The 54,684-nt window shown below is 46.3% G+C and overlaps 1 protein-coding gene across 1 annotated transcript; it reads left to right on the top strand.

Annotated features, from left to right (window-relative positions):
* Positions 1 to 25,613: 25,613 nt before the first annotated feature.
* On the top strand, positions 25,614 to 29,464 carry LOC311117778 (iroquois-class homeodomain protein irx-1-like; the record flags this gene model as incomplete). The annotated part of the gene is made up of 4 exons (XM_084192692.1): positions 25,614 to 25,862; positions 27,255 to 28,263; positions 28,604 to 28,679; positions 29,407 to 29,464. The coding sequence occupies 4 exons, from the start codon at positions 25,614 to 25,616 to the stop codon at positions 29,462 to 29,464; spliced, it is 1,392 nt and encodes a 463-aa protein (XP_084048818.1).
* Between the last annotated feature and the right edge of the window lie 25,220 nt (positions 29,465 to 54,684).

Raw genomic sequence — 54,684 nt, 5'->3', positions numbered from 1 at the left:
GAAAGTGAAGTCAAAGCATCCCAGATTAGGATTTCCAAGCCTGGATGAAAAGCATAAAAACACTATAGGAAGGAGACAGACAGATGTCTAGATGTTTGGTCGTCTTGCAGGGCTGTGTTAAGAGGGTCTGCTCTCTCTTTCTCTCTCCAAGCATCCCTCCATCCCTCCTTCCCTCCATCCCTCCTTCCCTCCATCCCTCCATTCCTCCATCCCTCCCATCCCTCCATCCCTCCATCCCTCCTTCCCTCCATCCCTCCATCCCTCCATCCCTCCATTCCTCCATCCCTCCATCCCAGCCTGAATAACCAAGTAGCTGCTGTGTGTTGCTGGGAAGTTGAATCACACATGGCTCAAAGCACTTCTTCAACTGGCAGTCAGACCATCCAGTCCCCTTTCTAGGGATTACTCTGAGGAATGTGTTTACTGTTTCTCTCTCCATAAAGGATGTATGGAAATCACAGGGCTACAGACACCACACATAGCCTGTTTTGAAATTCTAAAAAGGTGGGGAGAAAATCTATATTGTCCTTTTGAGGCAAGAGGAAGCCTTCCATTTAGTCCTCACCATGACTGTCATAGTAATCTGATATGACAAATTCACATACAGTGGATTAGCTGCCAGTTGAGAAAGCTAAGCGGTTAATATTTGTTGATGTTGCTTTTATCTAGCAGGCTTGTGTCCCCTGGCTGTGGTTACCTTGGCAATGAGAGGAGATTCTCCCTCCTCTGACTCCAGCGCCGGCAGGCTGCTCATCATTTTCCTCTGCTGTCAAAATCTTTGATGTTCCCCAACTCTTGATGTCAGGCTATGAAAAATGCTTAGCTCAATTTAAGCCTCTCGCAAAAATAGGGCTAACAACTGTAATTAAATCATTAAATTCTTGTCTCCGCTTCACAGAGCAGAGAGAAAATTAACTTCCCACCAACCACATTTTCTACTTGAACATGAAATAATGATTTTTTTTTGCTCATATAATTACAAAGCTTACATCTGATAGAGTCAGCATCCAGGGGGGATTACCACATGCATGAGTATTAGACCTCATTACCAGCTTGACTGCTAAATTATTACATCTTGTAATTGGATGGTGAGATTTATACTCAGATTGGCCGGGTTTCTATAAGATTGTAATTACAAGCTTCATTGGTTTGCTACTTATCGGAACTTCGCAGAGAAAACAACTGGCAAAATGAAATGAGCATTTCATTAACCTATCGCCTTATCATGGGAAAACCTGTGTAACGTTCATGTCTGCATTAACATAAATAGGATCATTCATTTCTGTGCCAGATAGGGCTATGGGTGGGGGGGGGGGTGCTGTGTGAGGCTATGGGGGGGGGGGGGGGGGGGGGGTGCTGTGTGAGGCCAAAGGTGTAGGATGGGAGGGGGGGTGGGGAGTGGCCAAGCATTCATTTCCACTGAGTTGATTTAACCTCCATAATCCACGCTGATGGGAAAAAATAATAAATGAGTTGTCTATTTTACAAGGATGAACTCAATACATTTATTACTTAAAGACTAACTGAGTGTGAAAGTGGTCATTTGATGAGAGGCAGGGTGCAGAGACTGTGGGCCCACAGAGGGGCCTCTCTTGATGTTCCTCTCAGTGTTAACAGAATCCCTGCTCTGGTTCCTGCTCAAACACAACAGCAGCTGGAGATTGGATGCCCACATAGATAACCTTCTCACACAATGACACTGTGGGATCGATGCCGGTTTGATGGGCGCTCACACAAAGGAGAGGGGTGGGAGAGGGTTTGATGGGCACTCACACAAAGGAGAGGAACAGAGTGGGAGAGGTTTGGAACACACTGGAGGAGGAGGAGGAGGGGGATATAAAATTGTACAATTACTGAGCAAACACCATTTTTCTCTCTTTATCAAGAGATTTCATGGTGTGGCCAATGTGTTGGCAGACCAGCTGAGGACAACTAATGCCAGTTTTACTCTGGTCCAATCAGCAGGCCTCGTCAGACGAAGTTGCTATTGAACTTCATTGTCTGGTGAGTTTTTTCAGCTGGGATCAATGTGATTTAACATGGAACTGATGCAGAACCAGGGCTGCAACCTCCCCCCCTACAGCAGTACCTCCACAACCCCAGTCCAACCCGAGTCCAACCCGAGTCCAACCCCAGTCCAACCCCAGTCCAACCCCAGTCCAACCCCAGTCCAACCCCAGTCCAACCCCAGTCCAGCCCCAGTCCAACCCGAGTCCAACCCCAGTCCAACCCCAGTCCAACCCCAGTCCAGCCCCAGTCCAACCCCAGTCCAACCCCAGTCCAACCCCAGTCCAACCCCAGTCCAACCCCAGTCCAACCCCAGTCCAGCCCCAGTCCAACCCCAGTCCAACCCCAGTCAGTCTCCTTGCTGTATAACTCATTAAATCCTAACTGAGTTTGAGGTACTGTGTTCTCATCTGGGCCCCATAACCAGACCGTCCAGAGGGGAGACAAGCTGCTCTCAGGCCCAACATCCATAACGTCAATACAAACTGCACTCAATGGTAGATATAGCTCCACACATCATAGAGGAATCAGGACCTGGCAACAAACTGAGAAACATTTGTAGTCGGGTGCACTTTTAAGTTCATGGGGCATGAGCACCACTAGTACAGACCCTAGTGCTGGTGGGTAGAGCTGTTGTTGTTTTCTCTGTTCAGATGGAGAAATATGTCTCTAATTCATGTATTAGTATATCATTTGGTCAGAAAGCTTGTCTGATGTGTTGATAACCTGACTGTCCTCCATTCAGGAAATCCATCAGATCCTGATCTGGGTCTTGTCATACCTTCCACTGTTCCACACTCATTGTTGCAGCAAGCATGAAATGCTTCATTTTCAGTCATATTTGTTTTACCTAATTCACATTATCCCTTTTATTCTGTGGGTAAAAAAAATTATTTTCACAAATTTCAAAACAAATCATTGATTGAGTACGGTGGATACCAATATGCCTTCTAGACCCATGTTGTACATCTAAGGTTAAAACGTCTAATAGGTTGTTATTTTAAAAAACGTCACATTAAGGTGCAGAGCGTTCCATTGCCCTGCTGGGAGGTAAGGTGGGAGGTAAGGTGGGAGGTAAGCTGGGAGGTAAGGTGGGAGGTAAGCTGGGAGGTAAGGTGGGAGGTAAGGTGACACCCATTGACAACTTCATGCCGTTAAATAAATGTTAACTTTTTGGTTGTAATATCATCACCTCTTGAAGAGCGTAGCCAGACCTATACAGTTCCCATTATCACATGCAAAACAATTGCGCACATTTAATTGTATATTTGAGTGAGATAAAATAAGTAAACTATACGTGCCAAGTATGAGCGGTTTAGGTTCATTTCCCATCATTTGTGGGCTCTGCCTGTCAAGCAGCATAATGGCGCATTTGTAGATGTACTGTTAGTTTATCACGTTTACTTGGTAAGCTACCGATATAAACTTTGTACAGTTGGCTAAACATAGTGGTAAGTAGACCTAATGTACTTTTTTCTCCAACCAGCGTAGGCTTACCTAGGGAAGTTAGCTAACACTATCCCCTTTAAACATTGTTTTAAAGTGTTTAATCACTACTGCTGCTGACATAATCGGCTACATGGATTGAAGGACCACGTCAAATTGGCTAGCTAGTTACTAACAGGTCAATATAGCTGGTTAACAAGATAACTATCAGGGGATAAACTAGATGGATAACTTTACCAGGATGAGGACTTCCCATAATCATGATTTGATCATGTTGAATCCCATAATCATGATTTATAATGTTGAATCCCATAATCATGATTTGATCATGTTGAATCCCATAATCATGATTTATAATGTTGAATCCCATAATCATGATTTGATCATGTTGAATCCCATAATCATGATTTATAATGTTGAATCCCATAATCATGATTTATAATGTTGAATCCCATAATCATGATTTATAATGTTGAATCCCATAATCATGATTTATAATGTTGAATACCATAATCATGATTTATAATGTTGAATCCCATAATCATGATTTATAATGTTGAATACCACAATCATGATTTATAATGTTGAATACCATACTCATGATTTACAATGTTGAATCACATAATCATGATTTTTTATGTTGAATCCCATAATCCTGATTTGATCATGTTGAATCCCATAATCAATTTTTATAATGTTCAATCCCATAATCATGATTTGATCATATTGAATACTATTGCCATGATTTTTAATGTTGAATCCCATTATCATGATTTGATCATGTTTAATCCCATAATCATGATTTGATCATGTTGAATCCTATAATCATGATTTAATCATGTTGAATCTTATAATCCTGATTTATAATGTTGAATCCCATAATCATGATTTGATCATGTTGAATCCCATAATCCTGATTTATAATAATAATAATATGCCATTTAGCAGACGCTTTTATCCAAAGCGACTTACAGTCGTGCGTGCATACATTTTTGTGTATGGGTGGTCCCGGGGATCGAACCCACTACCTTGGCGTTACAAGCGCCGTGCTCTACCAGCTGAGCTACAGAGGACCACTTTATAATGTTGAATCCCATAATCCTGATTTATAATGTTGAATCCCATAATCATGATTTGATCATGTTGAATCCCATAATCATGATTTATAATGTTGAATTCCATAATCCTGATTTGATCATGTTGAATCCCATAATCAATATTTATATTGTTGAATCCCATAATCATGATTTGATCATGTTGAATCCTATAATCATGATTTATAATGTTCAATCCTATAATCATGATTTAATCATGTTGAATATTATAATCATGATTTATAATGTTAAATCCCATAATCATGATTTGATCATGTTGAATCCCAAAATTAATATTTACAACATTCAACCCCATAATCATGATTTTATCATGTTGAATCCCATGATCATGATTTTATCATGTTGAACCCCATAATCATGATTTTATCATGTTGAATCCCATAATTGTGATTTTATCATGTTGAACCCCATGTATTTTCTGGGATTTTCTGCCCCTTTTCCTCCCAAAACACAAAGTCGATGTTTCTAAACGAACGTCATTAGTGCCTTCAACTCCCTACATAACATTCCAGACAAATCTTCTTCAAATCAAATCAAATCAAATTTTATTTGCCACATGCGCCGAATACAACAGCTGTAGACCTTACAGTGAAATGCTTACTGACAAGCCCTTAACCAACAATGCAGTTTTAAGAAAACAAGTCTTAAGTAAAAAATAGTTTAGTAAAACATAAAAATAACAAATAATTAAAGAGCAGCAGTAAAATAACAGTAGCGAGGCTATATACAGGGGGTACCGGTACAGAGTCAATATGCGAGGGCACCGGTTAGTCGAGGTAATTGGGGTAATATGTACATGTAGGTAGAGTTATTAAAGTGACTATGCATAGATAATAAACAGAGAGTAGCAGCAGCGTAAAAGAGGGGGTTGGGGTGGGGGGACAATGCAAATAGTCAGGGTAGCCATGATTAGCTGGTCAAGAGTCTTATGGCTTGGGGGTAGAAGCTGTTAAGAAGCCTTTTGGACCTAGACTTGGCGCTCCAGTACCGCTTGCCGTGCGGTAGCTAGAGAGAACAGTCTGTGACTAGGGTGGCTGGAGTCTTTGACCATTTTTAGGGCCTTCCTCTGACACCGCCTGGTATTGAGGTCCTGGAATACACATTACTGGTCTGATCATAGTAATACACAGTACAGGTCCATGGACTAATGCCTCCAAGGGCAAGTTTCTGAAGTTAAATTTTCTATTTTTGATGAAAAGGTTTGCTTTCTTACCTTTCCATGTCTGTATCCAAGGAATAGCTCCAGGGAGCCCCAGCTAAAGGCAATTCAAATAGAGCTCCAGGGAGCCCCAGCTAAAGGCAGTTCAAATAGAGCTCCAGGGAGCCCCAGCTAAAGGCAGTTCAAATAGAGCTCCAGGGAGCCCCAGCTAAAGGCAATTCAAATAGAGCTCCAGGGAGCCCCAGCTAAAGGCAATTCAAATAGAGCTCCAGGGAGCCCCAGCTAAAGGCAGTTCAAATAGAGCTCCAGGGAGCCCCAGCTAAAGGCAATTCAAATAGAGCTCCAGGGAGCCCCAGCTAAAGGCAATTCAAATAGAGCTCCAGGGAGCCCCAGCTAAAGGCAGTTCAAATAGAGCTCCAGGGAGCCCCAGCTAAAGGCAATTCAAATAGAGCTCCAGGGAGCCCCAGCTAAAGGCAGTTCAAATAGAGCTCCAGGGAGCCCCAGCTAAAGGCAATTCAAATAGAGCTCCAGGGAGCCCCAGCTAAATGCAATTCAAATAGAGCTCCAGGGAGCCCCAGCTAAAGGCAGTTCAAATAGAGCTCCAGGGAGCCCCAGCTAAAGGCAGTTCAAATAGAGCTCCAGGGAGCCCCAGCTAAAGGCAATTCAAATAGAGCTCCAGGGAGCCCCAGCTAAAGGCAGTTCAAATAGAGCTCCAGGGAGCCCCAGCTAAAGGCAGTTCAAATAGAGCTCCAGGGAGCCCCAGCTAAAGGCAATTCAAATAGAGCTCCAGGGAGCCCCAGCTAAAGGCAGTTCAAATAGAGCTCCAGGGAGCCCCAGCTAAAGGCAATTCAAATAGAGCTCCAGGGAGCCCCAGCTAAAGGCAATTCAAATAGAGCTCCAGGGAGCCCCAGCTAAAGGCAATTCAAATAGAGCTCCAGGTAGCCCCAGCTAAAGGCAGTTCAAATAGAGCTCCAGGGAGCCCCAGCTAAAGGCAGTTCAAATAGAGCTCCAGGGAGCCCCAGCTAAAGGCAATTCAAATAGAGCTCCAGGGAGCCCCAGCTAAAGGCAATTCAAATAGAGCTCCAGGGAGCCCCAGCTAAAGGCAATTCAAATAGAGCTCCAGGGAGCCCCAGCTAAAGGCAGTTCAAATAGAGCTCCAGGGAGCCCCAGCTAAAGGCAGTTCAAATAGAGCTCCAGGGAGCCCCAGCTAAAGGCAGTTCAAATAGAGCTCCAGGGAGCCCCAGCTAAAGGCAATTCAAATAGAGCTCCAGGGAGCCCCAGCTAAAGGCAATTCAAATAGAGCTCCAGGGAGCCCCAGCTAAAGGCAGTTCAAATAGAGCTCCAGGGAGCCCCAGCTAAAGGCAATTCAAATAGAGCTCCAGGGAGCCCCAGCTAAAGGCAGTTCAAATAGAGCTCCAGGGAGCCCCAGCTAAAGGCAATTCAAATAGAGCTCCAGGGAGCCCCAGCTAAAGGCAGTTCAAATAGAGCTCCAGGGAGCCCCAGCTAAAGGCAGTTCAAATAGAGCTCCAGGGAGCCCCAGCTAAAGGCAGTTCAAATAGATCTCCAGGGAGCCCCAGCTAAAGGCAATTCAAATAGAGTCAATCTGATCGAGGTAATATCACTGTTTGGGATGAGACTGAAGAAAGCCTGGGGAGAGTTTATGTAACAACATGAAAACATAAACAGACCAATAGCCCATATAAACAGATCAATAGTCCACATAAACAGATCAATAGTCCACATAAACAGATCAATAGCCCACATAAACAGCAGACCTGGAATCACAACATGATAAGAGATTAAAGCATGTGGCTCATTAAAAGGCCATTTGTCTTGGTGTCTGTTTATGATTTTATCTATATGTTTATCCTGACACCACTATCAAAGGGTGACATTTCAAAGAAATATTTCTGTGTACTAAAATTTTTCTGTGAGAAAGCCCTTCCTTAAAATTCAATTAACTGTGTTTGTAAATGAAAGTGTGAATGATATCATCTGAAAGCAGATTTCCACGCTCTGCTTTCTGCTGTTTGGGGGTGAATAAACAACAGGATACTTCCTTATAGGCAGATTCCAATCCACTGTTCAGAATGACATCTGCATCTGTCTGTCTCATTCAGGACTGGCATCAAATTATAGGTAGAACCAGAAATAACTATTTGATATTGCTGTTGTCTTTGTATGCAGTCCTTTATGCACAGTTCCCCACATACTGTATCATAGTAATACACATTACAGGTCTGATCATAGTAATACACATTACAGGTGATCATGGATCTCTCAACCTAACATTGATTTCATATGAGAGGAATCTAATGAGCTTTAAGTATTAATCCTGTAAATCACTGGCTTATTTCATAATTCCTCCAGTAACCAGTCACTGGCTTATTTCATCAATCCTCCAGTAGACCTCCAGCAGCCATCCCCTGACAGACCAGAGGACCTCCAGTACCATCCCCGGACAGACCAGAGGACCTCCAGCAGCCATCCCCTGACAGACCAGAGAACCTCCAGCAGCCATCCCCTGACAGACCAGAGGACCTCCAGTAGCCATCCCCTGACAGACCAGAGGACCTCCAGTAACCCTGACAGACCAGAGGACCTCCAGTAACCCTGACAGACCAGAGGACCTCCAGTAACCATCCCCTGACAGACCAGAGGACCTCCAGCAGCCATCCCCTGATAGGCCAGAGGACCTCCAGCAGCCATCCCCTGACAGACCAGAGGACCTCCAGTACCATCCCCTGACAGACCAGAGGACCTCCAGCAGCCATCCCCTGATAGGCCAGAGGACCTCCTCAGCCATCCCCTGACAGACCAGAGGACCTCCAGCAGCCATCCCCTGACAGACCAGAGGACCTCCAGTAACCCTGACAGACCAGAGGACCTCCAGTACCATCCCCTGACAGACTAGAGGACCTCCAGCAGCCATCCCCTGACAGACCAGATGACCTCCAGCAGCCATCCCCTGACAGACCAGAGGACCTCCAGTACCATCCCCTGACAGACCAGAGGACCTCCAGTAGCCATCCCCTGACAGACCAGAGGACCTCCAGCAGCCATCCCCTGACAGACCAGAGGACCTCCAGTAGCCATCCCCTGACAGACCAGAGGACCTCCAGTAGCCATCCCCTGACAGACCAGAGGACCTCCAGCAGCCATCCCCTGACAGACCAGAGGACCTCCAGCAGCTATCCCCTGACAGACCAGAGGACCTCCAGCAGCCATCCCCTGACAGACCAGAGGACCTCCAGTACCATCCCCTGACAGACCAGAGGACCTCCAGTAGCCATCCCCTGACAGACCAGAGGACCTCCAGTAGCCGTCCCCTGACAGACCAGAGGACCTCCAGCAGCCATCCCCTGACAGACCAGAGGACCTCCAGTAACCCTGACAGACCAGAGGACCTCCAGTACCATCCCCTGACAGACTAGAGGACCTCCAGCAGCCATCCCCTGACAGACCGGAGGACCTCCAGCAGCCATCCCCTGACAGACCAGAGGACCTCCAGTACCATCCCCTGACAGACCAGAGGACCTCCAGTAGCCATCCCCTGACAGACCAGAGGACCTCCAGCAGCCATCCCCTGACAGACCAGAGGACCTCCAGTAGCCATCCCCTGACAGACCAGAGGACCTCCAGTAGCCATCCCCTGACAGACCAGAGGACCTCCAGCAGCCATCCCCTGACAGACCAGAGGACCTCCAGTACCATCCCCTGACAGACCAGAGGACCTCCAGTAGTCATCCCCTGACAGACCAGAGGACCTCCAGCAGCTATCCTCTGACAGACCAGAGGACCTCCAGCAGCCATCCCCTGACAGACCAGAGGACCTCCAGTACCATCCCCTGACAGACCAGAGGACCTCCAGTAGCCATCCCCTGACAGACCAGAGGACCTCCAGTAGCCATCCCCTGACAGACCAGAGGACCTCCAGCAGCCATCCCCTGACAGACCAGAGGACCTCCAGTAACCCTGACAGACCAGAGGACCTCCAGTAGCCATCCCCTGATAGGCCAGAGGACCTCCAGTACCATCCCTTGACAGACCAGAGGACCTCCAGCAGCCATCCCCTGACAGACCAGAGGACCTCCAGAAGCCATCTCCTGACAGACCAGAGGACCTCCAGCAGCCATCCCCTGACAGACCAGAGGACCTCCAGTAACCCTGACAGACCAGAGGACCTCCAGTAGCCATTTATTTATTTTTTTATTTCACCTTTATTTAACCAGGTAAACCAGTTGAGAACAAGTTCTCATTTACAACTGCGACCTGGCCAAGATAAAGCAAAGCAGTGCGATAAAAACAACAACACAGAGTTACATATGGGGTAAAACAAAACAAAGTCAAAAAATACAACAGAAATACATATATATACAGTGTGTGCAAATGTAGCAAGTTATGGAGGTAAGGCAATAAATAGGCTATAGTGCAAAATAATTACAATTAGTATTAACACTGTAATGATAGATGTGCAAGAGATGATGTGCAAATAGAGATACTGGGGTACAAATGAGCAAAATAAATAACAATATAGGGATGAGGTAGTTGGGCGGGCTAATTTCAGATGGGCTGTGTACAGGTGCAGTGATCGGTAAGGTGCTCTGACAACTGATGCTTAAAGTTAGTGAGGGAGATAAGTGTCTCCAGCTTCAGAGATTTTTGCAATTTGTTCCAATCATTGGCAGCAGAGAACTGGAAGGAATTTCTGCCAAAGGAGGTGTTGGCTTTGGGAATGACCAGTGAGATATACCTGCTGGAGCGCAGACTACGGGTGGGTGTTGCTATGGTGACCAATGAGCTAAGATAAGGCGGGGATTTGCCTAGCAGTGATTTATAGATGGCCTGGAGCCAGTGGGTTTGGCGACGAATATGTAGTGAGGACCAGCCAACAAGAGCGTACAGGTCACAGTGGTGGGTATTATATGGGGCTTTGGAGACAAAACGGATGGCACTGTGATAGACTACATCCAATTTGCTGAGTAGAGTGTTAGAGGCTATTTTGTAAATGACATCGCCGAAGTCAAGGATCGGTAGGATAGTCAGTTTTACGAGGGCATGTTTGGCAGCATGAGTGAAGGAGGCTTTGTTGCGAAATAGGCAACCGATTCTAGATTTAACTTTGGATTGGAGATGCTTAATGTGAGTCTGGAAGGAGAGTTTACAGTCTATTCAGACACCTAGATATTTGTAGTTGTCCACATACTCTAGGTCAGACCCGTCAAGAGTAGTGATTCTAGTCGGGTGGGCGGGTGCAAGCAGCGTTCGGTTGAAGAGCATGCATTTAGCTTTACTAGTGTTTAAGAGCAGTTGGAGGCTACTGAAGGAGTGTTGTATGGCATTGAAGCTCGTTTGGAGGTTTGTTAACACAGTGTCCAATGAAGGGCCAGATGTATACAAAATGGTGTCGTCTGCGTAGAGGTGGATCTGAGAGTCACCAGCAGCAAGAGCGACGTCATTGATATACACAGAGAAAAGAGTCAGCCCAAGAATTGAACCCTGTGGCACCCCCATAGAGACTGCCATAGGTCCAGACAACAGGCCCTCCGATTTGACACATTGAACTCTATCTGAGAAGTAGTTGGTGAACCAGGCGAGGCAGTCATTTGAGAAACCAAGGCTATTTAGTCTGCCAATAAGAATGCGGTGGTTGACAGAGTCGAAAGCCTTGGCCAGGTCAATGAAAACGGCTGCACAGTACTGTCTATTATCGATCGCGGTTATAATATTGTTTAGGACCTTGAGCGTGGCTGAAGTGCACCCATGACCAGCTCGGAAACCGGATTGCATAGCGGAGAAGGTACGGTGGGATTCGAAATGGTCGGTGATCTGTTTGTTGACTAGGCTTTCAAAAACTTTTGAAAGGCAGGGCAGGATGGATATGGGTCTGTAACAGTTTGGATCTAGAGTGTCACCCCCTTTGAAGAGGGGGATGACCGTGGCAGCTTTCCAATCTCTGGGGATCTCAGACGTTACGAAAGAGAGGTTGAACAGGCTAGTAATAGGGGTTGCGACAATTTCGGCGGCTAGTTTTAGAAAGAAAGGGTCCAGATTGTCTAGCCCAGATGATTTGTAGGGGTCCAGATTTTGCAGCTCTTTCAGAACATCAGCTGTCTGGATTTGTGTGAAGGAGAAGCGGGGGGGGGGGGGCATGGGCAAGTTGCAGCGGAGGGTGCAGAGCTGGTGGCCGGGGTAGTGGTAGCCAGGTGGAAAGCATGGCCAGCCGTAGCAAAATGCTTGTTGAAATTCTCGATTATTGTAGATTTATCGGTGGTGATAGTGTTTCCTAGCCTCAGTGCAGTGGGCAGCTGGGAGGAAGTGCTCTTATTTTCCATGTACTTTACAGTGTCCCAAAACTTTTTGGAGTTAGTGCTACAGGATGCAAATTTCTGTTTGAAAAAGTTAGCCTTTGCTTTCCTAACTGCTTGTGTATATTGGTTCCTAACTTCCCTGAAAAGTTGCATATCGCGGGGGCTATTTGATGCTAATGCAGTACGCCACAGGATGTTTTTGTGCTGGTCAAGGGCAGTCAAGTCTGAGGAGAACCAGGGGCTATATCTGTTCTTAGTTCTGTATTTTTTGAATGGGGCATGTTTATTTAAGATTGAGAGGAAATTAATTTTAAAGAACAACCAGGCATCCTCTACTGACGGAATGAGATCTATATCCATCCAGGATACCTGGGCCAGGTCAATTAGGAAGGCCTGCTCGCTGAAGTGTTTTTGGGAGCGTTTGACAGTGATGAGGGGTGGTCGTTTGACCGCGGACCCGTTACGGACGCAGGCAATAAGGCAGTGATCGCTGAGATCCTGGTTGAAGACAGCGGAGGTGTATTTAGAGGGTAAGTTAGTCAGGATGATATCTATGAGGGTGCCCATGTTTACGGATTTAGGGTTGTACCTGGTAGGTTCGTTGATAATTTGTGTGAGATTGAGGGCATCTAGTTTAGATTGTAGGATGGCCGGGGTGTTAAGCATATCCCAATTTAGGTCACCAAGCAGTACGAACTCTGAGGATAGATGGGGGGCAATCAATTCACATATGGTGTCCATGGCACAGCTGGGGGCTGAGGGGGGTCTGTAGCAAGCGGCAACAGTGAGAGATTTATTTCTGGAAAGGTGGATTTTTAGAAGTAGAAGCTCAAACTGTTTGGGCACAGACCTGGATAGTATGATAGAGCTCTGCAGGCTCTCTCTACAATAGATTGCAACTCCACCCCCTTTGGCAGTTCTATCTAGATGGAAAATGTTATAGTTGGGGATGGAAATTTCAGAATTTTTGGTGGCCTTCCTAAGCCAGGATTCAGACACTGCTAGAACATCAGGGTTGGCGGAGTGTGCTAACGCAGTGAATAACTCAAACTTAGGAAGGAGGCTTCTGATATTTACGTGCAGAAAACCAAGACTTTTACGGTTACAGAAGTCAACAAATGATAGCTCCTGGGGAGTAGTGGTCTAAGGCACTGCATCGCAGTGCTAACTGTGCCACTAGAGATCCTGGTTCGAATCCAGGCTCTGTCGCAGCCGGCCGCGACCGGGAGACTCATGGGCGGCGCACAATTGGCCCAGCGTCGTCCAGGGTAGGGGAGGGAATGGCCGGCAGGGATGTAGCTCAGTTGATAGAGCATGGCGTTTGCAACGCCAGGGTTGTGGGTTCGATTCCCACGGGGGCCAGTATAAAAAGATATGTATTCACTAACTGTAAGTCGCTCTGGATAAGAGCGTCTGCTAAATGACTAAAATGTAAAATGTAAAATGTAGGAGTGATACTGGGGGCTGCAGGGCCTGGGTTAGCCTCTACATCACCAGAGGAACAGAGGAGGACTAGAATAAGGATACGACTAAAGGCTTTAAGAACTGGTCTTCTAGTGCGTTGGGTACATAGAATAAAGGGGGCAGTTCTCCGGGCGTTGTAGAAAAGATTCAGGGCATTATGTACAGAAAAGGATATGGAAGGATATGAGTACAGTTCAGGTAACCCTAAGCGTTGGGTAACAATGAAAGAGATAGCGTCACTGGAGGCACCGATTGAGCCGGTCTCGGCGTGTATGGGGGGTGGAACAAAGGAACTATTTGAGGCAGTTTGAGAGGGACTAGGGGTTCTACAGTGAAATTGTATAATAAGAACTAACCCAAACAGCAATAGGCAAGGCATAATTGACATGGGAGAGAGGCATAAAGCAGTCACAGGTGTTATTAGAGAGAGCTAAGACAACAACTGGAAATAGCGATAACGTTTGGGCTAAGGCTAAACATAATAAACAGGACAGGGTACCGTGTAAAGGAACAGTCCAGCAGGCATCAGTTGTTCAGCTGAGTGATCATAAGGTCCAGTGAACAGCAATATGTGAGTCCGAGAGCAGTTCAAATTGGTGCTTCAGCACAGTTAGCAGGGAGCACAGTTGTAGTTTGCGTGTGCTAGCGGGCCGGGGCTGGCAGATGGATCTTCGTGGTCGTCGCAACGGGAAGCCTGTTGAAACCACATCAGACTATTTCGTCGGCAAACCAGTCATGTTGGATCGGCGGGGCTCAGTGTCAACACTAGGAGGTCCCGTCCGGTTGACAGAGAGGTAGATAGCCGGGAGATGGGCCTGAGGCTAGCTCAAGGCTAACTGGTGCTTGCTATAGGGCAATGGTAATCAGCCAACAACAGGTTGCAGCTAGCTAGCTGGTTGCGATGATCCGGCGCTAGGGTCCAGTGATTCCGGCAGAAAGTCCAATAAGCTCTGGGTCGATAGCACGCTGGGTCGATAGCACGCTGTGCAGACTGGCCGACGAATTGTCCAGGCTAGAGCTAGAGCTGGCTGGTGGATAGTGTAGGCCACGGACAGTGGTGAAGACGCTAACGGTGACTAATAGCAAGTAGCCATTCAGTTTCAGCTTACGGTTCTTGATGAAAGTTATAAAGAAATAATAGAATCCTTTCCACGTTGGGTGAGGCGGGTTGCAGGAAAGTATATTTAGTTAAAGAATGAAAAGTAAAAATTGAGAAATATATACAAAATAGACAAAAAAAACAAGAAACGGGATATTTACACAAGAACAATGAATAAAAGCGACCGCACTGCTACGCCATCTTGGAAATCCATGCCCTGGTCTGTCAAGCCATCCCCTGACAGACCAGAGGACCTCCAGTAGCCATCCCCTGACAGACCAGAGGACCTCCAGTACCATCCCCTGATAGGCCAGAGGACCTCCAGTACCATCCCTTGACAGACCAGAGGACCTCCAGCAGCCATCCCCTGACAGACCAGAGGACCTCCAGCAGCCATCCCCTGACAGACCAGAGGACCACCAGTACTATCCCCTGATAGGCCAGAGGACCTCCAGTAACCATCCCCTGACAGACCAGAGGACCTCCAGTACCATCCCCTGACAGACCAGAGGACCTCCAGTAGCCATCCCCTGACAGACCAGAGACCTCCAGCAGCCATCCCCTGACAGACCAGAGGACCTCCAGTACTATCCCCTGATAGGCCAGAGGACCTCCAGTAACCATCCCCTGACAGACCAGAGGACCTCCAGTACCATCCCCTGACAGACCAGAGGACCTCCAGTAGCCATCCCCTGACAGACCAGAGGACCTCCAGCAGCTATCCCCTGACAGACCAGAGGACCTCCAGTAGCTATCCCCTGACAGACCAGAGGACCTCCAGCAGCCATCCCCTGACAGACCAGAGGACCTCCAGCAGCCATCCCCTGACAGACCAGAGGACCTCCAGTACCATCCCCTGACAGACCAGAGGACCTCCAGCAGCCATCCCCTGACAGACCAGAGGACCTCCAGTACAATCCCCTGACAGACCAGAGGACCTCCAGCAGCCATCCCCTGACAGACCAGAGGACCTCCAGCAGCCATCCCCTGACAGACCAGAGAACCTCCAGTAACCCTGACAGACCAGAGGACCTCCAGTAGCCATCCCCTGACAGACCAGAGGACCTCCAGTAGCCATCCCCTGACAGACCAGAGGACCTCCAGTAACCCTGACAGACCAGAGGACCTCCAGTAGCCATCCCCTGATAGGCCAGAGGACCTCCAGTACCATTCCTTGACAGACCAGAGGACCTCCAGCAGCCATCCCCTGACAGACCAGAGGACCTCCAGCAGCCATCCCCTGACAGACCAGAGGACCTCCAGTACTATCCCCTGATAGGCCAGAGGACCACCAGCAGCCATCCCCTGACAGACCAGAGGACCTCCAGTACTATCCCCTGATAGGCCAGAGGACCTCCAGTAACCATCCCCTGACAGACCAGAGGACCTCCAGTACCATCCCCTGACAGACCAGACGACCTCCAGTAGCCATCCCCTGATAGGCCAGAGGACCTCCAGTAACCATCCCCTGACAGACCAGAGGACCTCCAGTACCATCCCCTGACAGACCAGAGGACCTCCAGTAGCCATCCCCTGACAGACCAGAGGACCTCCAGTACCATCCCCTGATAGGCCAGAGGACCTCCAGTAACCATCCCCTGACAGACCAGAGGACCTCCAGTACCATCCCCTGACAGACCAGAGGACCTCCAGCAGCCATCCCCTGACAGACCAGAGGACCTCCAGTACTATCCCCTGATAGGCCAGAGGACCTCCAGTAACCATCCCCTGACAGACCAGAGGACCTCCAGTACCATCCCCTGACAGACCAGAGGACCTCCAGTAGCCATCCCCTGACAGACCAGAGGACCGCCAGCAGCCATCCCCTGACAGACCAGAGGAACTCCAGTACTATCCCCTGATAGGCCAGAGGACCTCCAGTAACCATCCCCTGACAGACCAGAGGACCTCCAGTACCATCCCCTGACAGACCAGAGGACCTCCAGTAGCCATCCCCTGACAGACCAGAGGACCTCCAGCAGCTATCCCCTGACAGACCAGAGGACCTCCAGTAGCTATCCCCTGACAGACCAGAGGACCTCCAGCAGCCATCCCCTGACAGACCAGAGGACCTCCAGCAGCCATCCCCTGACAGACCAGAGGACCTCCAGTACCATCCCCTGACAGACCAGAGGACCTCCAGCAGCCATCCCCTGACAGACCAGAGGACCTCCAGTACCATCCCCTGACAGACCAGAGGACCTCCAGCAGCCATCCCCTGACATACCAGAGGACCTCCAGCAGCCATCCCCTGACAGACCAGAGGACCTCCAGTAACCCTGACAGACCAGAGGACCTCCAGTAGCCATCCCCTGACAGACCAGAGGACCTCCAGTAGCCATCTCCTGACAGACCAGAGGACCTCCAGTAACCCTGACAGACCAGAGGACCTCCAGTAGCCATCCCCTGATAGGCCAGAGGACCTCCAGTACCATTCCTTGACAGACCAGAGGACCTCCAGCAGCCATCCCCTGACAGACCAGAGGACCTCCAGCAGCCATCCCCTGACAGACCAGAGGACCTCCAGTACTATCCCCTGATAGGCCAGAGGACCACCAGTAACCATCCCCTGACAGACCAGAGGACCTCCAGTACCATCCCCTGACAGACCAGACGACCTCCAGTAGCCATCCCCTGATAGGCCAGAGGACCTCCAGTAACCATCCCCTGACAGACCAGAGGACCTCCAGTACCATCCCCTGACAGACCAGAGGACCTCCAGTAGCCATCCCCTGACAGACCAGAGGACCTCCAGTACCATCCCCTGATAGGCCAGAGGACCTCCAGTAACCATCCCCTGACAGACCAGAGGACCTCCAGTACCATCCCCTGACAGACCAGAGGACCTCCAGCAGCCATCCCCTGACAGACCAGAGGACCTCCAGTACTATCCCCTGATAGGCCAGAGGACCTCCAGTAACCATCCCCTGACAGACCAGAGGACCTCCAGTACCATCCCCTGACAGACCAGAGGACCTCCAGTAGCCATCCCCTGACAGACCAGAGGACCTCCAGCAGCCATCCCCTGACAGACCAGAGGAACTCCAGTACTATCCCCTGATAGGCCAGAGGACCTCCAGTAACCATCCCCTGACAGACCAGAGGACCTCCAGTACCATCCCCTGACAGACCAGAGGACCTCCAGTAGCCATCCCCTGACAGACCAGAGGACCTCCAGCAGCTATCCCCTGACAGACCAGAGGACCTCCAGTAGCTATCCCCTGACAGACCAGAGGACCTCCAGCAGCCATCCCCTGACAGACCAGAGGACCTCCAGCAGCCATCCCCTGACAGACCAGAGGACCTCCAGTACCATCCCCTGACAGACCAGAGGACCTCCAGCAGCCATCCCCTGACAGACCAGAGGACCTCCAGTACCATCCCCTGACAGACCAGAGGACCTCCAGCAGCCATCCCCTGACAGACCAGAGGACCTCCAGCAGCCATCCCCTGACAGACCAGAGGACCTCCAGTAACCCTGACAGACCAGAGGACCTCCAGTAGCCATCCCCTGACAGACCAGAGGACCTCCAGTAGCCATCCCCTGACAGACCAGAGGACCTCCAGTAACCCTGACAGACCAGAGGACCTCCAGTATCCATCCCCTGATAGGCCAGAGGACCTCCAGTACCATTCCTTGACAGACCAGAGGACCTCCAGCAGCCATCCCCTGACAGACCAGAGGACCTCCAGCAGCCATCCCCTGACAGACCAGAGGACCTCCAGTACTATCACCTGATAGGCCAGAGGACCTCCAGTAACCATCCCCTGACAGACCAGAGGACCTCCAGTACCATCCCCTGACAGACCAGACGACCTCCAGTAGCCATCCCCTGATAGGCCAGAGGACCTCCAGTAACCATCCCCTGACAGACCAGAGGACCTCCAGTACCATCCCCTGACAGACCAGAGGACCTCCAGCAGCCATCCCCTGACAGACCAGAGGACCTCCAGTACCATCCCCTGACAGACCAGAGGACCTCCAGCAGCCATCCCCTGACAGACCAGAGGACCTCCAGCAGCCATCCCCTGACAGACCAGAGGACCTCCAGTAACCCTGACAGACCAGAGGACCTCCAGCAGCCATCCCCTGACAGACCAGGGGACCTCCAGCAGCCATCTTCTGACAGACCAGAGGACCTCCAGTAGCCATCCCCTGACAGACCAGAGGACCTCCAGTACCATCCCCTGACAGACCAGAGGACCTCCAGTACCATCCCCTGACAGACCAGAGGACCTCCAGCAGCCATCCCCTGACAGACCAGAGGACCTCCAGCAGCCATCCCCTGACAGACCAGAGGACCTCCAGCACTCTGCCTTGATGTTCCTTCTCAGGATACATCCAATGAGATAATCATCAATCCAACCAGTCCCTAATCTTGTTTACTGTCCATTTAGATGGATTGTAGATTCCAACAAAAAAAACTCTCTAACTGTGTAGCAGAAGAACACATTCCAATGTGCAACGTATTTACCTGTTACATCAAAACAGACAGCAATTTTGGACCAAAGTTGATTTTTTTGATTATCACAAATGTCTACAAAGCAAAGACTTCAGAACAATCCAGAATCATGTCCCTGTTGGAAAAGTCCTACATAACCCAGAATGCATTTTTGCTAGCATTCCTCCAGTTCAGATGAAAACGTTGCTGTGCACCTTGGGTAATGTAGGCAAAATGCACAGAAGTTGGATGGAACATAGCTTCACAATGTGAAGCTTCACAAAATTCTTAATTTACAAATGTTTTCTTATTGTACAACATAGAAGTGGTTAACAAAGTGAAAGCAGAGGGCAGGATTAATCCAGATTTGAACACAGATTAGAACTGTAGTGGCTGTGAAATGCCATTCCCTTCAAGTGCTCTCACAATGAAGAAACTGGTCTATGAGTTTAGCTTTCAAGTACAGAACATCTGTCCCTTTTGACATCTAGAATCAACCTGGTTTATTACCATGGAAATGCCGGGCCTGCAGAGCTAGGTGTGGTTCCTACCAGACGTCTCATATTCAATACTAACCACACATTCCCAGTCAGGGGTTAGGGTTAGGGTTAGGAGGACACAGTATATGAACAGGACAGAGGTCATGTGAGAGAGAACAGTGGGCTGTGATGGTGCCTCATCAACAGAATGAGTATATTTCATTTAGTATAGTTTAGATCACCTCATCAACAGGATTAGTATATTTCATTTAGTATAGTTTAGATCACCTCATCAACAGGATTAGTATATTTCATTTAGTATAGTTTAGATCACCTCATCAACAGGATTAGTATATTTCATTTAGTATAGTTTAGATCACCTCATCAACAGGATTAGTATATTTCATTTAGTATAGTTTAGATAACCTCATCAACAGGATTAGTATATTTCATTTAGTATAGTTTAGATCACCTCATCAACAGGATTAGTATATTTCATTTAGTATAGTTTAGATCACCTCATCAACAGGATTAGTATATTTCATTTAGTATAGTTTAGATAACCTCATCAACAGAATGAGTATATTTCATTTAGTATAGTTTAGATCACCTCATCAACAGGATTAGTATATTTCATTTAGTATAGTTTAGATCACCTCATCAACAGGATTAGTATATTTCATTTAGTATAGTTTAGATCACCTCATCAACAGAATGAGTATATTTCATTTAGTATAGTTTAGATCACCTCATCAACAGGATTAGTATATTTCATTTAGTATAGTTTAGATCACCTCATCAACAGGATTAGTATATTTCATTTAGTATAGTTTAGATCACCTCATCAACAGCATTAGTATATTTCATTTAGTATAGTTTAGATCACCTCATCAACAGGATTAGTATATTTCATTTAGTATAGTTTAGATCACCTCATCAACAGGATTAGTATATTTCATTTAGTATAGTTTAGATCACCTCATCAACAGGATTAGTATATTTCATTTAGTATAGTTTAGATCACCTCATCAACAGGATTAGTATATTTCATTTAGTATAGTTTAGATCACCTCATCAACAGGATTAGTATATTTCATTTAGTATAGTTTAGATCACCTCATCAACAGGATTAGTATATTTCATTTAGTATAGTTTAGATCACCTCATCAACAGGATTAGTATATTTCATTTAGTATAGTTTAGATCACCTCATCAACAGGATTAGTATATTTCATTTAGTATAGTTTAGATCACCTCATCAACAGGATTAGTATATTTCATTTAGTATAGTTTAGATCACCTCATCAACATGATTAGTATAATTCATTTAGTATAGTTTAGATCACCTCATCAACAGGATTAGTATATTTCATTTAGTATAGTTTAGATCACCTCATCAACAGGATTAGTATATTTCATTTAGTATAGTTTAGATCACCTCATCAACAGGATTAGTATATTTCATTTAGTATAGTTTAGATCACCTCATCAACAGGATTGGTATATTTCATTTAGTATAGTTTAGATCACCTCATCAACAGGATTAGTATATTTCATTTAGTATAGTTTAGATCACCTCATCAACAGGATTAGTATATTTCATTTAGTATAGTTTAGATCACCTCATCAACAGGATTAGTATATTTCATTTAGTATAGTTTAGATCACCTCATCAACAGGATTAGTATATTTCATTTAGTATAGTTTAGATCACCTCATCAACAGGATTAGTATATTTCATTTAGTATAGTTTAGATCACCTCATCAACAGGATTAGTATATTTCATTTAGTATAGTTTAGATAACCTCATCAACAGAATGAGTATATTTCATTTAGTATAGTTTAGATCACCTCATCAACAGGATTAGTATATTTCATTTAGTATAGTTTAGATCACCTCATCAACAGGATTAGTATATTTCATTTAGTATAGTTTAGATCACCTCATCAACAATTGTGGTATAATAAAGTTGAACATGATCAAGTCAAACAGAATCCATTGAAATAAATGTCACTAGAGAGGTAATGGAGCTGTATCGCTGATCACTGATTCAGGCAATATAGTTTACAATGGGATTGGAGGATTTATGCTTCTAGTTGGAAGATGAAAAGCAGGTGTTTTCCTGTCTGTTGTCTTGGTTGTACTGAGCTATGGCATGAATGAATAGCTGGGAAATCTCCCTCATGGTAATATTGATAATGCCAAATCAGTGAGTATGAGGTTAACCAGGTGCATGGAATGAATCTGTCTCTACCACTGACTGGAGAGCACTGTCTAGATTCCATCCACTGGGAGAGTGTGTGATGTGTCCTGGTGTCTTTAATAGCATTAGGAGTGGAGACCATAGCGCTTTAATCTAAAGAGAAGAGACTCCCACTCTTCTCTTTCATGTTCATCCTGTTGGATGGTTCAAGTTGACAGTCTGCTGAAAGACTGCCATCAGTGCAGCCTACTGGTTCCCCTGACAGCGGCGACTCGCGGAGTTTACCGCTCCACCTGTATGTATTACAGTGCAGCCTACTGGTTCCCCTGACAGCGGCGACTCGCGGAGTTTACCGCTACACCTACACTTTAGGATGCCATGATTTATCAAGTATCAAATACATATATACAGTTATTCTGAAAGGTTCAATTAGATTCATCAAATCGATAAAAAAAATTATGGGACCAGATTTAGTTGTCTAGTGATTAGGGTAGAGCAAAATAGAACGGGAAACGAGTAAAATATGTCGTTTTCATTTAATTATAGATATATAAACGTTTGTTTGTGTGAATGAACTTATTAACAACCGTTAACGTTGGAGACACCATGAAGAATGCTATGAATCTTTTGACTGAACATAATAAACTCAGAATATATGAGTGGTGTGTGTGTGTTTGTGTGTGTGTGAGTGTGTGCGTGCGTGTGCGTGTGAGTGTGCGTGTGCGTGTGAGTGTGCGTGTGTGTGGCACATAAGGTTGGGAATATCGATGAGTGCCACCATGCGACATGCATGTGTGGTAAAAGTCCATCTGTTTAATCGGAACAGTATCCAGAGTGAATACATTATTACTACTGTGGAAGAGAAGCTGCTGCTTTTAGCATTAAGGGCAAACAGTTTCCGCCTGAATGTGTTAACCTACTGTTCTCCCGGTGTGAGCGCGCGGGGCGAAGTGGTAACGAGACTTTAACAAGGCTAATAAATCAGTTAACTGAGAACACGCTTTATTGCCCTGACCACGTGCCATTGTTTGCCAGGAGTCACATTTCCACCAGTTTAAATACATTTTCCATGGTAATGCCACATGCATATATATTGTAGACATTCTCATACAACATTGACAGATTAAGGAGAATATCTCAACTTAAAACATACCTCTGAAACGCATAATGCGGAAATAACGATTTAGACAATGTCCTCTGGTTAAATGTCTTGCCTAATAACAACTAATGACAAAATAAGTATATTATTATTATTATTATTATTATTATTATTATTATTATTATTATTATTATTATTATCACCAGCTTATTACTTCTACTGTATTTACTATTTATATTTAAATGGCTCTTTATTAGTTTTGAGTGATTCTCACCAACTATATATTTACTTTTAAAATGTATTTTTTCAACATCTCTGTCACCTCCATCAGGAGATATTTCCCGCATGCAATCTGCTCCATCTCTCGCCAGCACATTTCCAGCAGGTTATCACAATCACCGTCCGTCCTCTTTCTGATGTGTTCCGCTGATTACCATCAGTGCCCTCAGATATCCCAGACTGATCGTCGCGCTGCAGTATCCACTCTGAGCCCTCTGGAGCAGATCATATCGCTGACTCCGGCTCAGTCCCCAAGTATTCAATCTACACAACCCTTTCAACCACCACGAAGACGAGTTGGTTGGTTTCAAACCGAGTAACAGCGACCCCACATAGGTGAGTCCACCTGGTGTTCTGAAAGTGGTCGGGTCGGGCGACAGAAGGGTCATCCTTTTCAGGTGGAATTGAATAACAACAACGGATGGCCCTAATGGCGATATCAGTAGGCCAACATATATTTATGGGAGTCCGAGATTGAAAACGTAGTATTGTTTGCATTTGAGTGTTTAGATTTAAACAGCCTAGCGTAGGTTACTTCTTCTAACACTTATTTAGGCCTATTTTTGTAGCTTTACAAAACTATGATTTATCTGTGTACACAAAAAAAGGAGGTTTGTGATATGAGTGACAATTCGGCTTACTCTTTAGTTCTATTATTGACCCTATTGATCAGTAGGCAGGTTTCCATTGACCCAGGTTTATTCGACAGAAGAAATGTCGCAACAAAAAAATGTGTAATGGAAACAGCAGATATAGGACACATTTTCTAAAAATCGACAACATTTGTATCCGTTCGACAGGGGTGGATTTTTATTTTGTCTAACTTTCCTTATTGGGACAAATTATGACGGAAATGATTGCCTAGTCATTTTGAAGGTAAGCGGGACACGTGATGTCACCGCAAAACTATAAAGCTCCACAATATTTTTTGTTCAACTACAAAAAATAATGTTTATTTGCAGGACAATGATTGACGTCATAATGGACAGCCGTTGTAATCGACACAAGATAGTTAAATGCAAACGCACCCTAGCAGGCAGTTGGCGCATCAATTGTCTTTGCGAACTTTCTAAGTATCGAAAAAATTCACTGGACAAGTTAATGGAAACATAGCTAATGACAGGTACTCAAAGTGCAGTTTGTGTTGATAGTTTACTCTAAAGGGGTGTCCAAGTGCATTAAAAACTTTGTTAAAACTTTGTTTACAGAATTTGAAGAGATTATAACATGTATATGAATGCATTGTCTTAGTAGCCTAGTGAAACTAATGCCATATAAAATGTCCAACGTCAACTGTTAGACCTCAAGTAGTGATACGGTTTCTCTCGGTTGTCTTCCGGTCTTTGGGTTCCACCTGAATAACTAACAGGCGGAAACACTGAAGTGGGCTGCCTCTTGTCACAACCAACTACCTGTATGTTAGAAACAACTATCTGCTTTAAGTTGGTCTGATAGCAAAACACTAATCCCCCATCACACACACACAAACACACACACACACAGAGAAAGGGAAAGGGGTGGTGCTAAAAACAGAATGAAGGTAAAGCATTTGCAATAAAGCACAAGCAGAGCGGATTTTCAATTAGTGACACAATTTACAAGCTTGCGTTAAGATGACACTATTTTGTCAATACACTTTTCTATAGCCTAACAAAGTTTATGTTATTAATCAATTCCAAATATATATTATAATGCCTTAGGTCGTAGTGACTGTGGCCAACGGACCAATATTTAAAATGACTTTATGATTTTAGGTTTTGTTCTAAACGATCTAAAACATCACAGTTCCATACCTCATTTCATTTGCCACGTGCATCAATTCGAAGATTGTACAGTATAATAAAATATTATAAATAAAAAATAGAAAATACAATTAACTTAATAAAATTGCATACTCACAAATAGCCTATATAAATAATTTCTAAAATGTCTAACTGAGAGAGTAAATGTCCTGATAAGTCCTATAGAACAGTTCCACCATTCCCCTGCTGTATTGTTCTCTGTTCATGACAGTTGAATGTATTCAGGAAGTTCCCTGCTCCTTGTGCTTTATCCCACTATGTTGGACAGCTGTAAAATCGTGTAGACAGGTTGTCATACAACAATCCAAGCTTCAGTGAATGGACTGTAATGCTAAACATTTAACATACAATACTCCCAACATTGGGAGAGCGGTCCAGCCAATGCTCTAGCCACATGATCGGGTGAGGAGGAGCTTGCAGCTCAAGTGGGATGCCAATCAAAGCATCAACTTCAAATTGTATCTGAGAGATCAGGCAGAGACCTGGGGGCAGGCACATCAGTTGGAGCTCAATTGTTGATGTGATCACATCCAACGGTCTTGCAGCGGAAGAGAGAAGCTGAGATTAAAAAAAAAAAAAAAAAAAAAAAAGAGCAGGAGAATCATTCTGACCTATTGCTGGTGTGCTTCCTGACCACATTCTCTTTGACTTCTTTATTCTTCGGTCTGGTTTCCGCGGTGTTTTGGCAGACGACTCGGCGGAGAGGATGTCTTTCCCCCAGTTGGGCTACCCTCAGTACTTAAGTGCCTCCCAAGTGGTGTACGGCGGGGATCGGCCGGGGGTCCTGAATCCGTCGTCCCGGGGAGGGAGCTCTGAGATCGCGGGAAACCAGTCGGCTGCTGCCGCTGCTGCAGTCACCTCGGTGTTGGGCATGTACGCAAACCCCTACACTGCACACAACTACAGCGCATTCCTGCCGTACAGCAGTGCAGACCTGGCTCTTTTCTCTCAAATGGTAAGGGCTATTTCTATGCTTCTGATGTTGTATTGTAGTGGTATGTATGGTTGCTTTAAGTCAAGTGTTTCAATTATTTGGCCTGGAAAAGGCACGTGAAAAGACGGCTGGGAACCATGCAATCTGACATTTCTTTGTAAGTTGCACGTCCTCGCGCTCTCCGAAAGTTTGTTGATAAGGAATAACAATGCGTCTATAACTTTTATTTACACCTCTTAATTATTGGAGTAAGAATAATTATCCGTAACCTACTTTGGAAGTGTATTTGTCATTTTAAGTGGGAGTTTGTAGATGTAGATGAGGCCGAAAACGGACTGTGGTCTGATATTTCGTTTGAGGGAGTTGTTATTTAGTATAAAATAGTGTTTAGTCTAGATAATGGTGCATGTGACCCAAATTATATAGTTTGGTTGACTTTAATTATTATATGATTGGTCGTCGGCTTCTGAAATATTACTAAAGACAGCTATTCCTGTTGGTGAATCGAAACAACAAAGGTATTTGCATGAAGCTGGCACGTACACCAATCATTTAACTGCTAGGATAAAATAGTAGCTATATAAACAAAACCATTACGTAAAACAAATTCCAGGCCCACAATGACCTAGACGTTGGATTATAATTTTGTCTCGCAACATTGTTCTACTGTTTTGTATTCATTTTGAGGAAAAATATTTGAGGATAATACATACGTATTTGTGAAATATTTGCTTTTGAAGTTTTTAAACTGACATTGAAAAATAACAATTTACAGACACTTTACAAAATAATGTAGTTCATGACTATAGCACAAGAATGCAGCTTGAATAGGCCTTCTCTGACAGACATTAAAGTTGCCCATTTTGCATAAAATAAATAATTTAGTTCCATGATGACATTGACATTTTATACTGTCCTACAAAATATACTTCATTTAAGAATTCCAATACTTACTTCCATCTGCATTTGATACAAAAATAGCAGTACTTATATAACAATAGAAAACAGTTATAGTCTGGACATACAGGCCGCAGTGGAAACTCAAATCATTTCGGTCAAATGCATTAAAAGTAGTTCTACTCAACTCAGTAATTAAAACGCGAAAACATAGAATGTATATAAGTGTGTATAGTCATACTTTTAATAATATAGGCTTAAATATAATATATAGGTTGTGTGTATTATCGTTTTCTAGACTTTTGTACGTTATCGAAGGACATTGTCTACAGTTATCCCAAACTTTCATTAGCATAGAAGAGCGGCATAAATTAGTTACAGGGATTTCCAAGCGAGTCGGCCCATTTGTAAATGCTATTCATGTCGAAATGTATGCGTGGTATTAGGCATTTATAGAAATGCACGTGTTTCTAAGCTGCATATTAACCAATAGTGTGGCGTTGTTCACCCGTCCAGGGCTCCCAGTACGAGCTGAAGGACAGTCCTGGCGTCCACCCCGGCAGCTTCGCGGCCCACACCTCGCCAGCCTTCTACCCATACGGCCAGTTCCAGTACGGGGACCCGGCCAGGCCCAAGAACGCCACCCGGGAGAGTACCAGCACGCTGAAGGCCTGGCTCAATGAGCACAGGAAGAACCCCTACCCCACCAAGGGAGAGAAGATCATGTTGGCCATCATTACTAAGATGACCCTGACGCAGGTGTCCACCTGGTTCGCCAACGCCAGGAGGAGGCTGAAGAAGGAGAACAAGGTGACGTGGGGGGCCAGGAGTAAAGAGGACGAGGATGGAAACATCTTCGGCTCCGACAACGAGGGAGACACGGAGAAGAACGATGACGAGGAGGAGATAGATCTAGAGAGCATCGATATAGACAAGATAGACGACAACGATGGAGATCAGAGCAACGACGATGACGATGATAAACCGGAGGGCAGAGAGCGAGACCGGGAATTTGACAGTCTGGAGAAACGGCGGCCCTTCGCTCTGCAGCACCAGGCCTTCGACAAATCTAAGAACTCAATTTCCTCCGGGAAGGAACTTTCTGATAGCAACAACAACACCAGAGTTCTGTCCCGGGACAGACAGGGAAGTTTTCAGCTCCCAGTGAACAATAAGCCTAAAATCTGGTCGTTAGCTGAGACGGCTACCAGTCCTGATAGTTCTGTGAAGTCCACCTCTCCCTCCGGCCCTGCCGGTCACACACCGCCTCAGATGCAGCACCCGGCCTTCCTGCCCTCCCACGGACTATACACCTGTCAGATAGGCAAGTTCCATAACTGGACCAACGGAGCATTCCTGGGGCAGAACTCTCTGCTCAATGTCCGGTCGTTTCTAGGAGTTAATCAGCACCATCATCATAACCACCACTTACAGACCCAGCAGCTGCAGCAGACCTCGGTGTTGGTGTCGGCTGGAGCAGCGCTCAACGACAAGGCCTCGCCACAACTCAGTCCCAAGCATATAGGTATGCACCAGTCAGAACCGTATGCACACTACTTTACCATTATATTTGGTAAGCAAAAATCAACGCAATTATAGTTCATGAAAAAAACATAGCCTTTCAATTGTATTTTGTCCAAATGAAAGTGTTTTTAAAAACTACTAACATTTCTACTCAATCACTTATACACACGCACCAATAGGTCACACACACACACACAAACTAAATTTAACTAAAACTAGAATTTGTTATAATAATTATCATAATAATAACAATGACATAGAAACATTATGTTATTACTCAAGTATTTCATTAAAATATATATTTTGTTTATTTTGTAATGAGTTTTATCCTTTTATTTCAGACCGTGATAACGTTGTAAGAAGTGACTCTCCTCCAACACAACCTCTGAAGTCTTCATTTAGACCCCTTCATGATGGGTAAGACGCGTTTTATTTATTGGGCAAATGCAGTTGGGGTAAAAGAATAGCAGTAAGATTGATATTATAATATTGTAATAGCAAATGGTTTCCTCCAAAATGGTGTCATTGCGTGGTCTGTGGTGGTTAGACTCTCAGAGGGTCCAGGGACTGTTTTCTTGGTGGACAGATGTGAGAGATTGGTCTGGCTTCTAAAAAAAAAATAGTTGTTCTTCTCCTGGTGACACGGGGTTTCGGCTCCAGCCCCCCTCCCCTAATTCCCTCCCTCTGGAGGCTGACTACTTATCAAGTCCCCCGTAAAACGGGACCTGTCTGGGGCTCGGCTTCCCTAAAGACCCCGGGGAGCAACCCGGCCCTGGGGAGCGTTCTAGCAGAAAACTTCTCCCAGTCTGAAGTGCTCACATCTACACACAACGTCTTTCTTTCTTCCCGCTATTAGCGCCAGGTCACTGCCGGCGGTGCTATCCTAATATGACGGCCTGTTTGTCATTTATTATATACACGGAATCATTAGTGTCATAAAATATACGCTTTAAATACCAGTCCCTGATATAGGCTAAAATGCGTCGACAGAATTCACATGAAAACTTGAAGAGATATAGCATCCTAGATGACATGTTGTGTGTGTTGACCCAGTGGATAGGCTACTTGAAAATAATATTATATTCTATAGAAACACGCTTCTATCATTCTATTCTGGTGCTGATCCTCCTCTCTGTTCTTTCAGCCCCAGGACTCAGCAAGAAGCCACGCAGCGGGTTCTGACCGCCCTCTCCTCGGCTTGATCAAGACATTCTGCCCTGGAAGAAAGAGACTTGACGCACTCAGAAAAGGACAATGAGAAATAACTTCATTCACCGTAGTATTCAGAGCAAATGGCTAATTTGATATAAACTCCTGTGGCAGGATTTCCTCTATTGTTGTAAATAACGGCGCCTGTTATTCCCTGCTCTTCACCCTGGGACGTTTGGTAGGCTTTTCTTGTGTTGGGGTCTTCTGTTCTCTACATACAGTGATTTACATCTGTAAATAGCGCGTTGACGACATTTGTCCAGATCGTATATTTTGTCTAATAAACTAAATGAAATTATAGAGAAAATCAAAGAATATACATATTTTGTTTTTGTGTTTTCCTGATCAAATATTTAATAGCACGTTTTGAGAGAAAAGGGGACGGTCTCTGTTGCACAATATTATTAAACAATACCAGAAGATTTGATTTGGTTCAACCCAGACGATTATCATGATCATTTTTATAATAATATTGTTATTATAATAATAATTATAATTATTGTTGTTATTATTATAATTATAATTATTATTGTTATTATTATTATAATTATAATTATTATTACTACACACATCAGTCAGGGTAAATTTCTTATCATAACTAATGCTGTCAAATATGTTCCATTCCAATGTAATTATTACCAGCTGAGAGGAAACCGCCCTGTACCTCGTCCCCTGTTAGAGAAAGGGCAGAGCGGGTAAAGCAGGGGATAATACCGACCCTCCTCTCATCTTAATGTTATTCCACTTTCTAAATGGGGAGGGAGCGGCGACGCATTGAGGTGCTAATAACCGGCCAGATGGTTGCTGGTGCCGGGAAATGGACAGAAGCAGCTGGGAGCATCATTAAGTAATAATGTGGGAACGCCCTGCCCAAACAAAATCAAATGGTTAAAATCTAATCTGTCAGAAAGAGAAGTCGATTCCGTAATATATTATTAATAGTGAGAGGTTAGCGGTCAGGTGACGTTGTTGGCAGGGTTACTAACTGTGTCGGGGTCCGGCCAGCTACATGTGACCGGTAAGGTTATAGGGATGACTATTGGGACGGAAGTAACCCATCAGAGACCAAGCTAATTGTATTTAATCAGTTTAATAATAGGTTCAAGATGAGGAACAATTGCAAGTATTATTGTGATACCAGTTGAAGTGTAACGTTGTTTTGGTTATTGGAATTAACGGTGGTAATGTGGATTCACAAAGATCAGGCTTCAATACAGAATAAGATATCCTGGGCCTACATTAAAGACGATAATATTGACAGGTTTCATTCCTTTGAAAACAACTATAAAACCCATCAAATGTAAACAAATATTAGCCTCCTTAAACGGGTTTTGTAACAATTACATTTCATGTGAAATATTTAGTGTGTATAGCGCAATGTCAACATGCTTATTCAAAATGTTTAAATTGAACATTTTTGTTGTAGTATTTACAATAGACTAATATATTTTGAACACGCTATTTGGAGGTATGGCAGGCTGAACGTGTAGGCTGGCTTGGAACACGCTTTTTGGAGGTATGGCAGGCTGAACGTGTAGGCTGGCGGGGGGCCTCTCCATTGGTTGTGTCACAGCGACCTCTATAGGCTTCAGTCCATTCACAGAGAGATAATATAGACCTAGTCAATGGTGCTTCACTTTAACTCTACAAACACTTGACAACTTTTTACAACTTGGAATAAGCAACCAAAGTTATCCTAGAATATGAGTCAAAAGATGATATGTTATCACATTGTTATCTCACAGTCAGGTAGAACACACACACAATATGCAGTAATTTGTGTGCGTGTGTTTGTGTGCGTGCGTGCGTGTGTGCGTGTGGTCAGATAAAGTTTAGAATATAATTGCGCTAAGAAGATTGAAAACATATGTTCTATATAAACCATATTTAGAAAAACAGGCTTCCCCTGCCCCATGGCTTGTGAGGGCCAAATCATTTACATTCAATGTTAACAAAGGTTATTTAAAATACTAGTTTTCTAATCATTTTACAAAGTCTAAAGATTGGTGTTGTCCTATATTAGTAAACGTGAGAGATTATTTCGCAATAAAAACATATTTGAGTATTTTTGCCAGAGAGCAAGGCAGAGTAATGGAGGTCTAACATAATTAAATTCATCAAATAAAATATCTAGGCCACCTCACTGTGCACTCCAGCAGTCCCCACCTTGTAATGGAATAATACTATGTCTGTGTTAATTCCGGGGTCAAGGTGGCTTTATTTTTCAGTAAACGTTGACTTCTCTCAAGGAGAGGAACATTTATGCGCATAAATTTGTCACATTTTGATGGCAGTTTGCTAAACAGTTACGCCGTTAAAGGCCTGTTAGAAAATTAACCAGGTCAGAGGGTGGTAAAGGCAGGACAGGGTCAGATGTGTTTGTTGTGCCTTCTGTCAAAAACACGATGAATTATATTATCAACAACTTTATTTAGCTATACACAGAGCTCAGCCATCTCTCAGATCTCCATCCGTAGGTTAATTCATGTATGGATTTGGAGATGCTGATGACGGCTGTAAGATCACGCGCTATGAAGTTTCAATCGCCCTTGGGATAAACGGGAAATCAACCCAGTCATGGCACAACATGAAACGCAGAAATATAAAGTACTTATAATATAATTAAACAAATAATGGCTGAATAAACAACATGCCTCAGTGTTTAAATGCGCTGATATATTCAGAGGGACAAAAGACAGCCCTTCCAGGAAGTCAAGGCAGGTGCGCTGAATGTCATATTTTACTCACATCTTCTCACGAGCCTTTTGTGGTTGAAATGAAATAACCCCCCGGTGTCTGGTTTCTGGGTTTTGTAGCGAAGCACCGTGAGGTTAGCACCGCCGCTAGCTACAGCCTGCCATTATATTATGTTTCCCTAATATCTACAACAACACAAATCATTTAGCGGTGGACGTACAGTTGATTGTTTAATCAGTAATAAAGCGGTTAGGCGCCTATAATTAGGCTGTCACTGTGAGCTGGTCCTCCCAGCGCCCCGGGCCATAGGGCCGGGAACACCGCGGAGAGGGACGGCATTAACACTCCAAACAAATCAATTAAAGACAGTATAGAGATATACTGCAGAGGTGGCTCGTTGTTAATGCTAAGGTAAGTTATCTAATATTCACCGCCTTTTATTTCATCACCAACAAGTGTAAACATCAACACAAACACAGCAGCCCGTGGTGTAATAAAGTAACAACAATTATTATTAGTTTAATGACATCCGTTATTATAATAACGAGCAGGATGGGCAATTACCTTTTCCAATTAATTAAAGTCAAATATAATTTAATACATCATTGATTTAATGGTTGCTCATGTGATAAAACACAGAAAACTAGAAAAAATGACATATTGTGTTGAGATTTTAAATTAATTGGACTTTTAATAATTCCTATTAACAAAATAAAAGTTCCTTACATTTTAAGAAATGCATAAACATTAGATGCCAATGCAAATTGGCACTAAACTGCTGCTATTTTGAGGAAGAACATTGGACATATGGGAAAGCAGAAAGTGTACAACATGCTAACACAATATGCTGTTGACCCTCATATCATTCTCCATTTAGTCCTGGGCCGTGGTCCCACCACCATACAACGCCTTTTGTTGCTGAACACCTTCAGTTTCCCTATGCTGCCTGCAACCTGACACAATGCAGTGATCCATTTGCTTTGCTGTTGACTTGTGCCCTGTGTGTGAGTATGGGTGAGCAGAGAGGTGCCACCGTGGAGGGAAAGTTGATCACTGTTTTGTCTTTTGGCAGGAGCAGCCTATTCACCCAGCCCTCTGCTTTACAACACAATTGTCTCTGCCTCTTTCATCCAGAGATGTCTGTTGTCTTTCTGAAGATGCCTTTAATCCAATCATCTCCATGGTGAGAGAGAGAGCTGGCTGAATACCTCCTGTAGTTTGGCCCAACACTGGGAGCTACAAGTCCTGGAGTCCAGTAGTCAGATCACCACAATGTCCCAACACCGTGATCAGCTGACTACTCTGCTGCTCCTTGGTTCAGGAACACAATGGGTTGAATGGGACGGATGGCTTGGTATCGGGTCAGTATCACACATGCCACAGGAAGAGGTTGGTTGGGGCTGGATGAGACTGGGTTGGTAGGGGCTGGATAGCTGGCTTGGAGGGGCTACGTTGTTTGGTTGGTTGGAGGGGGCAGCATGGTTCTTGTGGAGGGGGGAGGGGGGGCTGGATAGCTGTGTTGAAGAGTGCTGAGAACGGGTTGGAGCCTGAGACTCGCATGGCTCTGTGTTTTGATCAGGAGAGATGCAGCTTAATAGGAGGAGAGTTTCCTGTGTGCCTGAGAGCAGACCAGAGATCCTCAGAGGCAGCGGACCGGAGAAGCACCAGAACACCACTAGAGCCATGTGGACAATATGTTAATCTGGGCCTGGGTCAAAACACGCCCCAGATATACTGAGGCCTCATTAGGGTCAAAATTCACTGCCAGATATATTGAGGCCTCATTAGGGTCAAAACACCCCCCAGATATACTGAGGCTTCATTAGGGTCAAAACACCCCCCAGATATACTGAGGGCTCATTAGGGTCAAAACACACCCCATATATACTGAAGGCTCATTAGGGTCAAAACACACCCTAGATATACTGAGGGCTCATTAGGGTCAAAACACCCCCCAGATATACTGAGGGCTCATTATGGTCAAAACACACCCCAGATATACTGGAAGCTCATTAGGGTCAAAACACACCCCAGATATACTGGGGGCTTATTATGGTCAAAACACACCCCAGGTATACTGAGGGCTCATTAGGGTCAAAACACCCCCCAGATATACTGAGGCTTCATTAGGGTCAAAACACACCCCATATATACTGAGGGCTCATTAGGGTCAAAACACCCCCCAGATATACTGAGGGCTCATTAGGGTCAAAACACCCCCCAGATATACTGAGGGCTCATTATGGTCAAAACACACCCCAGATATACTGGAAGCTCATTAGGGTCAAAACACACCCCAGATATACTGGGGGCTTATTATGGTCAAAACACACCCCAGGTATACTGAGGGCTCATTAGGGTGAATACACACCCCAGATATACTGGGGGCTCATTACGGTCAAAACACACAGCCAGATATACTGAGGGCTCATTAGGGTCAAAACACACCCCATATATACTGAGGGCTCATTAGGGTAAAAAAAAACCCCAGATATACTGAGGGCTCATTATGGTCAAATCACACCCCAGATATGCTGGAAGCTCATTAGGGTCAAAACACACCCCAGATATACTGGGGGCTCATTACGGTCAAAACACACAGCCAGATATACTGAGGGCTCATTAGGGTCAAAACACACCCCATATATACTGAGGGCTCATTAGGGTCAAAACACCCCCCAGATATACTGAGGGCTCATTATGGTCAAAACACACCCCAGATATGCTGGAAGCTCATTAGGGCCAAAACACACCCCAGATATACTGGGGGCTTATTATGGTCAAAACACACCCCAGGTATACTGAGGGCTCATTAGGGTCAACACACACCCCAGATATACTGGGGGCTCATTATGGTCAAAACACACGGCCAGATATACTAAGGGCTCATTGGGGTCAAAACACCCCCCAGATATACTGGGGGCTCATTAGGGTCAAAACACGCCCCAGATGTACTGAGTGCTGATTAGGGTCAAAACATACCCCAGATATGCTTGTGGCTCAGTATGGTCAAAACATACCCTAGATATACTGAGGGCTCATTAGGGTCAAAACAACCCCCAGATATACTGAGGGATCATTAAGGTCAAAACACACACACAAATATACTTAGTGCTCATTAGGGTCAAAACACACCCCAGATATACTGAGGGCTTATTAGGGTCAAAACACACACCAAATATATTGGGGGATCATTATGGTCAAAACACACCCCAGATATACTGGGGGCTCATTAGGGTCAAAACACACCCCAGTTATACTGGGGGCTCATAAGGGTCAAAACACACCCCATATATACTGGGGGCTCATTTGTGTCAAAACACACGGACAGATATACTGAGGGCTGATTAGGGTCAAAACATACCCCAGATATGCTTGTGGACAGTATGGTCAAAACACACGGCCAGATATACTGAGGGCTCATCAGGGTGAAAACACACCCAAGATATACTGGGGGCTCATAAGGGTCAAAACACACCCCAGATATACTGGGGGCTCATAAGGGTCAAAACACACCCCAGTTATACTGGGGGCTCATAAGGGTCAAAACACCCCCCAAATATATTGGGGGATCATTAGGGTGAAAACACAACCCAGATATACTGGGGGCTCATTAGGGTGAAAACACACCCCAGATATACTGGGGGCTCATAAGGGTCAAAACGCACCCAAGATATACTGGGGGCTCATTTGTGTCAAAACACACGGACAGATATACTGAGGTCTCATTAGGGTCAAAACAACCCCCAGATATACTGAGGGATCATTAAGGTCAAAACACACAGACAAATATACTTAGTGCTCATTAGGGTCAAAACACACCCCAGATATATTGAGGGCTTATTAGGGTCAAAACACACACCAAATATATTGGGGGATCATTATGGTCAAAACACACCCCAGATATACTGGGGGCTCATTAGGGTCAAAACACACCCCAGTTATACTGGGGGCTCATAAGGGTCAAAACACACCCCAGATATACTGGGGGCTCATTTGTCTCAAAACACACGGACAGATATACTGAGGGCTGATTAGGGTCAAAACATACCCCAGATATGCTTGTGGACAGTATGGTCAAAACACACGGCCAGATATACTGAGGGCTCATCAGGGTGAAAACACACCCCAGATATACTGGGGGCTCATAAGGGTCAAAACACACCCCAGATATACTGGGGGCTCATAAGGGTCAAAACACACCCCAGTTATACTGGGGGCTCATAAGGGTCAAAACACCCCCCAAATATATTGGGGGATCATTAGGGTGAAAACACACCCCAGATATACTGGGAGTCATTAGGGTGAAAACACACCCCAGATATACTGGGGGCTCATTATGGTCAAAACACACGGCCAGATATACTAAGGGCTCATTGGGGTCAAAACACTCCCCAGATATACTGGGGGCTCATTAGGGTCAAAACACGCCCCAGATGTACTGAGTGCTGATTAGGGTCAAAACATACCCCAGATATGCTTGTGGCTCAGTATGGTCAAAACATACCCTAGATATACTGAGGGCTCATTAGGGTCAAAACAACCCCCAGATATACTGAGGGATCATTAAGGTCAAAACACACAGACAAATATACTTAGTGCTCATTAGGGTCAAAACACACCCCAGATATACTGAGGGCTTATTAGGGTCAAAACACACACCAAATATACTGAGGGATCATTAAGGTCAAAACACACAGACAAATATACTTAGTGCTCATTAGGGTCAAAACACACCCCAGATATACTGAGGGCTTATTAGGGTCAAAACACACACCAAATATATTGGGGGATCATTATGGTCAAAACACACCCCAGATATACTGGGGGCTCATTAGGGTCAAAACACACCCCAGTTATACTGGGGGCTCATAAGGGTCAAAACACACCCCAGATATACTGGGGGCTCATTTGTGTCAAAACACACGGACAGATATACTGAGGGCTGATTAGGGTCAAAACATACCCCAGATATGCTTGTGGACAGTATGGTCAAAACACACGGCCAGATATACTGAGGGCTCATCAGGGTGAAAACACACCCCAGATATACTGGGGGCTCATAAGGGTCAAAACACACCCCAGATATAATGGGGGCTCATAAGGGTCAAAACACACCCCAGTTATACTGGGGGCTCATAAGGGTCAAAACACCCCCCAAATATATTGGGGGATCATTAGGGTGAAAACACACCCCAGATATACTGGGGGCTCATTAGGGTGAAAACACACCCCAGATATACTGGGGGCTCATAAAGGTCAAAACACACCCCAGATATACTGGGGGCTCATAAGGGTCAAAACACACCCCAGTTATACTGGGGGCTCATAAGGGTCAAAACACCCCCCAAATATATTGGGGGATCATTAGGGTCAAAACACACCCCAGATATACTGGGGGCTCATAAGGGTTAAAACACACCCCAGATATACTGGGGGCTCATAAGGGTCAAAACACACCCCAGGTATACTGGGGGCTCATAAGGGTCAAAACACCCCCCAAATATATTGGGGGATCATTAGGGTGAAAACACACCCCAGATATACTGGGGGCTCATTAGGGTCAAAACACACCCCAGTTATACTGGGGGCTCATAAGGGTCAAAACACCCCCCAAATATATTGGGGGATCATTAGGGTCAAAACACACCCCAGATATACTGGGGGCTCATTTGTGTCAAAACACACAGACAGATATACTGAGGGCTGATTAGGGTCAAAACACACCCCAGATATGCTTGTGGCTCAGTATGGTCAAAACACACGGCCAGATATACTGAGTGCTGATTAGGGTCAAAACATACCCCAGATATGCTTGTGGCTCAGTATGGTCAAAACATACCCTAGATATACTGAGGGCTCATTAGGGTCAAAACAACCCCCAGATATACTGAGGGATCATTAAGGTCAAAACACACAGACAAATATACTTAGTGCTCATTAGGGTCAAAACACACCCCAGATATACTGAGGGCTTATTAGGGTCAAAACACACACCAAATATACTGAGGGATCATTAAGGTCAAAACACACAGACAAATATACTTAGTGCTCATTAGGGTCAAAACACACCCCAGATATACTGAGGGCTTATTAGGGTCAAAACACACACCAAATATATTGGGGGATCATTATGGTCAAAACACACCCCAGATATACTGGGGGCTCATTAGGGTCAAAACACACCCCAGTTATACTGGGGGCTCATAAGGGTGAAAACACACCCCAGATATACTGAGGGCTGATTAGGGTCAAAACATGCCCCAGATATGCTTGGTGCTCAGTATGGTCAAAACACACGGCCAGATGTACTGGGGGCTCATTAGGGTCAAAAGACACTAGTGTTCCATTTCTTTAAGTGGCCAGTGATTGCAATAGGCATCAGCAGCAGGCTCTAATGTGCTAGTGATGGCTATTTAACAGTCTGATGGCCTTGAGATAGAAGCTGTTTTTCATTCTCTCGGTCCCAGCTTTGATGCACCTGTACTGACCTCACCTTCTGGATGATAGTGGGGTGAACAGGCAGTGGCTCAGGTGGTTGATGTCCTTGATGATCTTTTTGGCCCCCAGTAATGCGTTCGGCAGACCTCACCACCCTCTGAAGGCGGTGCAGTTGCCGTACTAGGCGGTGATACAGCCCGACAGGCTGCTCTCAATTGTGCATCTGTAAAAGTTTGTGAGGATTTTAGGTGCCAAGGCAAATTTCTTCAGCCTCCTGAGGTTGAAGAGGTTCTGTTGTGCCTTCTTCACCACACTGTCTGTGTGGGTGGACCATTTCAGTCTGTCAGTGATGTGTACGCCAAGGAACTTGAAGCTTTCCACCTTCTCCACTGCGGTCCCGTCAATGTGGATAGGAGGGTGCACCCTCTGCTGCTTCCTGAAGTCCATGATTATCTCCTTTGTTTTGTTGACGTTGAGTGAGAGGATGTTTTCCTGGCACCACACTCCCAGAGCCCTCACCTCCTCCCTGTAGGCGGTCTTGTCATTGTTGGTAATCAAGCCTACTACTGTTGTGTCGTCTGCAAACTTGATGATTGAGTTGGAGGCGTGCTTGGCCACACAGTCATGGGTGAACAGGGAGTACAGGAGGGAGCTGAGCACATGGGGATCAGCGAAGGGGTGTTGTTTCCTACCTTCACCACCTGGGGGCGGCCCGTCAGGAAGTCCAGGACCCAGTTGCACAGGGCGGGGTCCGACCCAGGGCCTCGAGCTTAATGATGAGCTTGGAGGGTACTATGGTGTTGAATGCTGAGCTATAGTCAATGAACAGCATTCTTACATAGGTATTCCTCTTGTCCAGATGGGATAGGGCAGTGTGCAGTGTGATGGTGATTGCATCGTCTGTGGATCTATTGGGGCGGTAAGCAAATTGAAGTGGGTCTAGGGTGACAAGTAAAATAGAGGTGCACTTCAAGCACTTCATGATGACAGAGGTGAGTGCTATGGGGCGATAGTCGTTTAGTTCAGCTACCTTTGCTTTCTTGGGTAGAGGAATAATGGTGGCCATCTTGAAGCATGTGGAGACAGCAGACTGGGATAGGGAGAGATTGAATATGTCCATGAACACACCAGCCAGCTGGTCTGCGCATGCTCTGAGGTCGCAGCTAGGGATGCCGTCTGGGCCTGCAGCCTTGCGGGGGTTAACATGCTTAAATGTCTTACTCACGTCGGCCACTGAGAAGGAGAGCCAACAGTCCCTGGTAGTGGTCCGCGTCGGTGGCACTTAAAGCAGGCAAAGAAGGTGTTTAGTTTGTCCGGAAGCAAAACGTCGGTGTCGGCGAAGTGGCAGATTTTCCTTTTGTAGTCTGTTATTGTCTGTAGACCCTGCCACATACGTCTTGTGTCTGAGCCGTTGAATTGCGACTCCACTTTGTCTCTATACTGATGTTTTGCCAGTTTAATTGCCTTGCGGAGTGAGTAGCTATACTGTTTGTATTCTGCCATATTCCCAGTCACCTTGCCATGGTTAAATGCGATGGTTCGCGCTTTCAGTTTTGCGTGAATGCTGCCATCTATCCACGGTTTCTGGTTAGGGTAGGTTTTAATAGTCACGGTGGGCACAACATCTCCTATACACTTTCTGATAAACTCAGTCACCATTTCAGTTTATTCGTCTAAATAATTTTCGCAAGCTACCCGGAACATATCCCAGTCCGCGTGATCAAAATAATTTTGAAGCGTTGATTTCCGATTGGTCAGACCAGCGTTGAATAGTCCTTAGCACGGGTATTTCCTGTTTGAGTTTCTGCCTATAGGAAGGGAGGAGCAAAATGGAGTCGTGGTCAGATTTGCCGAAAGGAGGGCCTTTTAACCATCCCGGAACTTCGAATAGCAACGGTCGAGGATTTTTAGCAGCCCGAGTACAACAGTCAATATGTTGATAGAACTTCGGCAGCCTAGTCCTCAAATTTGCTTTGTTAAAATCCCCAGCTACAATAAATGCAGCCTCAGGATATGTGGTTTCCAGTTTGCATAAGGTCCAGTGAAGTTCTTTGAGGGCCGTCGTGGTATCGGCTTGAGGGGGATATACACGGCCGTGACTATAACCAAATAAAATTATCTTGGGAGATAATACGGTCGGCATTTGATTGTGAGGTATTCTAGGTCGGGTGAACAAAAGGACTTGACTTCCTGTATGTTACTACGATTACACCATGAGTGGTTAATCATGAAACACACACCTCTGCCCTTCTGCTTCCCGGAGAGATATTTATTTCTGTCTGAGCAATGCACTGCGAACCCATCTGGCTGGACCGATTTCGACAGAATATCCCAGAATATTAATGTTTCCCTTAAACAAAGTATGTTACAGGGCCTGATGTCTCTCTGGAAAGAAATCCTTGCCCTGAGCTCATCGACAATGTTATCCAAAGACTGAACATTAGCGAGTAGTATACTTGGAAGCGGTGGGTGGTGTGTGCGCCTCCTAAGTCGAACCAGCAGGCCGCTCCAAGTGCCTATCCTCCGCCGGCGATGTTTTGGGTCAGCCGCTGGAATCAGTTCAGTTGCCCTGGGGAGAGCAAACAAAGGATCTGCTTTCTGAGCTAAAAATGTAAAAGATAATACTTAAAAATCAAAATAACGCAACGTTTTGTAAGAGCTAGTAGCAAGGCCACCATCTTTGTCGGCTACAGGTTGTTTGAGAACACAATTCACAACACTGAAGCATGCATGAGAACACCAGCTGTTCCGGATGACTGTGTGATCCCGCTCTCCGTAGCCGATGTGAGTAAGACCTTTAAACAGGTCAACATTCACAAGGCCGCGGGGCCAGACGGATTACCAGGACGTGAGCTAAGAGCATGTGCTGACCAACTGGCAAGTGTCTTCACTGACATTTTCAACCACTCCCTGACCGAGTGTGTAATAACTATATGTTTCAAGAAGACCACAATAGTCCCTGTGCCCACGAAAGCGAAAGTAACCTGCCTAAATGACTACCGCCCGTAGCACTCACGTCTGTAGCCATGAAGTGCTTTGAAAGGCTGGCCATCGCTCACAACAACACCATCATCCCGGAAACCCTAGACCCACTTCAATTTGCATACTGCCCCAACAGATCCACAGATGACGCAATCTCAATCGCACTCCAGACTGCCCTTTCCCACCTGGACAAAAGGAACACCTATGTGAGAATGCTGTTCATTGACTACAGCTCAGCATTCAACACCATAGTGCCCACAAAGCTCATCACTAAGCTTAGGACCCTGGGACTGAACACCTCCCTCTGCAACTGGATCCTGGACTTCCTGACGGGTCGCCCCCAGGTGGTAAGGGTAGGCAACAACACATCTGCCATGATGATCCTCAACACTGGGGCCCCTCAGGGTTGTGTGCTTAGTCCCCTCCTGTACTCCCTATTCACCCACAACTGCGTGGCCAAACACCATCATTAAGTTTGCTGATGACTCAACAGTGGTAGGCCTGATCACCGACAACGATGAGACAGCCTATAGGGAGGTCAGAGACCTGGCAGTGTGGTGCCAGGACAACAACCTCTCCCTCAACATGAGCAAGACAAAGGAGCTGATCGTGGACTACAGGAAAAGGAGGGCCGAGCACGCCCCCATTCTCATCGACCGGGCTGTAGTGGAGCAGGTTGAGAGCTTCAAGTTCCTTGGTGTCCACATCACCAAAAAACTATCATGGTCCAAACACACCAAGACAGTCATGAAGAGGGCACGACAATATCTTTTCCCCCTCAAAAAGTTATACAGCTGCACCATCGATAGCATCCTGACTGGTTGCACCACCATCTGGTATGGAAACTGCTCGGCATCCGACCGTAAGGCGCTACAGAGGGTAGTACGTACGGCCCAGTACATCACTGGGGCCAAGCTTCCTGCCATCCAGGACCTGTATACTAGGCGGTGTCAGAGGAAGGCCCCCAAAACTTGTCAAAGACTCCAGCCACCCTAGTCATAGACTGTTCTCTCTGCTACCGCACGACAAGCGGTACCGGAGCGCCAAGTCTAGGTCCAAAAGGCTCCTTAACAGCTTCTACCCCGAAGCCATAAGACTGCTGAACAATTAATCAAATGGCCACCCGGACTAGTTACATTAACCCCCCCCCCCCCCTCCATATTATTTATGCATAGTCACTTTACCCCTACCTACATGTACATATTACCTGGACTAACCTGTACCCCCGCACATTGACTTGGTACCGGTACACCATGTATATAGCCTCGTTATTGTTATTTTATAGTGTTAGTTTTTATTATATTTTTTACTTATTTAGTAAATATTTTCTTAACTCTATTTCTTGAACTGCATTGTTGGTTAAGGGCTTGTCAGTAAACATTTCACTGTAAGGTCTACACCTGTTATATTCGGCGCATGTGACAAATAAAATGTGATTTAATTTGATTTGACTGTATTTATAATTCCTCTATACGGCTGACTGTAATTATTCATTCATTCTCTCTGGACTTCTGTATTATTCAGCGTGCAGACTACCTTCCCCCTGACCCAATAGAGACAAGGCTAGCTAGCAGTATTACCTTCCCCCTGACCCAATAGAGACAAGGCTAGCTAGCAGTATTACCTTCCCCTGACCCAATAGAGACAAGGATAGCTAGCAGTATTACCTTCCCCCTGACCCAATAGAGACAAGGCTAGCTAGCAGTATTACCTTCCCCCTGACCCAGTAGAGACAAGGCTAGCTAGCAGTATTACCTTCCCCCTGACCCAGTAGAGACAAGGCTAGCTAGCAGTATTACCTTCCCCCTGACCCAATAGAGACAAGGCTAGCTAGCAGTATTACCTTCCCCCTGACCCAATAGAGACAAGGCTAGCTAGCAGTATTACCTTCCCCCTGACCCAATAGAGACAAGGCTAGCTAGCAGTATTACCTTCCCCCTGACCCAATAGAGACAAGGCTAGCTAGCAGTATTACCTTCCCCCTGACCCAATAGAGACAAGGATAGCTAGCAGTAACACTACCTCAGAACACGATGTAACACTACCTCAGAACACGATGTATCACTACCTCAGAACACGATGTATCACTACCTCAGAACACGATGTAACACTACCTCAGAACACGATGTAACACTACCTCAGAACACGATGTAACACTACCTCAGAACACGATGTAACACTACCTCAGAACACGATGTAACACTACCTCAGAACACGATGTAACACTACCTCAGAACACGATGTAACACTACCTCAGAACACGATGTAACACTACCTCAGAACACGATGTATCACTACCTCAGAACACGATGTAACACTACCTCAGAACACGATGTAACACTACCTCAGAACACGATATATCACTACCTCAGAACACGATGTAACACTACCTCAGAACACGATGTAACACTACCTCAGAACACGATATATCACTACCTCAGAACACGATGTAACACTACCTCAGAACACGATGTAACACTACCTCAGAACACGATGTAACACTACCTCAGAACACGATGTAACACTACCTCAGAACACGATATATCACTACCTCAGAACACGATGTAACACTACCTCAGTCAGAGTACATTATAACTGCAGTATGCTGCAAATACTGCGTTCAAAATAACACCGTTCTTTTTACTGCAGTAATTTTGCTGTGTAACTGCAGTTAGAGTGCGGTACACTGCAGTTATACTGCAATTACTGCATCCAAAATAACACAGTCGACTGCAGTTACTGCACTTTCAGTGCAGTTTAAAAACTGCAATCTTTTTTTGTAAGGGTACCTCAGCACATGCTGTAGAACGGAGGAGGTATCAACACCAGTTTGGTCCATTTTAAACCAGTGGATATATTGTACATCCTGCCTGCCTGGCTTTGTCTTCAGTCCAACATCTACCACTACTAAAACCCTTAAGCCTCAACCCCATTGAAGACTATGGATTCCAATATCACCACATGTTAGAATATGAGTCTGTCTTATTCTGACTGCCACGCCACGAGTCTTGTTCACAAACACAGCTCCAATTCTAGAGCTGTTTCCAGTCAATATAATTGACCAAACACACGTTTGGGACCAAACCTCTCAACTTGAGTTTAACTGACGAGCTAAAGTCCTGATTGGACGAAACCTTGAGCCAAAGGTTGTGGGTTTACCGTATGTAGGAGTCGCCTTATCGAGACCATGCGAATTACAGTATATGATCAAAGCAAATGATGTTCACATCAAAGTTTAAAAATACCCCATCTTGAGGAAATGCCATCCCATTTCATTGTGATCTGCTAGACACATCTGCCACCAATACTGTCCAGCATGTGGTTGACTCAGGGTTCTAGGCTCTATCTCTGCACCAGTAACAGAACTACACGCAGGGTTCTAGGCTCTATCTCTGCACCAATAACAGAACTACACTCAGGGTTCTAGGCTCTATCTCTGCACCAGTAACAGAACTACACTCAGGGTTCTAGGCTCTATCTCTGCACCAATAACAGAACTACACTCAGGGTTCTAGGCTCTATCTCTGCACCAATAACAGAACTACACGCAGGGTTCTAGGCTCTATCTTTGCACCAATAACAGAACTACACTCAGGGTTCTAGGCTCTATCTCTTAACCAGTAACAGAACTACACTCAGGGTTCTAGGCTCTATCTTTGTACCAGTAACAGAACTACACTCAGGGTTCTAGGCTCTATCGCTGTACCAGTAACAGAACTACACTCAGGGTTCTAGGCTCTATCTCTGTACCAGTAACATAACTACACTCAGGGTTCTAGGCTCTATCTCTGTACCAATAACAGAACTACACTCAGGGTTCTAGGCTCTATCTCTTAACCAGTAACAGAACTACACTCAGGGTTCTAGGCTCGATCTCTGCACCAATAACAGAACTACACGCAGGGTTCTAGGCTCTATCTTTGCACCAATAACAGAACTACACTCAGGGTTCTAGGCTCTATCTCTTAACCAGTAACAGAACTACACTCAGGGTTCTAGGCTCTATCTCTGCACCAATAACAGAACTACACTCAGGGTTCTAGGCTCTATCTCTGTACCAGTAACAGAACTACACTCAGGGTTCTAGGCTCTATCTCTGTACCAATAACAGAACTACACTCAGGGTTCTAGGCTCTATCTCTTAACCAGTAACAGAACTACACTCAGGGTTCTAGGCTCGATCTCTGCACCAATAACAGAACTACATGCAGGGTTCTAGGCTCTATCTTTGCACCAATAACAGAACTACACTCAGGGTTCTAGGCTCTATCTCTTAACCAGTAACAGAACTACACTCAGGGTTCTAGGCTCGATCTCTGCACCAATAACAGAACTACACGCAGGGTTCTAGGCTCTATCTTTGCACCAATAACAGAACTACACTCAGGGTTCTAGGCTCTATCTCTTAACCAGTAACAGAACTACACTCAGGGTTCTAGGCTCGATCTCTGCACCAATAACAGAACTACACTCAGGGTTCTAGGCTCTATCTCTGTACCAGTAACAGAACTACACTCAGGGTTCTAGGCTCTATCTCTGTACCAGTAACAGAACTACACTCAGGGTTCTAGGCTCTATCTTTGCACCAATAACAGAACTACACTCAGGGTTCTAGGCTCTATCTCTGCACCAATAACAGAACTACACTCCACAACGCTGAGGGTTCAGACTGTTAGATAGGAGAGCTAGAGAAGCCATTTTAAATGTCAGTGATTTATGATCTCAGAATAGGGACTATAATAAATACAGGGAGAGATATGGGTTTATCTATCTGGGTTACAATGTGACAGATATGTGGCAGATGTGTATTTTAGCATTCAAATCTCAAAACATCTGATTCCCATGTGCCTGTTCAAACACGGGTGAAAGTTCACCTTAAGATAAGCCAGTGAACTGAATACTTTTTAAACAATCTACGTACAGATATATTCATTGGTGTATTTCTTCACATTTAAAATGTAATGAAGTTGTCAATCCTGGCACAGGTTGCGTGTCCCTCCTATCCAGCGATGCCAAGCCAGAAGTCACCAGGCCACCGTACTGACATCTGTGTACAGTGCCTTTCCTTTTAACTAAGATTAGTACAGTTGTGATGCAACGCAGCCTTTAAAATATGGATCAAAGCTGCTGAAATGCCAGAAGTTGGAGTGAGGCAGGCAGGGGAGCGCAGGATTGGACGATGAAGTTATCCCCACTTCCAAGTCCTCAGCAGGGTCTTCCAGCCTGTTGTTCCCAGACACACTGTCAGACCCACCGTCCCAATCAGTGGCTTCACACAGAGACTGTGGGCCGAATGGCACACTATTCCCTGTATAGTGCACTGCCTTGATCAGAGGCCTGTAGGTTTTGGCCATTTGGGACACACCCAGAAAGGCAGAAGGGGGAGGAGGGTGGGGTAATCTGCTGCTATCTACCGTCTCAGCGCAGGAAGATCTGGCACATTGAATTGTGCCTCTCCATCTCTCCTCAGGAAGCAGTGCTGAGAGTATCTTTATGAACTCCTGGGCCCGTCTGCTTCAGGCGCTGCTTCAAACCCTGACAGTTTAACAGCTGTGTGGAGCTGTGCCAGGATGAAGGGCTTGTAGAGTAAAGCTTACGCCATAGAGTGATATTAACACTGTTGAGTATATAGTGGAGCTAACACCATAGAGTGATATTAACACTACAGAGTATATACTGGAGCTAACACCATAGAGTGATATTAACACTACAGAGTATATAGTGGAGCTAACACCATAGAGTGATATTAACACTACAGAGTATATAGTGGAGCTAACACCACAGGGTGAGTCTAACACCACAGGGTGAGTCTAACACCACAGGGTGAGTCTAACACCACAGGGTGAGTCTAACACCACAGGGTGAGTCTAACACCACAGGGTGAGTCTAACACCACAGGGTGAGTCTAACACCAGTCTTCATGAGGGCTCCTGTGTAGCAGTCAGAGGTGGCTGTTGGGGTGTTAATTGGCTCAGTAGTGCCGTAGACCTGCCTTCATAATCCTCACACAGGCGGCGGTAGCGGGGAAAACCAAACCTTTATCCAACACCGCGCCAACGCTCTCACTCAACCCCCTGACCTGTCTCAAACAACGTCATGGGCCTCCCAGGTCTGCCGTTTAGTCAGAGCACAGGTCCCAGGTCTGCCGTTTAGTCAGAGCACAGGTCCCAGGTCTGCCGTTTAGTCAGAGACCAGGTCCCAGGTCTGCCGTTTAGTCAGAGCACAGGTCCCAGGTCTGCCGTTTAGTCAGAGACCAGGTCCCAGGTCTGCCGTTTAGTCAGAGACCAGGTCCCAGGTCTGCCGTTTAGTCAGAGCACAGGTCCCAGGTCTGCCGTTTAGTCAGAGACCAGGTCCCAGGTCTGCCGTTTAGTCAGAGACCAGGTCCCAGGTCTGCCGTTTAGTCAGAGCCCAGGACCCAGGTCAGCCGTTTAGTCAGAGACCAGGTCCCAGGTCTGCCATTTAGTCAGAGACCAGGTCCCAGGTCTGCCGTTTAGTCAGAGACCAGGTCCCAGGTCTGCCGTTTAGTCAGAGACCAGGTCCCAGGTCTGCCGTTTAGTCAGAGACCAGGTCCCAGGTCTGCCGTTTAGTCAGAGACCAGGTCCCAGGTCTGCCGTTTAGTCAGAGACCAGGTCCCAGGTCTGCCGTTTAGTCAGAGCACAGGTCCCAGGTCTGCCGTTTAGTCAGAGACCAGGACCCAGGTCTGCCGTTTAGTCAGAGCACAGGTCCCAGGTCTGCCGTTTAGTCAGAGACCAGGTCCCAGGTCAGCCGTTTAGTCAGAGACCAGGTCCTAGGTCTGCCGTTTAGTAAGAGTTTCCTACTGTGTCACAGAGGACTGTTAGGAGATGCTGGGTAAAGACAGGCAGTAGGTTTTTCCTACTGTGTCACAGAGGACTGTTAGGAGATGCTGGGTAAAGACAGGCAGTAGTACTGGTCATTCAAATCAAATCAAATTATATTGGTCACATACCCATATTTAGCAGATGTTATTGCGGGTGTAGCAAAATGCTTGTGTTCCTAGCTCCAACAGTGCAGTAGTATCTAACAATTCACAACAACACACACAAATCTAAAAGTAAAATAATGGAATTGAGAAATATATAAATATAAATATTAGGACGAGCAATGTTGGAGTGGCATTGACTAAATACAGTAGAATAGAATACAGTATATACATATGAATTGAGTACAGCAAAAATATGTAAACATTATTTTAGTGACTAGTGTTCCATTATTAAAGTGGCCAGTGATTCCAGGTCTATGTATATAGGGCAGCAGCCTCTAAGGTGCAGGGTTGAGTAACTGGGTGGAGGCCGGCTAGTGATGGCTATTTAACAGTCTGATGGCCTTGAGATAGAAGCTGTTTTTCATTCTCTCGGTCCCAGCTTTGATGCACCTGTACTGACATCGCCTTCTGGATGATAGCGGGGTGAACAGGCAGTGGCTCTGGTGGTTGATGTCCTTGATGATCTTTTTGGCCTTCCTGTGACAATGGGTGCTGTACGTGTCCTGGAGGGCGGTCAGTTTGCCCCCGGTGATACGTTCGGCAGACCGCACCACCCTCTGGAGAGCCCTGCGGTTGCAGGCGGTGCAGTTGCCGTACCAGGCGGTGATACAGCCTGACAGGATGCTCTCAATTGTGCATCTGTAAAAGTTTCTGAGGGTCTTAGGGGCCAAGCCAAATTTATTCAGCCTCCTCCTAGTAGTAGTGGTTCCAATGACATATGTTATGTCAGTCTTATGACAGGGTTACATAAGCCTTATGAAGAGTTACGTAGGTCTCATGACGGTTGGGTCAATTCAAGTTTTACCACACACAACCTTATGCTGCAGAATACTCCAATAACTGCTACGTTACAGAAGTGAGATCCTCTGGGTTGTTTGGACCAATCTGAGATGAAGCAGAAGAGGACCAGGCCAGAAATCTGTCCCTGAACCCAGCACTCAGCAGATTCTACTCATACCACAGATTGATTTACTATAAGTACATCCCATCCAACAATTACTGCACACAATGCACACATGAAAGTGGCATTAAAACTAACCCTCAGCACGTAGCAGGATGACAAGTAGCGTTTGAGACAGCTGAGGAGGAATGTAGAGATACAGAGAGGAGAGACCAGGAGAGACCAGGGGAGACCAGGGAGCTGACCAGGAGAGACCAGGGAGCTGACCAGGAGAGACCAGGGGAGACCAGGAGAGACCAGGAGAGACCAGGAGAGACCAGGGGAGACCAGGGGAGACCAGGGAGCTGACCAGGAGAGACCAGGGGAGACCAGGAGAGACCAGGAGAGACCAGGAGAGACCAGGGGAGACCAGGGGAGACCAGGGGAGACCAGGGAGCTGACCAGGAGAGACCAGGAGAGACCAGGAGAGACCAGGGAGCTGACCAGGGAGCTGACCAGGAGATACCAGGGGAGACCAGGAGAGACCAGGAGAGACCAGGGAGCTGACCAGGAGAGACCAGGAGAGACCAGGGAGCTGACCAGGAGAGACAAGGAGAGACCAGGGAGCTGACCAGGAGAGACCAGGAGAGACCAGGGAGCTGACCAGGAGAGACCAGGAGAGACCAGGGAGCTGACCAGGAGAGACCAGGAGAGACCAGGGAGCTGACCAGGAGAGACCAGGAGAGACCAGGGAGCTGACCAGGAGAGACCAGGAGAGACCAGGGAGCTGACCAGGAGAGACCAGGAGAGACCAGGGAGCTGACCAGGAGAGACCAGGAGAGACCAGGAGAGACCAGGGAGCTGACCAGGGAGCTGACCAGGAGAGACCAGGGGAGACCAGGGAGCTGACCAGGGAGCTGACCAGGAGAGACCAGGAGAGACCAGGAGAGACCAGGAGAGACCAGGGGAGACCAGGGAGCTGACCAGAATACAGCTACCAGATGAGATTCAGCTAACCACACTGAGCAGAGAGGAGAGACCAGGAGAGACCAGGGAGCTGAGTTTGGAGGGGACCAGCATACAGCTACCAGATGAGATTCAGCTAACCACACTGAGCAGAGAGGAGAGACCAACACAAAGCCCTGTCCCCTGCATGCCTCCCTTGGTCCTCACAACATCATTGTAAATATTAGATTTCTACAGAGACCCTGGAGCCCCTTTCCTGTTTATTGGATCCCCACCGAAGGAGAAGGAGGAGTGGGGGGGGGGGGGGGGGGGGGGGGCTCAGTAATCACTACAGGATAGTGTTTGGTTAGCAGTTCTGACCACTGATTTCATTCCTGCTCATGAACAGGGTCAGAACTAGCTTGGTACTGGTCGGTCACACAACACTGTCATTTCAATTCTGTGACAAACACAGATGCTGACTGCTGCTGGGGGGCGATGACTGCTGCTGACCACTGGCCGCTGCTGGAGGGGTATGACTGCTGCTGGAGGGGTATGACTGCTGCTGGAGGGGTATGACTGCTGCTGGGGGGGTATGACTGCTGCTGGAGGGGTAAGACTGCTGCTGGGGGGGTATGACTGCTGCTGGGGGGGGGGGTTACTGCTGCTGGAGTCTTACCTCCCCAGCAGCAGTCATACCCCCCCAGCAGCAGTCTTACCCCTCCAGCAGCAGTAATAATCCTCCAGCAGCAGTCTTACCCCCCAGCAGCAGTCTTACCCCTCCAGCAGCAGTCTTACCCCCCAGCAGCAGTCTTACCCCTCCAGCAGCAGTAATAATCCTCCAGCAGCAGTCTCACCCCTCCAGCAGCAGTCTTACCCCTCCAGCAGCAGTAATAATCCTCCAGCAGCAGTCTTACCCCTCCAGCAGCAGTAATAATCCTCCAGCAGCAGTCTTACCCCTCCAGCAGCAGTAATAATCCTCCAGCAGCAGTCTTACCCCTCCAGCAGCAGTCATACCCCCCCAGCAGCACTAATAATCCTCCAGCAGCAGTCTTACCCCTCCAGCAGCACTAATAATCCTCCAGCAGCAGTCTTATCCCTCCAGCAGCAGTAATAATCCTCCAGCAGCAGTCTTACCCTCCAGCAGCAGTCTTACCCCTCCAGCAGCAGTAATAATCCTCCAGCAGCAGTCTTACCCCTCCAGCAGCAGTAATAATCCTCCAGCAGCAGTCTTACCCCTCCAGCAGCAGTAATAATCCTCCGGCAGCAGTCTTAACCCTCCAGCAGCAGTAATAATCCTCCAGCAGCAGTCTTACCCCTCCAGCAGCAGTAATAATCCTCCAGCAGCAGTCTTACCCCTCCAGCAGCAGTAATAATCCTCCAGCAGCAGTCTTACCCCTCCAGCAGCAGTAATAATCCTCCAGCAGCAGTCTTACCCCTCCAGCAGCAGTAATAATCCTCCAGCAGCAGTAATAATCCTCCAGCAGCAGTCTTACCCCTCCAGCAGCAGTAATAATCCTCCAGCAGCAGTCATACCCCTCCAGCAGCAGTCAGCAGAAGATATACATGGGCCCCGTGTAGCTCAGTTGGTAGAGCATGGTGCTTGCAATGCCAGGGTTGTGGGTTCGATTCCCACGGGGGGCCACTATATAAAAAAAAAAATGCACTCACTAACTGTAAGTCTCTTTGGATAAGAGCGTCTGCTAAATGACTAAAATGTAAATTGTAAATATACCCACTCAGAAGCAGTCATAAACCTCCAGAAGCAGTCATACCCCCTCCAGCAGCAGTCATACCCCTCCAGCAGCAGTCATACCCCCTCCAGCAGCAGTCAAACCCCCTCCAGCAGCAGTCATACCCCCTCCAGCAGCAGTCATACCCCCCCCAGCAGCAGTCATACCCCCTCCAGCAGCAGTCAAAACCCCCTCCAGCAGCAGTCATACCCCCTCCAGCAGCAGTCATACCCCCCCAGCAGCAGTCATACCCCCCCAGCAGCAGTCATACCCCCTCCAGCAGCAGTCATACCCCCCCAGCAGCAGTCATACCCCCTCCAGCAGCAGTCATACCCCCTCCAGCAGCAGTCATACCCCCCCAGCAGCAGTCATACCCCCTCCAGCAGCAGTCATACCCCCCTCAGCAGCAGTCATACCCCTCCAGCAGCAGTCATACCCCTCCAGCAGCAGTCAGCAGCAGTAAACCCCCCAGCAGCAGTCATACCCTCCCAGCAGCAGTAAACCCCCCAGCAGCAGTAAACCCTCCAGCAGCAGTCATACCCCCCCAGCAGCAGTCATACCCTCCCAGCAGCAGTAAACCCCCCAGCCAGCAGTCATACCCCCCCAGCAGCAGTAAACCCCCCAGCAGCAGTCATACCCCCCCAGCAGCAGTAAACCCCCCCAGCAGCAGTCATACCCCCCCCAGCAGCAGTCATACCCCCCCAGCAGCAGTAACCCTCCAGCAGCAGTCATACCCCCCAGCAGCAGTCATACCCCCCCAGCAGCAGTAAACCCCCAGCAGCAGTCATACCCTCCCAGCAGCAGTAAACCCCCCAGCAGCAGTCATACCCCCCCAGCAGCAGTCATACCCCCCCAGCAGCAGTAAACCCCTCCAGCAGCAGTCATACCCCTCCAGCAGCAGTCAGCAGCAGTAAACCCCCCAGCAGCAGTCATACCCCCCCAGCAGCAGTCATACCCCTCCAGCAGCAGTCATACCCCCCCAGCAGCAGTAAACCCCTCCAGCAGCAGTCATACCCCCCCCAGCAGCAAGTCATAACCCCTCCAGCAGCAGTCAGCAGCAGTAAACCCCTCCAGCAGCAGTCATACCCCCCCAGCAGCAGTCATACCCCCCCAGCAGCAGTCATACCCCTCCAGCAGCAGTCAGCAGCAGTAAACCCCTCCAGCAGCAGTCATACCCCTCCAGCAGCAGTCAGCAGCAGTAAACCCCCCCAGCAGCAGTCATATCCCCCCAGCAGCAGTCATACCCCTCCAGAAGCAGTCATCACCCTCCAGCAGCAGTCAGCAGCAATCATATCCCTCCAGCAGCGGTTAAGTCTGTTATTAACTGTGTTATTAACTGGTGAATCACAGCTAATCACCTGTCTTCTGCTGTTGAAACACTTTCTGAGAGCTGACAACAGTCAGATACTAACCACATGCTAAAAGACTAGCAGTACAAAGTGGCTTGTTGTCAAATGTTCATCTTTCACAGAGGGAAACGGATGAATGGATGTTTCATAGCAATCTTATTTCACGGATGGTTGAAATAAAACGGTTGGCTGTCTGTATGGGGATACGGTTGGCTGTCTGTATGGGAATACGGTTGGCTGTCTGTATGGGAATACGGTTGGCTGTCTGTATGGGAATACGGTTGGCTGTCTGTATGGGAATTCTACGCATTGTATCTTTCATGACGATGAGCTATAATTATGAACACGTGATAGTCATGCAGGTCATTGATTTAGGACACCTTTATGTTGCTGTGGAGACCTTTTTCAATGGCAAGAAGTGACATTTAATTTTAGATGGTGTGGACAGTGTGACTTCTCTGGTGATGAAAACATAGACCTACTCTCTGGTGATGAAAACATAGACCTACTCTCTGGTGATGAAAACATAGACCTACTCTCTGGTGATGAAAACATAGACCTACTCTCTGGTGATGAAAACATAGACCTACTCTCTGGTGATGAAAAACATAGACCTACTCTCAGGTGATGAAAAACATAGACCTACTCTCTGGTGATGAAAACATAGACCTACTCTTTGGTGATGAAAACATAGACCTACTCTTTGGTGATGAAAACATAGACCTACTCTTTGGTGATGAAAACATAGACCTACTCTTTGGTGATGAAAACATAGACCTACTCTTTGGTGATGAAAACATAGACCTACTCTTTGGTGATGAAAACATAGACCTACTCTTTGGTGATGAAAACATAGACCTACTCTTTGGTGATGAAAACATAGACCTACTCTTTGGTGATGAAAACATAGACCTACTCTCTGGTGATGAAACATAGACCTACTCTTTGAGAGACTAAAGGAAACATACATGCCTTTGATTAGATGACTGTTTATTATTTATTTATTAATTTTTTTTGGGAGGTGGGGGGGGGGTGGATCAGCTTAATATTGCAGATAGATTGTATCTTCTATCAATGTAATTGTCTGCATCACTTCCAATCACCCAAGTTCATAAACACTATGCCATGGGATCGGTACGTCAAAAATCTCTTCCCAACTATTTGCAATCTATACGGGACGGCT

This window comes from Coregonus lavaretus (assembly GCF_964263955.1).
Source record: "Coregonus lavaretus genome assembly, contig: HAP1_SCAFFOLD_4043, whole genome shotgun sequence".
Classification (NCBI taxonomy): domain Eukaryota; kingdom Metazoa; phylum Chordata; class Actinopteri; order Salmoniformes; family Salmonidae; genus Coregonus; species Coregonus lavaretus.
This window is presented reverse-complemented; position numbering and strand designations above follow the sequence as displayed.